This window comes from Pan troglodytes, chromosome 7 (assembly GCF_028858775.2).
Source record: "Pan troglodytes isolate AG18354 chromosome 7, NHGRI_mPanTro3-v2.0_pri, whole genome shotgun sequence".
In the NCBI taxonomy this organism is placed as follows: Eukaryota; Metazoa; Chordata; class Mammalia; order Primates; family Hominidae; genus Pan; species Pan troglodytes.
Window position 1 is genome coordinate 127,808,838 of NC_072405.2, and position 72,089 is coordinate 127,880,926.

The 72,089-nt window shown below is 38.2% G+C and overlaps 1 protein-coding gene across 2 annotated transcripts; it reads left to right on the top strand.

Moving 5' to 3' along the window:
• Positions 1 to 24,724: 24,724 nt before the first annotated feature.
• On the top strand, positions 24,725 to 44,107 carry MED30 (mediator complex subunit 30). Of its 2 annotated transcripts, XM_528281.8 has the most exons (4): positions 24,725 to 24,901; positions 32,485 to 32,643; positions 34,553 to 34,657; positions 43,722 to 44,107. In XM_528281.8, exons 1-4 carry the CDS (start codon positions 24,725 to 24,727, stop codon positions 43,815 to 43,817), a joined length of 537 nt encoding a protein of 178 aa, XP_528281.2. In that variant the 3' UTR covers positions 43,818 to 44,107. The 2 variants fall into 2 exon arrangements, with proteins under 2 accessions (XP_528281.2, XP_016815289.1); XM_016959800.3 differs by lacking the exon at positions 34,553 to 34,657.
• Positions 44,108 to 72,089: the final 27,982 nt, after the last annotated feature.

Sequence of the window (72,089 nt, forward strand, 5' to 3'; positions counted from 1 at the left end):
GATTTTTCATGGTGCCTGAATTCTTGCTCTGGTACCTTCTCCTCTGGAGATGCTGGCACTAATTTTTGTAATTATTTTTTGTGCATAGGATTTCTGCACAGGAAGGGTAGGGAAACCCAATCTGCTAACCCATGTGAGTGGGTGCTCCAAATGCCTGGAGATCTGCCTGTGTGTAAAGCAGAGAGGGCCCTACTGCACCACAATCTATGTCCATGAAGGGTAGAATGGCTCAGGCTGCTGGTCCAGGCAAGTGGGTGTCTTAATGCTTTATTTCTGCCTGTGGGTAGAGTAGAGGGCCCCACCGTACCAAAATCTCAGGGGAGCAGGCTGGAACTCCCAGCAATGACACACACGGACCCATTCTAGATTTCCAAGTTGGACCTGGCTATAAGTCTCATCATCTAGAAGAAACTGCAGCTATAGAAATTCTCCTCCCACCCCAGGCTTGTGATGGGGGATAGCACAATTCCAGCACCTACTGCTAAGGCACCTTCCACAGTTCTGGCTGTGGAGGCCCCTATGCTCCAGAGCAGGAACTTCAATCTGTGGCCCAAGACTTAAATGATTGTGCATCCACACTGCCTGTTGTCAAAGAATGGCTTTGTATCTTCAAGTCTTTTTGAATGAGATTTTTAAAAGATCAAACAGGAATATAAAAACCAAAAGAATTAAGGTTCCCTCCGCCTTCACTACTGACTAGTATTAGAGTATGAGAAAGGCAAACTATACAAATAGAATATTCTAGAAGTAAGTCAAATAAATTGATCTACAGGAAAATATAATTGTACACTCAAAAGAGTGTTGAGATTATTAGTGGATTATTATGTCCACAAATTACTGATAACACTAATGTATAGAGAATTGTTGATATAATAATTTTATGCAGGACATCTCTGAGATCTGAAGATTATTTCAAGAGTTCTAGGGTAAAAAGTTTAAGGAAGGCTGCTTTAAGTTTTTTCTCACCATTCCTCCACCCCACCATGCACAACTTCTAAATCAAGGTAGAAATTTCTTTAAAAAAAACAAAAAACAAAAAAACAGCTACTAAAGATTTTTAAATGACTTGAGAACTCTTTTCTTGATGCTTTGCTGGACTAACCAACATTGTTTCTTCTTAACTATATTGAGGCTTAGTCTGAGACACAAACTACTAACTCAAATACTGGGAAGATAGGAAATATGAATGGTTAATGGTTAAAATGCACAGTTCTACAGTGAAAGGGACCAAAATACCCTCAGGAGAAGGATCTCTGAATAAAATTGAAGTCTAAACTTGGAAAAATAAATTTGGAGGAAAGCCATGGCAGATTTAGAGGCAGGCAAATTAAACTTAGTGAATTTCAAATTAATTTCACAGATGGTATCCAATTCTGGTGTTGCTGGCAGAGTTCCAGGTTATATTGGAAACATAAAGAAAAAGCAAAAATCTTACTTCGATTTTCTCTGGAGATGTGAGATGTCTGATCTTTACAATTGTGTGTTTATAAGTATGTTTATGTGTGTTTGTACATGTGAGTATATGTGTTTTGTGTGTATGTAGTCAATACCATATAAAGATTAACAAAACGAAACAGTATCCCAGCCTACAAATCTTGTAAGAAACAAACTCTCACACACTTGTCAAGGGAAATATCAACTAAATATTTATTGGGTCTAGTTTTAAGAACTGCCAGATATATCTTTTTATAACATTGAAAATACACCTAATCTTTACTTAAGGGACAGGATTATATATTAGTGATGTGTATATTATAGCCAAAATCTTGATTCTATACTTCTTCTTGTGTAGAAATAGAAAAAAAGCCACAGCTTCCTGAAAAATATATATAATATTAAATATTTAATATCCAATGTTATATATATATGTACATTTTACTATTCCAGGGAATTATAGGATATTATTTTACTGATAGTTATATACATTGAAGATTATTCACTTTCAATTATTCTTGTCTGCTGAGACACTCTGCTCTTTTTAGATATTAGCAAGCAGATTCATGGCAGTTTTGGGACTTCTTAGTCCCCCAACTTTCTAAGTTTAGAGACTTTCATCCCATATCATTTCAAACATATAAAAATACACCCACATCCGATGTTAAATATAACTTCCCTAAAATTTTTTCAAAAGGTTTTTAAAAAATGGTTATATTTGAGTTTTCTTAAAGATAAATGATTTATTTTGTTCTTGTGGATTACATTTATATTTAAGTTTATATTTAAGTAGAGTTGGATTGAATTACACTTAACATTATATTCTTTAGACATTTAATTATACTTTTGTTCATTTTTATTTTCCAGGGTGTTTTTTTTTTCTTAATTTGAAGCCAATAATTTTTCTTCCAGATTTAAAAAATTCCATTGACAAGCTCATAGACTAGTCTAGACACTAAGCCTATAGTACCAAATGGATAAAACTGTTTTTTAGTTACCACTAATGATGCTGTACTTGCTATAAAACCAAGTTTTTTTACTGTGGCTTATAATGTCCTACATGAATTTTTCTATTCCTTCTTCTACGACCCTAGCTCATGCACTTGTCTTGTTTTCATTCTGTTCATATAAGCAGTCTTTTTGTTCTAAGCATCTATCATTACTTGAGAAGATAAAGTAGCAGTAGTAGTTTGAGAGAGTATCAGCGTTGAGGGAATACTTTTTAAGGTTTTCGCTTTGATTTGTACAGGATAGAAAATACCTGGGCATGCTTGTAGGCACACAAGAAGTAGCTGAGAGAAAAACATCCAGAAGAAGAACAAATGGCCTTCATCTTTTTCATAATTGAACTACTGCCTTAGCTTAGTGCCTGGATAGCACATAGTGGTGATACATAAATTCTAGGCAGACAGGGGTGTGACCCTGGCAAAACCCCAGCTTCCAATCGAAAAGCCTGAAACCTGCAGCCCAAAGTAAGAACTTCCATCCCAGTGTGCCTGCTCTCTCCCAGTTGGTTCTTTCTGAATAATGTCTTTCCACCAACTGAATGTTGCCTCTTCCAAAACTACCTATGGCCCACCCTGCCCCCACCCTGTGCCTATAAAGATCCCAGATTCAGCTGGCAGAGGAAACAAGCGGCTGGACGTCAGGGAGAGGCGGCTTTGACTTCAGAAATAGTGGCTGGGCAACTTGACTTCAAAAGAGACAGGCGGTTTGACTTCAGGGGAGTACAACCTGCTTTTCCCGTCCCCTTTCTACCTCCTCTCTCTGCTAAGAGCTACCTTCATCACTCAATAAAATTCTCCACATTCACCATCCTTCAATTTTTCCACATGACCTCATTCCTCTTGGAAACTGGACAAGAATCTGGGATGCACCAAGTGCAGGTACCCAAAAAGGCTGTCACACTGGCCCTTTGCGCTCACTGGTAGAGCGCAGCCACCCCACGCCATGAGGCAAAGATCCCACTAAGCTGATATCACACTGCTGTCCAAAAATGGTGGAGCTAAGACAGCACTGTAACACACCCTCTGAGGCCTTGGGGTCACAGGCACCCCCACCTGGATGCTGCAACGGGGCATGCATAAAGTTTGCTTCTGCCAACACTAAAGCAGCCGGCCAGTTCCTGCACTCTCCTGCTTATGTGCTCCCTCCCAGGGAGGGTGGAGTCCAGCGGACCTGAATGAATTCAGTTTGCACCTACTGGGCTGCTGGCTGGTTCCTGCACTCACTTGCTCCAGTTCCCATACTCGTTTGCTTGCATGCTCCCTCCTACAAGGAGTTGAGTGGAGTGGGCTGAGTAAATGCGGCACCCCATCACAAGTCCCATGAAGTGGTCAAGAAAATATCCTGCATCAGTAGGAGATCTAAAACCAATCTTTTTTGAAGGACAGTGTCATGCAATAGATGCCTTATTATAATAGAGTATGGTTTTCTATAGCTGAGAAAGAATCTTCTTCCAAGCTCTCTCATGCAGTTGTAGACAGGATTGTTTCTCATAGGATGTTGGACTAGAAGGTCTTACTTCCTCACTGCCTCTTTGTCAAGGGCTTCCCTCAGTTCCTTGCAACATGGACCTCTCCATAGAGTGACTTACAACATGGCAGCTGTCTTCCTTCAAAGCAGGTGAGAGAGCAAAAGAGGCTGAGTACCCAAGACAAAAACCAAAGTCTTCTTTTATAACCAAAGCTTGGAAGTGGTATCCCATTATTTCTGCCGTATTCTATTCATTGGAAATAAGTCAGTAAGTCTAGCCTACACTCAAGGAGAGGAGTGACATGAGGACATGAATATCTGGTGGTAAAGATCATGGGAAGTCATCTTAGAGCCACATTCACTATCTAGCAGAAGATGCAGGCTTCTAAACAAATAACAGTTTAAGATGCTGAGTAATATTTTTAAAAGCAGATAACCTAGAATATTCTTATCTGGATCAGAGATGAAAATCTCAGAGAAAGTGACATTTGAACTAAGAATTGACTTTAAGAAAATAGTCACTAGGCAGAGAAAATATTATGAGCAGAAAAACAGATGCACAGATGTTTATGGCATGTTTCTGGGACTTCAAAGACTTCAGTGAACTTGAAGGATATGTTAGGGAAAGTGGCTGATAATGAGACTGCAACAGACTATTGTAGCCTATGGAGTTTCTCGTCTGTTATGCTGAAGAGCTTAAATTCCATCTTATACTTGAAGAGAAGTTAATGAAGGGATTAAAATCCTATCTCAGAAAAATAATCCTGGTCACAGAGCGCAGAATAAGTGAAAACAAAAAAGAAAGAACTAAGCCATTCGGGAGCATGCTGTGACAGCATAGACAAAGATATGGTACACTACACTAAGCCAGTGGTCATGGGTATGGAGAAGTGGAGACACATAGGACAGATATGGTCAGGGGTTGAAAGAGAGTAAGACATAAAGAATGACTTCAAGGCTCCTGGCTTGCATGACTAAGCAGATGTTGATGACGTGAATCATAGATGGATGGATGAAAGAGAATGAATTTCTTTCTGGATATGTTGAGTTTTAAGAACCCTACAAGACGTCACACATACAGTATGGATAGGCTTTCCTTCATAGACAGTGAAAGGGGGAGGAAATATAAAACAACAATCACTTGGATGGAGCCAAGTGGGAATGAATTTAATTTAACAAACATTTGTTGAATGTTTGCTACAGTCTTGGCACTATCTTAAATATGCTATCATAGTGCAATTCACCAAAGTACTAACATGTAGATTACATTCTAAAGAAAAATAAAGAACTTCTAAATTATCCTTAAATTCAGATGCACTATTTTAAATAAACTATCATCAGAATTAATTCTAGACTTCCAAAATAAACACAGAAATCAAGATGAACATGAAGAAGAAAGGATATTATCAAAATACACACCAAGCAACTATATTCAACCATATTTGAATCATGTGTACTGTTTCATTTCCCAGAGTTTGCCTTATATTGTTATTTATTTTCCCTTGATTCAATTAGGAATGTAGCCTGCAATTTGAAAGCAATTCTACATGTTATGTGACTGAGTTTCACACAAACCACTAATAAAATGTAGGAAAAGACAATACTCAATGATTCTCTTATGTATTAATTTGATTACTAGAATTAAGTCAGCTAGTTCCATTCCATAGAGTTTAGCACATAATGCTCATGTAGCTTAGGACAGTTTGCAATTCAGAGCTTCGTTAATTAAAGTTTGTAGTTACTTGTTAAAATTTTAATTGCACCATGCCATGATTGAGGGTCTTTAAAAAATTAAATTGTTATTTACCCAAGTAGTGCTGAGTTTTTAGTGGGTGTATGTGCACACCACACAATTACACACGTTTTAATTAGACAATATTTAAGATATTTTTCCTCATTAATGTGTTCATAGAAAAAAGATATGTGCTGCAGCTGCTTAGTTTTGGTGGAAGGTCTGTGTGTTCTGGCCCTAGATGCTCCCCTGTTTGCTTTCTTGCACACTCTTCAGAAGCATTTGCTTCTGTTCTCGAGGCCTTTGCTTCTCTTCTCGAGGCCTCTGCTTCTCTTCTCGAGGTCCAAAACATTACACATTTTACAGAAAATGATGCATATGCCATTGATTTCAATGTTGTCTGTCCACATTAACCTCACAGTTTGAACCAAAGATGTTAAATTCCTAAAAAGCCCCTTCCTGATACATTAATACTCTGTCCTGATTTCTGTGTCCAAGCAGTCATCATCACAAATCTTTGACAGTTCTAATGATGACAATAACCAGGGAAATGGGGAAGTGTAAAGTCTTTTTAAAATTGTCCTCAACATATACAGAACTCCTCTTCCTAGTGAGTGAAAGAAAGGGTTATGTTTTCAACCATATGGAAATTAACACCTCCAAAACCAAGAAAATGTCTTCAATTTTGTGGAGTAGGATAAACATTGGATGTGGTAGATGTTGAATTAAAGCAGTTCCCTCAGTTTTACACTTTGTCCAAAATAGCTATAAAAATTTATACCTTTCCTTATATTTAGACCTGAAAAAAATACTATAATAGACAAAATACATTTATTCAACTAGCTTTGCCTTTTCCTTTAATTCCAATTTAGTTGGCTTTTTATAGAAATGTGCTTGCAAGTGAATTTTGATTTCTTAAGCTTTTCTATTAATTCTTGAAATGCCCCAGTGTATATTTTCATTTTTTACATGCAACCTGATAGAAAATCCATAGAACTCAGAGACTTAGGAAAAAATGTAAGCACATTAGTAAACAAATTTATCAAAATTGGAAAGAGTTGTGTCTAATATACTGTTGATTTAAATACAAGAAGAGTGATTGAATAAATAAATGAATGACTGGGCTGCATAAATGAAACATGGCCCTGTATTCAAAATAAGAGAATCAAGGAAGGGAGAATGGGTAGGCACTGGAATTAGATAGATCTACCCACTCTGGCATGGCTCTGGGCAGATGGAAGGGCAAGCCAAAATGAAGTGATTTCAGTGTTGAGATGTGCCAGTGTAGAGAATCCAATCTGACAATGCTCAGAATCCAAGTTAGATCAAGGCCCCTTGGAGTAAACTCCAAGATATGATAAGCAAAAGCAAGACAAAGCTACAGTGTCAAGGGATAAGAAACGGGATCTCAGAAGCAGTAGGTGTGAATGGGAAGCAAAGACAAGGCTCATAGGTTTCACTTTGAGTGAGTTGGAGCATGCAAAGTGAGGAAAACCAACGCAATAAATGTTGTTGTTGTTGAAGAAGAAGATAGAAGATAGAGGAAGAAGAAGGAGGAGGAGGAGGGGGAGAAAAAGATGAAGAAGAAAAGAAGAAGAGGAGGAGGAGGAGGAGGAAGAGGAGGAAGAAAGTGCAGAAGGAGGAAAACTACCTACATAAGGTTATTGATAGAATAAAAATGAGTGCAAACAGTTTTAAAGTGTTTTTGCACAATGACTGCCATCTGGTAAATACTTCATAAATTATCATTACTGTTATTGCCTTTTAAAAAATCATTTCACTATAGTAAACAGCTGCTAAAAACTCAAGACAAGAGAGTAGATATGAGATGCATTCCTACCAATGAGATGGTAAAGCTTAAGTCTCAGTCAGAAAACTGATTGACTCAAAAGACAATAAGAATTCTATGTAGAGACTTAAGGAAGCAGCATAGCACCCAAACCGAGATAAGTTGGTCCAGGGATAATATTAATAGTATGTGTCTCAAGGATAAACTGGAGAAAGTGAGGCAAAGTTATCCAGTGAAGTTTTTACTTACACACTTATACAATTCTCAGCCAATTAGCTTCACCTCCCATTAGTTGGTTCATGGGTGTCGAGCACAAAAAAACTATACAAATTTTTATTTTAAAATATTTGAATTTTTGGCTCATTGGGTTGCAAAAGATCTTCTCGACCAGCCTGACGCACGTGGAGAAACCCCGTCTCTACTAAAAATACAAAATTAGCCGGGTGTGGTGGCACATGCCTGTAATCCTAGCTACTCAGGAGGCTGAGGCAGGAGAATTGCTTGAGCCAGGGAGGCAGAGGTTGCAGTGTGGCAAGATCGCGCCATTGCACTTCAGCCCGGGCAACAAGAGCAAAACTCTGTCTCAAAAAAAAAAAAAAAAAAAAAAAAAAAAAAAAAAAAAAGACTCAAATATCAGCTTTTCTTTACCAATTATCTCAAGGTTTAAGAAAAATGAAAAAACATTTTCATACCTCAAAGGATTAGTGACTCTTAGCTTACCTGAGTTTTATTACTTAAATTAGCTTACCTGAGTTTTTGAGTTTTTAACTTTTGCAATGGGTTCCATGCAGTTTATTCCACGCAATTCCAATTTATTTTTATGAATTGCCACCTAACATCAGTATCTTTGGGGTTTGGACATCTCATTTATCATTGGTAACCAAGGACTTCTGGATGAGTGACATTTTTCAGAAAGCTGAAACTTATTCCGTAAAAATGTGAAAACATTTATTTTAATTGCTTTGACTTACATATTTTTCTACCTTAATAGAAGATATTAAAAATAATTTAATCTCTTGGATAACCCAAGAGCATGATTTGAGATTTCATTACTAGAAGTAATAAGATAAATAGATTTGAGTCAGAAAACCTAGAATTAAGATCTTGTTCTGCCATCTATGTCCATGTAACTTTGGACAAGTAACTTAACTAATTTGAGATACCAATGTTTTCATCTGCAAAATTGGTATCAATAATACATAACTCATATTATGTTGTTGTCGTGATTGGGTGAAATAATATGAAATATATAAAAGACTATCATTTATGATTTCCTCTTACTATAGGCTTACTGGGTAATATGCTTTTTGTTGATATAAATTTTTTTCCCAGAAAGATATTCCATTTGAAGTATTATGTTTACCAATTGAGATGTGATATGGTTTGGCTGTGTCCCCACTCAAATCTCATCTTGAACTATGGAGCTACAGCTCCCATAGTTCCCACGTGTTGTGGGAGGGATAAGGTGGCAGGTAATTGAATCATGGTGGTGGGTCTTTCCGGTGCTGTTCTCATGATACTGAACAAGTCTCACTAGATCTCATGGTTTTATAAAGGGGAGTCCCCCTACACAAGCTCTCTTCCCTGCCATCATGTAAGATGTGACTTTGCTCCTCATTCACCTTCCGCCATGATTGTGAGGCCTCCCCAGCCATGTAGAACTACAAGTCCATTAAACCGCTTTCCTTTACAAATTGCCCAGTCTTGGGTATGTCTTTATTAGCAGTGTGAGAACAGACTAATACAAGATGGTAACTTTTTTTTTTTTTTTTTTAATTTTGAGACGGAGTCTTGCTCCGTCGCCCAGGTTGGAGTGCAGTGGCGCCATCTCGGCTCACTGCAAGCTCCGCCTCCCAGGTTCACACCATTCTTCTGCCTCAGCCTCCTGAGTAGCTGGGACTACAGGTGCAAGCCACCTTTCCCAGCTAGTTTTTCTATTTTTTTGTGGACATGGAGTTTCGCCATGTTGCCCAGGCTGGTCTTGAACACCTGAGCTCAGAGCTCAAGTGATTCGCCCACCTTGTCTTCCCAAGGTGATGGGATTACAGCGTGAGCCACCGGACCTGGCCTCAGTCTTACAATTTTTAATCTTCCTTTTGCCAACTAAAAGTTTTGGCAATTGGCAATTGGCAGGAAAATTCCACAAGCACCTGTCTCTCTGGCAATGTATTCAGTCGTCCCTCCTATTACTCTCCATGTACTGTCCATCCCCTTACCTTCTATGCCTGCTCACTGTTTTGCCCAGTAATTCTCTACCCTCTCTCCTGCATTATCATTTCCCATTTTCATTGGATAAATCTCAAGAGCATACAAACATGTTGTGATTTCTTCCATCTTATTAAATTTAAAAAACTCTTGACCTTCCACCTCCTACAGCTACTCCCTATTTCTCTGTCTCTCTTTTTGACAAAAATTTTTAAAAATGTTTTTAATATAGAGAGAATATAGAACATTCTCTGTATTCATTCTCTGCAGTCAGTTCCTCTTTTCCAATTATCTCCAAAATTTCTTGCAGCTAGTGTTTTGGCCAGTCCACTCTCATAAAACTTTTTCAACATGACCATGACCTCCAATGGCTTGCACGTTGTTGTTCCTCACCTTATTTGACCCTGTTAGCAGCATTTAACACATTGATTGCTGGCTTCCTTGAAACAGTTCTTTAATTTGGGTTCTAGGACACTGTGTTCTTCTCCTTTGCCTCCTGCAATTCACTGACCACATCTTCTCAGTCTGTTGTTCTTGTTATTCCTCAGCTCCTAAATCTCGTGATTTTATAGCACTCTGGGGATTCATGGTAATCTTAACCATACACATGGTATTAAATATCATTTAATTCTGAAAACTCCCACAGTTGCACCTCTAGCCTGGACCTCACCCCTAAACTCTGGATTCTTGTATCCAGTTGCCAACTTGACCCCTTTCTTGGGTGACCGATGGATGTGTCACACCTCACATGTAAAAACTATGTTCTTATTCTTATATCCCTGGCATATTCCTTCTACAGCCTTCCCTCTCAGTTAACGACAACTAAATTTTTCCTGTTGCTCAGGCCACAATTTTGGGTTCATTCTTGACTTCTCTTTCTCTCTCGTATTCCACTCAGCAAATCTTTTTGGCTCTCCCTTCAAAGTATACCCAGGGTGTGACCACTTCTCACCTCTTCGTCACTCCCATGGTCCAAGCCTTCAAGATCTCTCCTTTGAACTACTTCAGTAGCCTCAACTGCTTTTTCCCTCTGATCTTAGTCTCCTAGAGTCTATTCTATTCAGAGCCACCCTGCTGAAAGGGACCGTTTATCTCCTCTGTACAATCCAACCCTCCACCCCGGTGTCTTACTCAAAATACACGCTCTTCCTGATGTAGTAACCTCCTGCCGCCTGCCCCTCCTGCCCCCTTCCTTGTGGTGTGCTAGCCCCACTAGCCTGTTTGCTGAGTCTTGAACATGGCAGGTGGCTCCCTGCTCAAGGCCTCCCTACTCTATACTTGCTGTTCCTTCAAGCAATTGATCACATAAAACAGATAACAAGCCGTTAATGACTTTCAAGCTGTCTGGAATGTTTTTTACTCAAATACTCCAAAGCATAATACCTCATCTTCCTTTAAGTCTTTGCTTAAAGATTATGTACCATGTGATTATGTAACTCATGGTACATAATCAGTTCTCTGATTACCTTATGTAAAACAGTACTGTCTATTCCCTTTCTCTGATTTATTTATCTCCATAGCCCTTCTCACCACTCACATAGGATATATCTTGCTTTCTTGTTAAATTATTTTATTTATTTAATGTTTATTGTCTTTCTCTCCCATTCATATGAACAGCAGTTTTTTCTTTATTTTCTTCACTGCTTTAGCTCCAAGGCCTGGAACAGTGCCTGGCACATATTAGGTATTAAATAAATGTTTGCTAAAAGAACACTGAGTGAGAAAGAAAAATAAAAGAAAGAAAAATAAACTAGCTATTTCAGGAATAATCAAGTTCACTGACATGAACAACTCATATTCTGTTCATAATATTATTAATAACATTCTTAATATTTTCTATGACAAATAGAAAAAGAATTCATGGACCAAAAAATCCGTATTTTTAACTCTGAAAAGATAGTCTTCTTAAGAATGTATAAAATGTCTCTGAATTTGGTATGTTTGTCAATTAGTCTTCATCTCTTTTGTGAAACAGCAAGAAAAAAAAAATCTAAGTGAAAGCAAACCATTGATCATAGGAGACAGAGAACAAGCTGTTAATGAGTTTCAAGTTGTTACAATGTACGTGTTAAGGCACAATTGAAGGTGCTGATACATCTCTTAGGTTCTGTGTGATTTTGAACAGGCACAGCTATTTCAATGATTCACTTGATCTCACTAACACTTTCCCAAGGACTCAGTTCATTTCTAAGAGCTTTTATTGAAGGCTTATGTAGCCAATACTTGGAGTGTACTTCTACATGAAAGAGGAGAACTACCTAAGGATACCAGGCTGGGCTTCCTTTTGCAATGCAAATAAAATTCTTCAGTCCCCAGTTTTTGTGCATTGTATAAATACATTACATAGATAGTCACTCCTTAGGGAGAGATCAACAGCCCCTTATGTTAACAAAAGTAAGTGATTTTACATCAGAATAATATGGAGAGACACCAGGGTAGAACTGGAGCCTGAGAGGTTGGGTGATCAAGGGAAAACGAATTGGGCTCTGGTGACACACACACACACACACACACACACACACACACACACACAAAGATTTGTGTCCCAAACTTCACTACTTTTAAACTATGTGACATTGCACAATGTGTTTAACCTTTCTAAGCCCCATTCCCTAACATATGAAATAGAGTTGAGAAAAATCCTTAGTCCTTGTAGACATATAGATTAAAGATAATGTATGAAAAGCACCAACTACAACGTCTGCACATAGTAGATGTTCAATAATGGTAGAGATCATAAACAAGCAGAAAAAAAAAGCAGGAAGACTAACATTTATTGGCAACCTGCTTAAGACTCAAAATATCTATTCTGTGATACTTAGGAAAACTTCGACACTTTGATCTCTTCTGCAAACACATTCCCAAACTTTTCACTTTCGTTTGCTTCCTCTATGTCCTTGCATTTGTCTTGGTACCATATATTTACAGAGAAGCAAAAAGAAAAATGATGGCCGGCTCGCTCAACCCCGGCTCAGGCCCTAAGAGACTGTAGGGAAGGATAAAAGAGATAACAGAATACACAGTGAAATTTTAGTTCTTGTATGGTGGCATAACTCCCTTACGGAACCATCTTCCCACCCATAACAACTACAGAACCAGGGGAAAAAAATCAAACCTAATAATCTTGACAAGTAAACAACAGTAGGCAGATTATGGAGGTAATTGGAACCTCGGAGCAGCAACAAAAGAATGGGGGTGGGTTTTGTGTTCCTTTATGGCTTTGACTCAAAGTTGGGGTACGGTTGCAGAATCTCGCTGCAGTACAGGAAGCTAAAACTATGTGGGAAGCCCCATCGTCTTTCTGACTGCAGGAACCAAGGAAAGAAGCTAGGACAACAGCCACCATGGGAAAATGAGGAGGGAATCCCAGAAAGTAGAGAAGCAGATGAATAGATCCCCTAACCCTATGTACAAAAACCAAAAATAGTTCAGGTTGACCCCTTAACCATACGCGTGTGAGACAGACACCAGGTTAGCTGGTATTTAAAAAAAGAAAACATTAGCAAAATTCCTCAGAGGAATATAAAGTAACTCGAAGTCTATATAACAAAACATTGAGAATATCCAGATGGAATCCAAAATAAAATATAAAGAATGAGAAAAATACAACACATTCTCAATGACTTAAAGTTCCACATCAAGAAGCTATATTTAAAATTTAAAACTCATATCAGACAAAGGACTTGAAACCAGGATAAAGAATTCTTACAATATGCCCATTTAAGACTAGGCAAAAGATTTGACAGACATTTCACAAAAAAAGATATACACATGAATAATAAGTGCATTAAAATGTTTATCACCATTTGTCATCAAGAAGAAAAATTAAAACAATAAGATACCATTAAACATCATGTATTTATTTATTTATTTTTAAAAAATTTTTTGAGGCTGCAACTTTAAACTCCTGGGCTCAAGCGATCCTTCTGCCTCAGTCTCCCAAGTAGCTAGGACCACAGGTGCAAACCACTATGCCCAGGTAATTTTAACTCTTTTGTAGACAAAGAGGGGTCTCACAGTGTTGCTCAGGTTGGTCCTGAACTCCTGGCCTCAACTGATCCACGCTGGCCTCCCAAAGTGCTGGAATTACTGACATGAGCCACTGCACCCAGCCTGAACATCTTTTAGAATAGCTAAAATGTTTTTAAAAATTGGCGATATCAGGTGTTGAGGGTATTGTGTCCTCGTAAGCCACTTGTGGGAATGTAAAAGCATACAACCACCTTAGAAAACACTTTAGCAGACTTTTGGAAAGTTAGACATATGCCACCCATAACCCAGCCATCCCACCTCTAGAATCTACCAACTAGAAATGAAAACGTATGTCCACACAAAGACCTGCACACAAATATTCATAGCAGCTTCATTTGCAATGATCTCAAACTGGAAATAACCCAAATGTTCATCAGCAATGAATAAGGAAAATATGGTATAACCATATAATGGAATAGTATTCAGCTACCAAAAGGTACTTCCCTACTAATACATGCATCAATGTGGAGTTACTCCAGAAATTATTACATCTAATAAAATAATCCATTATATCTTTAAAAAGAGTGCCTACTGTATATTTCCATTTTTATAGAAGTTTAGAAAATCTAAGTTTACCTATAATCGACCAGAGGTTGCCTGAGGTAAGAAATGCAGTGAAAGACAAAGTGTAAATGACACAGAGGAACTTTTGGAGGTGATGGAAATATTTGGTACCTTAGTTGTGGTAATAGATTTTTAGTGTAAATATATGTCAAAACTTATCAAATTGTTCACTTTAAATATGTGCAGTTTTATCGTATATGAATTTTACCTTAACAAGAAATAAAACATTAAGACAATAAATGCTACTTGTGTTTTAAAAAGAGGATATGGTACCTACTTTCAAAGATTTTTATAATCTGGAAGTAGAGTGAGATGAAACAATAATCAAAAAAAATTAAGGGGTCTGGCACAGTGGCTTATCCCAGTAATCCCAGCACTTTAGGAGGCCAAAGTGGGAGAATTGCTTGAGGCCATGGAATTCAGGGCCCATCTGGGCAACATAGTGAAAACCCTCTGTCTCTACAAAAATAAAAAAATTACCTGAGTGTGGTGGTGGACACCTGTGGTCCCAGCTACTCAGGAGGCTGAAGTGGGAGGATTGCTTGAGTGGGAAGTCAAAGCTGCATTAAGCTGACTGTACCACTGCACTCCAGCCTGGGTGACTAAGACCTTCTCTCAAAAAATAAAATAGGGGTAAGATACAATAGCTCTCAAAAATAAAATAAATACAATAATTTTGAATTTGGAAATGTAAGCTAATAAATCTTAAAGTCTAGTTTTTGAGTGAATAAGCAAGGCTTACTCACCATTTATGACTTTGTTCATACGAAGGTAACCTGCGAATCTGATTATTAGCGTTCAAAGAACAAAGGAGGTCCTAGTTGTCTGTTTAAGCTTTAATTGAAATACACATTAGAATTATGTTTGAAAATAGACCTTAAAAATTCTCCAGTGCTTATTCCAGAGCTCTGCATCTGTGGACCTTCCATTTTTGATCATTAGGACAATGATGGTAGAAACCACAGTTTTTTCCTCTAAAAACATTTTTTCCTAATGTACAAGCCTTAAAAAGTAAGTCTCCAGGATTTCATGGCACCTTGAGCCTCCATCTTTTGGCTCAGTCACTGAAAGGGACTTTGTTATAGGCCACCAAGCATTTATCAAATATTCATGACAGGTCTGGCACTGTGCTAGGCATTTTGGAGAAGAAGGGGGTACATGGAAAGAGTCACTATACCTGCTTTCATTCATGTAAAAATTAACTTTGAATGCATACAACAGTTAAGGAGTAACAGTAGTATAATAAATACCTTGTAGTGGTTAAACTATAAATGCAATTAAAAGACCAAAGAAGGCAACACTGAGACAGAGAAATAAGCAAAGGTTCTTGAGTCTGGACTTGAGAAAGGTAGAGGGAAATCGCAGAAGTGGGAGAAAAATTCACTATCATTCATTCAGAATATTAAGAATCTACTATGCCGAGGCACTGAGCAAAATACTAAGAACACAGTGGTGAACAAAAATGCACTAATCCTTGCCCCCATAGGTTGCTCCCAGCCTACTAGAAGAAGCAGTTATTGAATAAATAGATATGCAAATAAAAATACAATTGCAAAAGATTATTAGTGCTGTGAAGGAACAGTGCACGGGTGGAAAAGACGCAAGAGCTGAGGAGAGAGGACATGAATAGAACACACAAAGCCCCCAGGGGATGTTCAGGATTCCAGATTTTAAGTGCAACATTGTGACCAGCTGGTGAAGAAAGCATGCCCTCTAAGGTCAAATAAAGTCGACTAAATAAAGGGTACACTAGGCTGCTACCGAAGAACAACTTCACTCCAGTCTTCTCTTCTAATACCACCAGCCTCTCTCTCAGATCCTGCTTCTCTTTGGGTTCACTTCTCCTCTGGCACCTTTCCCTTTGTCTAATTCACTCTTTATTTCCCTATTCAAAGTCCTAAGAAAGACAATCTGATTGGTCCAGGTTATTACCTTCAATCCTGCTTGGGTAAAGCTTTTTGTACCAGAGCAGGTTACACATCACTGGCCAGCCTAGAAATTGGTTGCCCTTGGGCCAGATGGTCATCCTGATCCAATCAGCTATGACCAGGAGTCATATGGCACAGAAATGGCTAAGGAAGAAGAACCTAAGATGGAAATGAAGATGGCAAATACCATTGCCAATGGTATTTGTCAACCTCCTTAATACAGCAAAAAAAAAAAAAAGGTTGCTCTAGTAGAGTGAAAGTAAGCAATAGACGGCTTTGAAAATCAGAGAACTGAGCCTTTTTATGGAGACCACTGAAATCTTACAAAGGAAATATGCAGAGACTGACATGATGAAAGCGGAATTTCAGGAAGACAAGTGAATTTTTCTTCATTTTCTATTTCTTTTTCTATTAAACCATACATTGAGATTTAAAGGTCATAATATTTTCTCTTACCCTCTCAGATCAAATGTGATGAGAAATCGGTACAGAGAGAGATGAAGGTAAAATAGCAGCCTAATTATTGGTAAAGCTAGATTACAGAATATGGCTTAGCATTGACTTCCCCTTGAATTGACTGCCCATCCCTGGCAGGGCAGGGACAGAGCCCAAGAAGTGGAGGAGAAGGCACTATTCTGTTCAGAGGGCCAGTCTTAGGAAGAGAGAGAAAAGGTGGGGGCAGCCCAGACCCCAACTCACCACACAATCACCTCTTTGATCTTGGGAAAGAGTGAAAGAAATGCAGGAGCTATTTGTCACAACTGGTGTTTTCTGAAAACTTGGCATGTGGCAAGTAAGTCCTTTCCTGCAACATTTCTCTATCCTGAAGGCTTGTCATTCCTTACCCCTGATTTGCCTGTTTCATCCTCTGCCAATGCATAAGAGGTTCCCTCCTCCTCCTCACCATTCTGTTTCTCCTCACTCAAAAGTCTGCTCAGAATTCAGCCTTTATATAGGGTCCCCATAAGAGAAATATCTTGATTTATCATGTCTTTATTTTTTATCACCCAGAATGTATAAAATATTTTATCATATGGGTATTTTTCACTTAATATCATTACCCTAACTCAACAAAATTGGTTGTAAAACCATTCTTTCTGAAGCAAGAGAACTATGCACTTTTTAAAAACAAACAGCCTACTCTGCTTTTTCAAATGTCACCCATTAGAAAATAAAGCAGTAGATTTTTTTCTGGTTTGGGGCAGGGAAAGTGTGGGCACTATAGGTATCATTGAACATGAATTCAGTCATTCTAATACAGTACAAAATCTGAAGACTACTTTTTAGGCTGTTAACAATAATTCAAAAGATATTTCCCTGTAGTACTCTGAGAAAAAATATGAAAACAGAGAAGTTCAAGAGAAGCTATAGCAGAAAATAGTACTGGAAATTCTGGCAGGTGAATTATTTGCTTTATTCTCTCACTACTCACCTTGAAATATCGCAATCACAAAGATCTTAATAATTTTTATTAGTCTGATGACTATAAAACTTTAAAAGAGGGAGAGTATTTACTTCTGGCAAAACAAAGAAACACCCATTATGTGGTAGCACATGTGGTTGTAAGACAATCAACCACAAACAACTGGCAACTTCACACATAACTTGACTCTTTTTATCCCAAACCATGTTTATTTAATTACAGCCTAGTGCCTTCATTAACGATGTTTTCAAATATCTCTTGATCCTGGCTAAGTGTTTCTAAATATTGACGTTGGGTAACAAATAACTGTGACATGTATAAAAAGGAGATATTAGGCAATTAAACTGTCCAAAACAGTTGACCAAGCCATGCAAATTCTCTAAACCTAGAGGAGGATCAGTCTTGAATGTGAAGCTGTGACTTAATTCATGCACTTCTTAAGTATGAGATTCTAAGAGAGCATTGGGAAGCATAGGAAACCTTTACTAATGAACCTTCAGGGACCAGTTAGCACAGTGTGTTAAATTGGAATGCTAATTAGGTCTAGGCAATAGTTTAAATCAACCTAAATGCTTGTTAGTTTGACCAATTACAGGTGCCCAATAAGTGTTTGTTTGAATTCAATAATTCTCTGTCCAGAGGGAATATTCTGGTTCATGAGTGGCTGAATTGAAAAATATAAGCTATTAGTCATGAATAAATTGCATATAAACTGGTGCATTTCAGCATTACTACTGGAAGTCCAAGGTCGCAGCAGTGATGGCTCAGTCAGGTCCCTTTCCTTTGGTAGGTCCTATGCAGCGATATTTCCAAATGGTCCTAGATTATTTTGAAGCTTTTCCATGGCATGTGTAATATAATGGAAAGTACAAGCGTGAAACATCTGGGTTATAAGTCAGTCCAGAACCACCAAACTATTTAATGACAAAGCAAGTCTAGAACCCACTGTGCTGACTTGTGGGGAGTCTTCCTTCCATTGTGGCCCCTCAAATCTCTCGAGTCTACATTTCTCCCTTTCCTACCCCCAAAGCCGGCTGCTTTCCCCTCAGTGTATTCTCAAATATTGAGTCTTAGGTTCAGACTAAATACTGTAGCCTGTATGTAGCCTTTTGATTCAACGACTGGTATCCTGACTCCACAAAACCATCCCAGAATTGTTCACATGTCTCCCAGGTGCTAGAAACTGCAAAGCCCAACACTTCCCATAACAACATACACAAAGCTAGCTCTAATCCTGCAATTACACAAGAGCCAGGGGCACTGCTGCAGGTAATGAGTCAGGTCAAGAAGGATTCTAGTTTGTCTTTTGGGTAATTTAAAGCAGAGGCAATGAATCATTGTGTTAGAAGAAACGACTTTGGTATCAGACAAAACCACATGGATCTTAGGGCAAATTTCAAATTTGCCACTTCGGCAGTAGCAAATTAGTATTAAATTCAGTTGTATGTGACAGAAAACCCCCAAATAAGCACTTAGCTAGCTAAGCTGTAGCCATGATTTCTGCATCCCAGCTGGTAGGAAGAAGGAACCGGAGGCCCCATTCTTCTAAGGACAGCTGCCAGTAGTCTCCCACGTCATGCATACTTACAGCTGACGGGCCAGAACTTAGTGAAATGTCCCTGTCAAGGCTGAAGGAAGGCTGGGACATACAGCTTCCACCCTGGGTGCCCTGCTAAAAACCAGATATTCTCTGGCTAAAAAAAAAAAAGGCTGGAGATGGTGGCTCACGCCTGTAATCCTAGCACTTTGGGAGGCTGAGGCAGGAGGATCATGAGTTCAAGAGTTCAAGACCAGCCTGACCAACATGGTGAAACCCCATCTCTACTAAAAATACAAAAATTAGCCAGGTGTGGTGGCACGCACCTGTAATCCCAGCTACTCGGGAGGCTGAGGCAGGAGAATCGCTTGAACCTGGAAGGCAGAAGTTGCAGTGAGCCAAGATTGTGCCACTGCACTCCAGCCTGGGCAACAGAGCAAGACTCTGCCTCAAAAAAAAACAAAACAAAACAAAACAAAAAAAAAACGGCAGAGGAGATATTGTATAGAAATTAAGACTCTGTTCCATTCCCTTCCTAACTATGGGACTATGGGTAATAATTTTGTACTAAAATCTTCTTCTGTGATTTAAGATAATACTTCCTTTGTGTGGATTATTTTGCTTAACCTCTCAGCGGTGTCTGACACTGTTCAGCACAAGCTCCTTCCTGAAACAATCTATTCTTCCTGTGACTTCCATAGCCGGACTCTCCTGATTTTCCTCTGACCTTTCCAGTTCTTCCCAATTTTTGTTGTTAATAGTGTTGCCGCCTCTTCCTCTTTCTGTTCCTTAGTGTTCCCATTGGCTCTGTCCTGGAACAGCTTCTTCCTCACTTCTCACTTTATCCATTTTCCTCACCGTTACCCATGGTGGAAGGAAGTATAGTGCACATTTATTGAATGCTTAGTATACACTAGGAACTATAAGTGTGTTATATATAGCATCTCACTTAATCCTATCAACAATCCCAAAGCTAAATACCATTGTTATTGATGGAGGTTGGTGTCATCTGTCCACTGTTGAGTAATGCCAGGTTTGGATTTTAGTCCAGGACTATCTGACTCCATGGATTTTGAGCTTACTATCACACCCACCCACCTTTCTCTAACCATGTAAAAGGAAAACCCTACCAGGTCCCAGCACACACTCAATTGCTTACTGGATATATCCACTGATGATCATGCACACATTTCAAACCCAAGATGCCCCCGAGTAAACTCCTGGTTCTTTCTTCAACTATTTATTGAGCACTTATTATGCGCCAGGCACTGCTGTAGGTGCTGAATCTACTGAAGTAACCAATAGAAACAATCTCTAATTTCATGAGATTCACTGTTTAGCTGAAGGGACAAACAGTGAAAGAAACAACATCAGTTTGAGAGAAACACTACAAAAAATGAAGCAGGCTAAATGGATAGAGAGATGGAGAGGGCTGTACTGTAGGTGGAATAATGGCCCCACAAAGATGCAAACCCTCTAATCCCTAGAAGCTATGACTATGTTGCATTACATGAAACAGGGAATTTTACAGGCGTGGTTAAGGTTAAGGGTCTCGAGGTGGGGAGTTTATCTAGAATAATGTAGATGAACCCAGTATCATCACATAGGCCCTCAAAAGTGAAAGGTTAGAGGTATGTGACAAGGACAATGGAATAAGATGCAGGAGAAATTTAAAGCATGAGAGAGACTTGCCTGCCATAGCTGGCTTTGAAGATGGAGGAAGGGACCACAAGCCAAGGAATGTGGCATCTCATAGAAGCTAGGAATGGCTGTCAGTTTACAATCAGTAAGAAAATGGGGACATAAATTTCTGCTGCTTTAAGCCACTAAATTCTGATATTTTTTTCCAGCAGCAACAGAAGACTAATGCAGGCTATTTTTTTTTTTTTTTTTTTTTTTTGAGACAGAGTCTTGCTCAGTCGCCCAGGCTGGAGTGCAGTGGTGCGATCTCGGCTCACTGCATGCTCCACCTCCCGGGTTCACGCCATTCTCCTGCCTCGGCCTCCCGAGAAGCTGGGACTACAGGCGCCCGCCACCATGCCCAGCTAATTTTTTTGTATTTTTTAGTAAAGACAGGGTTTCACCATGTTAGCCAGGATGGTCTCGATCTCCTGACCTCGTGATCCACCCGCCTCGGCCTCCCAAAGTGCTGGGGTTACAGGTGTGAGCCACCGCACCCGGCCTGATGCAGGCTATTTTAAGTAGGGTGGCCAGAAAAGGCCACTGTAAACAAAGCCTGGAGAGATAGCTGAGAGAAGAGCTTCCCAGGCCAAAATAAATGAGTCTGAAGTGAGATGAACTTGGAGTGCACAAGGAATAGTAAGGAGGTGTATGTATCTGGAGTGAGGGAAGAGCTGTGGGAACTGAGAGAGCAGGAACAGCCTAGGCCAGCACATGTGGAGGTGTGCAGGTCATGCAGCTTTGGATTTTATTCTAAGCACGATGAGAGGACAGGACAGCAGGGGAGAATCATAACCTGACTTAGCTTGTAAGTTTGCCTATGGGTGCTGTAATGAGTGTGGACTGGATGGGGCAAGTGTAGCAGGAAGGGAGTTCAATTAGGAGACTCTTGATTGTTATCCAGCATTCTAAATAAGAGAAGACAGCTTGGACTAGGTTGAAAGGGGTGAAGTAATTGGTCACATATAGGATATATTTGAAAGTCAGAGTTCTATTTTCTGATGACTTGGAAGTAGGGTGGGAAAGAGAGAAGCCAGGATGGGCAACTAAATGCATGGTGGTGCCAGACAATGACATGGAAAAAGTGTGGTAAAGAAGGCTGGGAGGGATCAAGAGTTGGGTTTTTTTAGACATAAGTTTTAGATGCCAAATAGCCATCCAAGTCAAGATGTCAGGTTTTTAGGTATGTGAGTCTGAATTTAGGGACAGTTTGGATTGGCGGCATGTGGTAGGCAGATTTTAGTTACTCCCCGAAGATGTCCACATCCTAATTCCCAGAGTCTGTATGTCACGTTACATGGCAAGGGGCGATTAAGGTAGCAGACGGAACTGAAGTTGCAAAACAGCTGACCTTAAAATAAAAAGATATCCTGGATTATCTAGGTGGACCCGATGTAATCAAAATGATACTTAAATGAAAGAGAGGCAGAGGACTCAGAACCAGAGATACGGCATATTCAATTAGCCAATTCTGGCTTTGAAAAGGATGAAAGCTGGTTTTTGCAGTTGGTGGAAGTGGTCATGAGCCAAGGAATTGGGGCAGCCTTCTAAAATCTGGAAAAGACAAGGAAACAGATTCCTTCTGAGAGCCCCCAGAAGGGAACACAGCCCTGCCAACACCTTGAGCATAGTTCAGCGAGAACAATTTGAGACTTCTGAGCTAAAAAGCTATAAAATAATAAAAGGTGTGCTGTTTTAAGCCACAAAGTTTGTGGTAATTTGTTACATGTGCAATAGGAAATTAACATAAGGCATAATTTCTCAGAAACTTATTTTTTCTTCAGTGTATCCTGTCTTGGTAAATGACATAAACTTCACCTGAAGTTTCACATGAAAGCAGAAATACGTGCCATCCTTAATTCTTTCCTCTCCTTAATGTTCCTGATCCAGTTACTATCAAGTTCTCTAGATTCTACTTACTAAATATTTATTCAAAGTTACCCTCTGTCTCCTTTCTCTGCACAGGTCATGATCATCATCATCATTCCCCTTTGGGAGAGAAGAGAATAGAAACCCACCATCTGTTCCCCATTTAGCAACCAGAATAAGTGTTCTAAAATGAATATTTCAAATTATTCCTCTCACCTTGAAACTCTTCAATGGCTTGCTATTTCACTCCATAAATTCTCAACTGCTTGACATGGGTTAGAAGATCCTCCAGGGCTGCCTCTGCCTTCAGCCTTATTTCCTAACACTCGTCCTCATACTGAACTTCTTCCAGATCCTAGAAAGCATTAGGAGGCCTCTTCACTTCAGATGTTGGCACTGGCCTTCCTCGTCCTCATAGAAAAGACTCTATCATTCGTTACTCCCTTCCCTATCCACCTTCAGGTTCCACACTGCTCCCTTCAGGTCGTTCTCAATCTCCTAAATTGTTAGCACCCTGATATCAGGAACTTTTGCTTCAAGACGCTCATCACAATAGTGTTCTGTTTGTCTCCATGACAAACATGCTGCAGGGCTTTTGCCTGGTTTGTTCAGTACGCTATCTTCACTCCTAGCACCCAGCACATAATAGGTGCTCAGCCAATATTTGTCGAATGGTAATTACCGAAGACCTGCGAATTACTATGTTTAAAATCTCTACCAGGGTTCCTATGACATATTTAGTAACTATTTCCTGGAAAGTCCGTACAAGGGAGCATTCAGATACTTCTAAAAAATGCAATGTTTGTGCCTATCACTAATTTTACATTCTTCACTTTTCCCCACTTTGGAGATGAACAGTAAGAGGTAAGTGAGAGACATTGTGAGAGACATTTTAATTTCTCTTGCATTTATCATGTCACTCAACAATCATTCAATAAGTATTTATTGATACTTGTGCCAATCACTAGGTGTTGAGAATAAGTAAGTGAATAAAATCGTCTGTTTTCATGGAGTTGGCAGTGTGTGTAGATAGGGTGAGATAAAGTCTGAAAGTAAACAAACTGAAAGCTATATAAAATATCAGACAGTAGGCCGGGCGCGGTGGCTTATGCCTGTAATCCCAGCACTTTGGGAGGCCGAGGCGGGCGGATCACGAGGTCAGGAGATCGAGACCATCCTGGCTAACACGGTGAAACCCCGTCTCTACTAAAAATACAAAAAATTTGTCAGGCGTGGTGGCGGGCGCCTGTAGTCCCAGCTACTCGGGAGGCCGAGGCTGGAGAATGGTGTGAACCCGGGAGGCGGAGCTTGCAGTGAGCCGAGGTCGCGCCACTGCACTCCAGCCTGGGTGACAGAGCGAGACTCCATCTCAAAAAGAAAAAGAAAAAAAAATCAGACACTAATAAGAGCCAGAGTCAGAAAGAAGTGTGTGTGTTGATCATTTTTTTTGCTTACAGAGACTGGGAAAACTCAAAGAATAAAACATCTGAGCAGGGACCAAGAGCAATCGGGGAGTCCGTATCATGTCACACAGAAGCGTACAAGCTTAGGAATCTTGTTTTCTGAATTCGAATCGCAGGTTGCCAGTTACACCTGTATGCGACTCAACAAGTACTTTAACCTGTCTCTTAGCTGTTATACTGCAAACCTCAGGCTTGTTAAGAGAAAATGCTCCGCAAGGAACTAAACACAGAAGGTTCTAACGCTGAGCCAAGACTGGGAAACGAACTCTGGAAACTCACCCCAGGCTCCCCAAGAGCATCTCCCCTCTGGCTGGAGCGCAATTGGTGATTGGCTACTTAACCCGTCCGTCCTTTCCCGCCCAGGGGTCCAATCCAATCCAGCCCGGCTCCGCTCGGAGACAGTTCGCCGAGTGGGCGGTGTCTTGTGACGTGTTACGTCACGGTGGGCGGAAGTCGCGGCCGCTGTTTTGAAATCCGGCCGCGGGGGGTCTCTCAAGCTGGTTCCAACGCTGAGGCCCCACAGCCTCCCAATTCCGGGCAGACCCCTGACACCTGCTGTCTGGCCCCTTCCGGCCTGAAGCTGCAGCCGCGCCATGTCCACCCCTCCGTTGGCCGCGTCGGGGATGGCGCCCGGGCCCTTCGCCGGGCCCCAGGCTCAGCAGGCCGCCCGGGAAGTCAACACGGCGTCGCTGTGCCGCATCGGGCAGGAGACAGTGCAGGACATCGTGTACCGCACCATGGAGATCTTCCAGCTCCTGAGGAACATGCAGGTAGGAAGGCGGGCGCGCGGGGCCAGGGGAATGCAGCTGGGAGGGAAAGGGCCTCTGGTTTCCTCTTTACGTGGGGCCCGTGGATGTCAACGGGGCTGCCCTGGGCAAACCTTAGGTGTAGGGTCACCCCCATTCACACTCAAGAGTGTCCCCAGAAGTCGGATTTGTAGAGGTGATGTTTTCCAGACCAGATTTCTGCAGAATTGAAGCCAATTTTTTTTGGATTCAATCGAGCTCTTTAGTTACTCTGTAAACTCTTGCACCTTTCAAGGCAGAGATGGGTCGCACTCCACTTCCCTCTTTAGGTTGCTTTAAATGTTTTTTCCAGCATTTCTTCTGGGGAGGTCCAAGGAGTTGAAGAATTTACATTTTTTTTTAAAAAAACAGTCCTCCTTTTTTTGGCATAGTTAATATACAGTAAACTACACTCACCTAAAGTTTTGATATATATGTGTACTGTAGTCTGTATACTTGTGAAATTATCACCACAATCAAAATAGTGTACACATCATCCCAGAAAGTTTCTTCATATCCCTCTGACATCTTTGCTTCCCACCTTCCATCGCTAAGCAACCATTGATCTGCGTCCTGTAATCATAAATTAATTTGCATTTGTTAGGGTTTTATATAAACGGAGTCTACAGTATGTGGGCTTTTTTTTTTTTGTCTGAGATCCTTCACTAAGAATGCATCAATAATTTCCTTTTTATTGCTGAGTAATGTTCCATTGTATCCATATATCACCATTTGCGTACCTTTTCTTCTGTTGATGGACATTTGGGTTGTTTCCACTTTTTGGCTGTTGTAAATAATGCTGCTATGAACTTTTGCTGACAAATTTTTGTGTGAACGTATGTGTCATTTCTCTTGGACAGATTCAGGAGTGGAATTGCTGGATCATGCAGTACATGTCTGTTTAATACTTTAAGAAACTTTTCCAAAGTGGCCTGAGCCATTTTACGTCCCGATTATTGCTAGTGGGAATGTAAACATTGCTGTTTGAGGGTTCTAGTTTCTCCTCATCCTCATCAACACCTGTTATGTCTTGATGCTTTCCAAATACTTCTCCCAGTCTATCCTGCCTTTTTATTCTCTTAATACTGTCTTTTGAAGAACACACATTTTTAATTTTGATGGAATCCAGCTTATTGATTTGTTCTTTTATAGATTTTGGTTTTGCTGTCATACCTAAGAAGTCTTTGCCTAACCCAAGGTGACAAAGGGTTTCTGTTTTCTTCTAGAAGTTTTGTAGTTTCAAGTTTTATATTTAGGTCTACAACCTATATTTAGTTTTGTGAGTTTTTAAATATATATACATAGTGGCAGATATGGATCCAAGTTCATTGTTTTGCATTTGGATATCCAGTTGTTCCAGCACCATTTTGCTGACCCATTTTTAATGCTTGCTTATACTACCCACTGCATGTAGTAGATACTATTCTTGTTTTACAGATGAAGATTCTGTACTTCAGAGAGGTAAAGTGACTTGCCCAAACCTAGTCAGTGGTAGGGTAAATTTGAAACCAAGTTTTCAAAAATCTTACAGCTCTTATTTCTGTGGGTGTCCAAAAAAGTGTTTTATTGCTTTTTTTTTTTTAACTGGTCAAGACTTTTTTTTTCGTCCTGATTATAAGAGTAATTCAGTTTTGTGGAAATTTTTAAGACCATGTGAAATATAGTACAAAGGAGATCCAGGAGAAATGACATTCTTTGGCAATAATTTCAAAAAATGAATAGATTCATATCTAGAATGAATAAAGTGCGGATTAAATAATGTCTCAGAATTTAGCATACTTTAAAAAAATTTTTGTCCTGTTATATGCAAAGCACCGAATAATACCTAACACTTATGAAGTACTTTCCTTGGTCAGGTACACTGTTATAGGAGCAGTTTTAAGGAGTATTTTTATCCCTATTTTACAGTAAAGGAAACTGAGGCTTAACGAGAGAAAAAATAAATTACCCAACATCACACACGACTAATAGCTCTTCCTGCTAACCTCTTTTTAATACTAACTTGCTGTCGATGTACATTATTAAAAGATATAATACAGGTTCATGTTCTACGCAGAACTAAACTTTTTCAAAAAAAGTATTTTATCAATAACTAGATTACATGTGGACCTGCATTCAAAGCCAACTTTTTTTAAAGTTTTTTTTGTCTGTAAGTTTATTCAATGCAAAATAATCCTCTCCAATTTTACTGAGGTGGCTGACCATGTCCACGACCAAATCCGCCTCTAAACTGGAATTCGGTTGTTGACCCAGCCCCAGCCTCGGCTTTCTTGTCGACACCAGGGGGCACAGCACTCCGTCTGTAGGTATCTCTGTCGGCTTCCCCTCTTGTGAGTCTTGCAGGTCGCTGACCCTCCAGACCTTTAGGCCGAGGCCTGCCAGTCTCTGGACGGCTGCGGCGTAGGGTGGCAGGAACAATCTCCGGGGGCAGATGAAGGTAATCACAGAGATACTGGATACCCTCATTGGTAAGGTACCAGTAGAAATGTCAACAGGCAAACTGTTCCTTCACGTAGCCTCAGGACTTGAGAGACTGCATGGCCTTCATGACATGAAGGTTGGACACATTCTTGTCTGCCAGCTCCGGGTGCTTAGGCATGTGGAATCCTCCTTGGCCACCATGATTCCCTCCTTAAAAACGAGTTCATAGGCTAGGCGCGGTGGCTCACGCCTGTAGTCCCAGCACTTTGAGAGGCCGAGGTGGGTGGATCACGAGGTCAGGAATTCGAGACCAGCCTAGCCAACATGGTGAAACCCCATCTCTACTAAAAATACAAAAATTAGCCGGGCGTGGTGGCGGGCGCCTGTAATCCCAGCTACTCGGGAGGCTGGGGCAGGAGAATCGCTTGAACCCGGGAGGCGGAGGTTGCAGTGAGCCGAGATCGCGCCACTGCACTCCAGGCTGGGCGACAGAGCGAGACTCTGTCTCAAGAAAAAGGAGTTCATAAATGGCAATACGTTTCTTCTTAAGCTTCAACATTTCGGCCACTGTAGGGTCTGGGACCCAAAGCCAGCTTTTGAGGGACTATGATAATTATATGTGTGCTTTTCATTTTGTGAAATCTGTGATCACTCATCTAAGACCCTTTGGGGCCTATCATAATTGGCTGAAAAGACAACAATGGGCTCCTTCATTTCCAAAAAAACTAGAAGAGGTGATAGAAATAGGATATTCTTAACTATATATAACCTAGGGATTTGTTAATACATTTTTAGTATTCACATTTTAAAGTAATCGTCTGTATTATTGATCTACGAGAGTAAAGTGCTGTGAATACAAACTGCTAAGAATTTTTCTAAGCATTTGTTTTAAAGAAGTGGTTCCTGGTATACACTAGATGTCCGTTAGCCACTTAAGAGTCTGATGAAAACTGTGAGCTCTCTTCTGAGAAAAATACACATACACATGCATTTTGAAAATTTCAGGGGTTAAAGGAAGATTGAGGGATACTCCCCAAGTATCCTTAAATCTCAGATTAAGAGTCCTTGTGGAAGATACCATTGCTTTTGTTCTGTTTATTATTCTTTGAATCTTTAATTTTTAAAATACATAGTACATTCAGAATTTAGGAATAAAAAAGGACAGTGCAGTGAACATTTTCCCTCCCATTCCTATCTCTTATACTATGTACCTAACTCCTCTCCACAGGCAGTGATTGTGACTGATTCTTACTATTTTTGTGTATCTTTCCAGATATTCTCTGCATATTAAGCAAATGTTTATGTATATTGTTTCATTTTTGCCTTTTTTGCACAGATAATAGTATATTATACATAACCATTTTGTACCTTGCTTTTTTCAGTTGATATATTTTGGAATTTATTCATACCCATACAGAAAATACTCCCTTATCCTTTTTATAGTGTATAGTTTACACTGCATGGAAATACTGTAATTTATTAAACCAGTTGTCTAGTGAGGGCATTTGGCTGTTTTTCATCTTTCCCTGTTAGGCTGCAGCAAATAACCTCCTACACAGATTTGCACGTATACCTGTAGGATACGTTTTTAGAAATAGCTATGTGCTTTTGTATTAGATACATTTTGATGAATTGTCCTCCACAGAGATTGAACTAATTTATGCTACGGCCTAAGACCAGCACAGTGAGTTATAGCTTTTTTGGATCTTTGATCACTTGATAGGTGAAAATTCTACTTTACATTTCTCCTAGTTTGACTGAGTTTGAACATCCCTTAAAATATTTGAATCATTTATATTTTTTTCCTGCTAAATGCTTGTTCACTTATTATTCACCCATTTGTCTGTCTTTTTTTTTCCGTCTTTTTTACCTACCTTAATTGTAGGATTTAGCTATTTACATACTAGAGAAACCTGCTCTGTGTGATACAACTTAAAGTTATTTTTTTTCCCAGTCTTTTACCTTTTGGCTCTGCTAATGGTAGTTTTGCCATGCATTTTTTTTTTTTTTAAGTAGTTGAATGTATTAGTCTTTTAGGACTTCTAGGCCTTATGCCTAGTTAGAAAGGTCTTCCCCACTCAAATTAGGAAGAATTCTATAATTTTTAAAATTGCAGCCTTTACGTTTAAAACTGTGATCCTTATGGAATTTATCCTCTAAAATGTGAGGTCCGGGCCTAGCCTTAACTTTTTCAAAAGGTTCACTGAATAATTCACTTGCTTCTTCCAATGATTTCAGGTAGCTTTTATATAAGTGAATTTGTTTCTGGATGTTCTATTCTATTCCACATAGCTGCCTATCTTTTATGTATTAATGCAAAACATTCTTTTAATTTGTCAGGATCTATAATGTGTTACACTTATTTTTCAGAATTTCCCTGGCTATTCTTGCTTGTTTTTCCACATGTATTTTAGAATCAGCTTATTCTAAGAAAAAGCCTGTTAGCATTTTTATTAGGTCCGTTCGGCCTAGAAAGACTTGACATCATTATGATGTTGACTCTTACTAACCAAGAACATGCAGTATTCTTTTTCTGTTTTCCTATAAGGTATCTTAAGTTTTCATTTTTATCTTGAGATGTTAAAAGTTTTTTTCTAGGTATTTTATCTTTTCTGTTGCCATTGTAAATGGGGTCTTCTTTTCCCATGTTTTTGTTTGTGTTATAGATGAAAACAGAGCTATTGCTTTCTCTTTGGACCTACTTCCTTATTGAATTCTTTTATTTTTAGTAGCACTTTATCATATTATTTGTAAATAGATTATGATGCTTTCTTTTTAATGTTTCAACATTTTTTTCTCTTTCTTCTCTAATTGCATTGGCTAGTGCTTCCAGAACAGTGTTCACTTACAGAATTAGGGTCTTAGTAGACATCCTTTTCTGTTTCTGATCTTAGTTGGAATGCTTCTAATGATTCCACATTAATCATGGTGCTGACTCTTTAACTGAAATAAATGTATGTTGTCACATATTGAGGATTTTTTATTGAGTTTTATATTGATTTTTTAAATGGGTGTTGAATTTAGTTGAATGCCTTCTTGGTGTCTATGGATACGATCATGTATTTATGGGTTTTCATCCATACTCATGAGTGAGATGGTTATTGATGAGCTTTTCAGCTGAACAGCTACACCATGGTATATACCAAGGGATCTTAGGCATTTTTACCACGTATACTCTGTACTATGGAAACCTTATCTCTCTGATGTTTACTGCTCTATCCTAGCTTCTAGAACAGTGCTGACACATGAAACGTGTGTGGTATTTTTTTTTTTTTAATGATTTAGTAAGTTAAGTTAGTAAGTTTGGATCTTAGATTTAACATCTAATATCTTTCTAAGTCAGCAAATTTGGGGAGTGTGATTCTTGGCATTTCAAAAGGATTTTTGTTTTCTTTATGACAGTATTTATCAAGAGTTCTTTTACATAATACATCTTAATAAATTTTAAGTATAGATTTATGGGTAAAATAACTCGCTTAAGTAAAATAATTCACACCGTACTTTAAAGCCTTCTGTGTGTGTGCACTATGCTAAATATGGTGATATGAACCTAAGTTCCAGTTTTTACTAAGTAGAAAATATGGGCAAAGTATTAAACCCCATAATGCCATAATAAAGGTACAGAGTGCTGTTCTAGGCAAGACATAATCATCATGCTCCTTTCTGTCACCTAAACAAGAAAGCAAGGATCCACTTAAACTTTTCTCTGAATTTCTAGTTAGTGTCTGTGGAATTTCATAAACTGAGAGTTCAGGAGGAGAAATCTTACATTGTACTGAGAAATGAACCCTTAATGCCTTTCTCCTTTAAAATGTTTTGACTAGTTCAGCCTTTGATATTTTATCACATTGCTTTGAGGCATTGTAGACTGTTTTAATGCTTGAGAATTTCTGAAACTCCTAATAATATCACACTTCAAATAATTTCAGGAGATCCATCTCCTTAACTCGTAAACCATAACAGTACAGGAAATTTAGAAGTATGAGAAAAGAAGAAAATAAGTTTTTCAAGCCTATTTATCTTACACATCTTTTATTAACTACGTATGGGGCTTTCCAGTCTTTTTTCATGTTTATGGTTTTAATCATTATATGTCCTGTTTACTTTTCACTCCAAACATTGTATCATGCTTTTCTTTTTTTCTTTCTTTTTTTTTTTTGGCATTCCTACCTCATGTGTTTAAAAAAGAAAAAAAATGCAAACCGAGGCTTAGAAAGACTGGACTGATCACCTAGCTATTATACATGTGAATTCCTACAAATAAAAATGCCTGAATACTAGAAAACGTGGTACTGTGTAAATAGTATTGATTCAAGTATTAGGGTGATGACACAGATCAAATTGTGGGAATAAAATATTGTACAGCTGTACAGAGAAAGATTTTGTTCATGAGTTTCAGCAATGCAAAGTACATATTTAGTTATAAATTCTAAATAAATAGTCGATTTTTGTTTACCTGTCATTTTATTATTTCAATATATACTTTTCTTCTTTTGATAAAATTCCTGAATTAAAAATATGTCCATATCTAAGGCAGAGTTATGATCATAGCAGTTACTTGTAATAATTTATTAATGGTGTTCAAGTATAGATGGCACCCATATCTCCTGCTATTGATTTTTTTAAGTAAAACTTTAAATGACAGGTTTATATTTTAATGTATGCCTTAAGCATCTTAATTATCTTATCAGAGTTAAGGCATTTTGAGAATATTTTTGCAATACCAGCCATATATTCTTCATTTTCTTCCACTAAAATATCATAAGATTCACTTTTTTTTAAAACTGTACTTTAACTTCTTGGTTGAGGTCAGCAGCATGCTGCATTTATATAATAGTAATATTAAAATTGTAAATTTTTTTTTAAAGTTACACTTCAAAATTAAAGGGGAAAAAGTATTTCAAGTCAGAGGGTTTATCACAAAGTTTTTCTAGGTCTGTTTTATAGCAGTGAAACGGGTATGCCAAGTTGTTAATAAATGGGCATGCATTACTCTTAAATTCTTAAAATTAAACTTGATCAGTTGTGAGGGACAGCTTACGTCTATGCATTGCCTAAAAATTGTTTCTGTTTGTTGGCTTTACTTATAGAAAATCTTGATTTTTTTTCATTACTTGATATTTTTATTCTTTGTTTTTCCTGATAAGCTGCCAAATGGTGTCACTTACCACACTGGAACATATCAAGACCGGTTAACAAAGCTACAGGATAATCTTCGCCAACTTTCAGTTCTCTTCAGGAAGCTGAGATTGGTATATGACAAATGCAATGAAAACTGTGGCGGGATGGATCCCATTCCAGTCGAGGTAATTTTTTGTGATAGAGGGAGGATGAATATAAAGTGTGAACTAGTGTCAAGACAGTTGTTAATCTTTTTCCTCTCTCTCCTGTTTTAGCGATATTTCCAGGTTTCGAATTTTATTGGTTTTACTTTTGACCAGAGAAGATGAAAATGTGATATATATGCATAAAATACTACTATATTTTTACATTAACAATTTCTTGTAGACTTTGACAGGCTTATAGTAATTTTTGTTGTTGTTAGGAAGAAATGTTTTTCTGTGGCAATTTGTATTGCTGTCAGTGTCTCCTTTTAATTAAGTCAGGGATATTTTTAGTAGGAATTTTAATAGTATCATATACTTTTAAGGTGGTTTTCATGAAGTACTTTACAGATAAAATATTATTTTTATTATTATTAATTTGGATTTTATATTTAGCCCAGTGGAATCACTATATTTTAAAAATATATTCTCTAAATTTAATCTTGGGTCATACCTATTTAGTTAATTAGGCATATATTTCTATAAGTCACTCTTTCCTGTTGACAAATTATATCTCTGCCACCAAAGGAAGCTGATAAGAGATGACCAGAGAAAAATTAAACTGCAAAAATGCCTAAAAAGAAGGGGTCAGAGATGTGGGAGAAAGATCAGAAATGTGGCCTACATCGTCAGATGCTACAGAGAAGTCAGGGAAAATAAGGAATGAAAACTGTCCAGTAGATTTTGCTAGATGAAAATTGTTGGTATATTTGAGTAGAGCTTCAGTGAAATGATAGCAGCGTGAAGTCTGATCGTAGTTGGGTGAAGATTAAACAGGAAATAAGAAGCTGGAGCCGGCAAGTGGATATCAGTCTTTCAAGAAGCTTTGAAAAAAATAAGAGAGGAAAGCAGTAGATGGAAGGAGAGATGGAATCGAAGGTTTGCAGGAGGAAGAGGAACTTCCCTCCAAATAGAAGAGATAGGAACATGTTTGAATAATAAAGGAAGAAAGCTGTAGGGAGAGGTTGAGAGAAAGGTGTATAAATAATGAAGACAGGAGGGCAGAGTAATCAGGGCACAGGAATGGAGACTAATCGTCTTCAGGAGGAAGGACAGCTCTGCATTGAGACAGATGAAAGAAAGAAAAGGAGAATGTAGACATGGGTGAGTTTATATATATCCCAAGAATTTGAAGAAGTTTTATCAGGTGAATCCTAGTTTTACCAGTCATTTACCTTTAGCCTGTTCTTGCATTGGTAATACATGATGGTAAAGGCTAGGTGATTCCTGAAGTCTGCCACACTTATGCGGTAAATTCCATCACTAACCATGCATACTTAATTACGATTCTGCTAGAAGTTTCATTGCTATATAAATTTGTTTCTCCTACAAAGAAAAAGTTCTCACAACTGCAAAAACTAAAGACATCTAGAAGTTTGCATAGACTCTGAAGTTTTAGATTGCAAGTTAATGACAATTATATAATACAGATCCATGAAGTTCTTTTTATTACAGATGAAGGAAAGCCTGTTTTATCTATCTCAATAGACTACAAATCTCTTAGGGGCAGGAATCACATCTTGTTTGGCATTACTTTTATAGTGTTTCATAATTAAATATTTGCTGATTGAGTTAGGGTTTTTTAAATTTTTTATTTTATTTTATTTTATTTTTTACTTCTCCCATCTTCCTGCTGGAAGTATTGTTTAGTTGTACATGACAACCAATGTTATAAAGGCTGTTTTGCAAAAGAAACCTGAAAGGGTAATGCATAGAATGCATTGAAATGGTCAACTATTAAAGCTCTTATTTCAGGCCATCACCTGAATTGAAATTATTTTTATACAAATAAAAGTATAAAAATTGACCTTAATCTGATATATTCTCTATACAAGTGATTAGAAAACTTGAATTATATTTTTGCCTTTTAATTTTTGTTAATCATTCCCAGCAACTTATTCCATATGTGGAAGAAGATGGCTCAAAGAATGATGATCGGGCTGGCCCACCTCGTTTTGCTAGTGAAGAGAGGCGAGAAATTGCTGAAGTAAATAAAGTGAGTTGTTAGTTTTTACATTTTATGTTTTAGAGTTATTGATAAAAATTACTAGGGAGTCTGATGTAACTCCAAAACATAATTTGAATTATCAAATTACATGAAGTCGTTTCTGCGGCAAACTTCACCTATTTAGAATACAGCCAAGAAATGAAAGGTAAGCAGAAATGCTGTCTGAATAGTCAGAAGAGAAATTGCAAAATTCACTCGATAAAGCTCTTAGAAGAGCTCCTTAGACACTTAGTCACAATCCATTTACTTTTTTCTTTTCTGGGCAGAATTCTACCTTTCTAGCTTATAGCATATTTGGAGCAGCAAATGATAAAAATTTACAAATATGAAATGTGAATGTCTTAACACCTGAATAAAAAATTTAGAGAACTATCCCAGCATTATTATCTACTCCAACCCCACAAAAAGCTTGTAACTGGAATGTATTTATCGCTGAATACTTTCAAAAGTTCGGAAGATAATGTTCAAATAGTTCTCGTGAAACAGAGAGAAATAGGGAAAGGTGTCAGCTCATTCTGGGGATGGAAATGTGGCCCCAGCTTAGCAAAACCTACTGGAGATAGCACAGTGAATAAAACTTTCAGCATTACTCTTTCACTGACAAATATAGATTGCCCCTTCCTGAAATTCTTAATTCTAATTAATAGAACTCATCAGTGTATTAATAATCCACCACTGCCAAAGAGAGTCTTCTGAGGTATATGAAGATTTTATAGTTCAGTTTTATGTATAATACATGATGTCAGTAAACTACCTTGAAAAAAGATTTTCTCACATGTCTAAAAGACATCTGATAAAATTCAATACTGTTGCTGATTCAAAGGACACTTAAAACTATTAGCAAGACAGTGTGTTTTTTTTAAAATCTTTTTCTTTTAGATAAATACCCAACATTTTTCATAAGGTGAAATATAGAAGTATCCTTATTAAAAACAAGCATGAAATAAGATACTTTATAACACTATGTTTAGTATTATTTTAGAAGTTATAGCCAGTACAAAAAGACAGTGGACAAATGACAGTTGGGAAACAGGAGTTATTATGTATGAGCTTGTTAGAATGGTCAAAGAAACTCAACTGATGAACAACTAGTCTATAAGAGTTCCGTAAAAGGGTCTAAGACAAGACTGATACCATGCTCTTACAATGCTGTAAACCTATTAGATTATAAGATTCTATTGACTCTTGTAACAATTAATATTAAGTAGATAGGACTTATGTCAATAATGTGTATGAATAAACTTATTAAGATACATAAAGGAAGCTTTGAATGATTAAAAGAACATATAAAGTTCTTGGATGAGCAATACATATTATAAAAATACCAGTCTTGATTTAATACTCACAGTTTTAATACAGTAACAATCCAAATCCTAATAAGAAAGCATGCAAAAATAATAGGATTTTAGTGCAATACCAATCAATAAACAAATCCAAATAAAACCCAAGTGGAATTTTTTTCTTGAAAGTATACAAAAATATCAAAGAAAATGTTGATAAATATGACTAATAAAGCAGAATTCTTAGCTTCAAAAATTAAACTGTAATATGAAGCATATTATAAAAATGGTAATTAGGTGTATAATACTGGCACAAGAATAGGCAGATTAGTAAAATAATCTAGCCAGAAAAACAGCCTTCTTATTGTACATGAGAATTTAATATGACAGAAGAGGGCTTGTGTGGAAAATTAGTCTTTAGAAATAGAAACCTTGGGGGCGAAATTAAGCTAGCTTTTACATTACACCATAAATCAAAATGAATTTCAGAGTTGAAAATAAGACCTGCAAAACAAAATATTGGATAATTTTTTAAGTATTTTAAAACTCGGAAGAAAGGAAAAAGATGGATAGATTTTATAAAATAAAATTTTGTAACTTTTTTAAAAGGTGAAATACACATTTAGAAAACTATTTCCAAAAAATCTGATTGTAATACATGACAATCATAATAAAAAACTCACAGTAAAAAATTGGTAGAGGGTGAGGAGGAGAATGGGAACTTTTAGTTTAGATCTTGAAAAATAACTGGTGTTTGGTAGTCTAGATGTATGAGACATTCACTTATTAAGACGTATTATATGTTTCTGTTGATAAATATGTATTACCTCAATGTGTTCTGCTTATGTTTCTCTAATAAGGATTTTTTTATAAAATAAAATGAAATATGTATATAAATAAAACACCATTATAATAATAACTTTGGTTTCAGAGTACCACATGTGTAACTAATGTAAACATAGTTTGTTCTGTACCATAGAGGATTTTATAATATTTTGTAAAAAATAAAGCTGTGTAAATTCAGAAAGATACTTTTTCTATATTTACATTTCTCTTCAATTTTCATTAAGTTTCTCTTTTTTCCCAATTTGATAACTTAGAAATAACATGTCTTTGACTTTTAAAAGTTCTCTTTTATAATCAAAATATGGTAATTCTTTGGCAGCATGTAACCAAAAAAAAAAAAAATCTTACTAGCTACTGACATAGAGTTTTGTGGATTTTAAGTAAAGGATATAATTGAAACAAGGATATGATGTATAAAAGGACTTCTTTCTCCCCATGAGGATTTAGCTCCCTACAGCCTCTCTCTCCTGGACCCACCTACATAATTGTTTCCCTCAAACCTTTCAGTGCACTTATATCATATTTGGGGTTCAGTAAATAATCTGTATCATATAATTATGGCTTCATAAGTATTGTTTATTGCTAAGCCTCATAGTATACTAGGGTCATATTTCCTTGATTGAATAATTTTTTGTTTTTCTGAAGTTAATTCTTACCTCTTTAATTTTCTAAAATTTTAGTTAGTTTTTTATGCATCTATGACAACATCTCAGTACTATTTTCCAATTTTCCACAGTCAGAATCATCAGACAGTTTCATGGTTCTCATCCCACCCTCCCAAGTTTTCTATGGTCTTATAGGTCTGGATGGAATGCTGGCTAGGCCTGCTTTTTAGCTCTGGGGCTTTCCTTCACCTCTTCTGTTGGTTTCACTATTTCTTCAGCTCATGTCTTCCCTTTTCTTGGTTTTCTTCCTTGTTGGTGATGTGCATACATCAGTGACTTCTTTAGAAGGAATGCAGACACTTAAATTTTGAGTCCTTACATATTTGTCCAGTTGATAGTTTGGCTGGCTATAAAATTCTGTGTTGTAAGTTATGTTTCCTCAGAAATTTGAAGGCATTCCATAATCTAGTATAGGGTTTGGCAGACTTTTTGTTTAAACGACTAGATAGTCAATCTTTTAACCATTCCTCCAGTTTTCATTCCCAGGGCTCACCTGGTGCCTCTGAGATGGTCTCTGTCTGTGGTTCTCCATGGTGGATCAGGCGTACTCTCGGTGGCATCCCTCTTGCATGCCCAGGCCTTCTCTGAGTCACTGACCACTCCCTCTTTACTTTTCATCTGAAAATTTACCTTGCATCTGCTGTTGTGTCCTTTCTGATCACTTTTCTCTGCATCAGTTTATAGCTTTTTTTATTCCTCTCCTGCCACACACTCAATAGATACACAATGTTTCTGAAAGTTTGTGTATATTTACGGAATGAAAGTATTTTAAATTTTTTTCCCCATTTTTACTTCTGACATTGAGATCTCTTCCTTTGATTAAATGACTTGGATCTGTTCTAAGTGCTTTTAACTTCAGGATAAAACATGTTTTAGTTAACGTGATATCAAACTGATGGGTTATTACAAAGAGAAAAGAATCAGTTTAGGTGTTTTAAATAAACCAGGTTTAAAGCTAAACTCTATTTCTGTGGGAATTGCTTTTTAAAAGACAATTTAGAGGTAAAGTACCTTCTTGAGTATCATGGGGAAGAACTCATTTGATGACCTCATAACTCTCTTTGTATGAATTCTTCTACCTATATTTTGAGAAAGCACTGAAAGATTAGGTGGTGGGCACAGGGAAAAGATGGGAGAGGGCTAACATTTGGTTAACTTAAATTTAAATCCCAAATAAAGAAGGAAGAAGAAAATAAAATTAACTGCTAAAAGGCAAACAAATTGTTTGTTTTTTTTTTTTACCAAAAGGGCTTTTTAATTCATTCCTTAAAAAAATATATAAATGTGAATTAAATGTAGCATATTCTGTTACTAGAATAATCTTACCTACAGTTAACCCTAGCTACTGACATAGAGTTTTGTGGATTTTAAGTAAAGGATATAATTGATACAAGGATATGATGTATAAAAGGACTTTCTCCATATGAGGATTTAGCTCTCTACAGCCTCTCTCTCCTGGACCCACCTACATAATTGTTTCCCTCAAACAATTTTATTTTATTATTTTCCTCAACTTCTTTAAGCTCTGTGTCTCCATTCTAGAATATAAGATTAAAATATATGATTAAAAGTTTTAATTTTTAAAATACTGAGCTCATGATCCATTGATACTTTTTTTTTTTTTTTTTTTTTGAGAGACAAAATCTCTCTCTGTCACCCAGGCTGGAGTGCAGTGGCACGATCTCGGCTCACTGCAACCTCTGCCTCCTGGGTTCAAGCAATTCTTCTGCCTCAGTCTCCTGAGTAGCTGGGGCTACAGACGTGCACCACCATGCCCGGCTAATTTTTTTGTGTTTTTAGTAGAGATGGAGTTTCACCATGTTGGTCAGGCTGGTCTCAAACTCCTGACGTCGTGATCACCTGCCTTGGCCTCCCAAAGTGCTGGAATTACAGGCGTGAGCTACTGCACCCAGCCGATACATCTTTTTTTTTTTTCCGTAATGGCACACACACCTGAGGGTGTTTCTCGTAGTGAAAACTGGCTATAGATGATAATGTACTGATCTGATTATTTAATCACATAGATGCTATTAAAAATAAACAGTTCACTGATTTGATTTGACCACTATTTATAAATAGCTACATTCATAAACTTAAGTTTTTGTCTCTGTCAATTATGTTAATCCACATTCTTATGTAAATATAGGTTTGCTTTTTTTTTAGTTCATGCAGTTACTAGGTGATAGAGTTTTAAAGTTCACGGAATCTTAGCTGGTAACACTAAAACATTGAAAATACATCTTACCTATTATGGTATGGAGTATAAAATGCATAGTTTTTAATAATGGCCATTATTAAATGTCTTTTTTTTTATACTGAGGAGTTATTTAAACAAAAATAAGTTTTGAAATGATTGGCAATAATTTTTGTTTGCTTGCTTATTTTTTTTCCATTCTTGTAGGTTTTGGGAGAAGCTTTTTGATTTGGCTTTTGTTATTTTTTCTTCAAACATGAAAATATTTAAATATTTGTGTGCCTGCTCTCTGACAGGCATTGTCCTCAGTACCAGAATTTCTTCCATGAAGCAGCTGGATGTGTTGTCGGCTATATACTCATTTCACATGAGTGGATAAGTTTCTTCTTGGAGAATATAAGACTCCAGTGGAAACAAAGCAGCACCTGTTTCATGTACCCATTTCATGTTTTGATGAATATTTACAGAAACAAAAGTATTGTGCCATATTTTTAATACATTGGCATTTGGTTGTATTAAATAAGTTGCTTTATAGATCTGTGTAATTTATAATAAAATTGTATTATTTGCATTCAATTAAAAATAGTCAGAATTTTATTACAATGAATATTTTCTTTCTTTCTAAATAAGCTACCTAAAATAAGTAGATTTATATACCCCTCAGCTGACCCTCAGTCATTTTCAAGATATTATCATATTATTGTGTACTTGAAATTGTGCAGAAGAACATATTGATGGTGTGTTTACTATTTAGTCCTTATGGTCTGTCTGGTTTCTAACAATACAAAAACCACCAATAACTATCCTGGTGCTATGAAACTTTGAGGCACATGATTTGTAGTCAGTATTTGATGTAAATCATCATAAGACAATATGGCTGGTTTTAATAGTCAAATTCGTGGTTTATTTAAATACTTTTCATTTTCTCTTAATATATCCTGGAATCCTTAAGCCAAATACCCATGTAAAGGATGGACACTTGTTTGAGACCATATGCTTTAGGTGCAGGGGTGTCCAATCTTTTGGCTTCCCTGGGCCACATTGTAAGAAGAAGAATTGTTTTGGGCCACATGTAAACTATACTAACATTAATGATAGCTGAGAAGCCAAAATATAAAAAATCACGAAAAAATCTCATAATGTTTTAAGAAAGCTTACAAATTTGTATTGGGCTGCACTCACAGCCGACTGGGGCCACATGTGGCCTGTGGGCCACAGTTGGACAAGCTTGCTTTGGGGACATCAGAATGAGTTTTATTTTGCTTAACGCTGTTTTCTTGATGGTAAAATGAAATTGAAAAAGATAGTAGGTAGTATTTACAAGGTTGACATTGAGTCCATGCATTTAGAAAGTAAACCATTTTTTGTCAAGTGTCACAGCTTTTGTGTGAATATTAAATTACATGGTATCAGTTAGCATAAACTTTTTTTAAGTATTTAGTCTACTTACACATTCACCTGTTAATGTACAAAATTGGGCACAGCTGATGGATTTTGAAAATAGCAGCTGTCAACCTCTGTTAAAATCAATCAGTGGCAAGACTGTATATATTAAATCCTATATCGTGTCATGAAAATTTATTTACAGTTTAGCCTCTAATAAGCGTAAGTGTCAGCTTTGCTGTTGATCATTTTCATGACATATTTTGACTCTGGATATTTTATTTGTATGCTAATTTTTTTAATTTAAAACTTTGTGGCATCTTTGAGAAACGCTATCCCAAGAGCCTTATAATATATTAATTATTTAAAAATTTTCTATTCCCTAGTGTTGAATATTATCTTGAAAATACCCTACAAATTTTAGTTGTTACTTTTTTAAAAAACAATTATGAGGCTTAAATAAAAAAGAGTACCAGAATGTATATTTCCAAATGAGGATTCTTGAGAGTAGTCTTATTGGTAGGTTATGCATTTATTTCAGTGGTGAGACCATTGTGATAGCCAGCTGCAAGCCCTGAGTTGATACTGATTATAAAGTCTGTTTTTAACCACCCAGATGACCAATTGTCATCTTATGTATGGGTATGCAGAAAGTACAACTGGCAGAGACCTAGATTTTATAATCCAATTACATAAATGAGAAAACCAAGAAGAAGGAATTTATCTAAGATCAAATACCAAGTTAGAGGCAAAGTTGGAACTGGGACTGAGATTGCCAGCCTCCCAATATAGCACTTTTATATTCCTCTGTTTTGCTGCTACTCTTGATTGCTGGCAGAAGTGTTGGTTTCTTGGTCTCTGTGATGAAAAAGACTTTATAGGCTTGGTTATTCTTCATCTTTCCCAGCAATTTGAATCAATTTTGTTAGATATATACAACCACTTAAATAACAGACTATCACTTACTTATGATAACAGAAGATGGGTCATCTGAAAACTTGTGCAAGGGAGACTAACTAAAAATACCAGCAGTTTTTGTTTCCCGAAGACTGTGTTAAAGTGAGCTTTAGAGTCAAGCCCTGTGTACTGTATAGTCCTGTTTTTCTCTGACTGCATTGTGCTAGTTCTCTTTTCAAATGTGAATTAAATTCAGTTATGAAAGATTATTAAAGTCTCTGTAAATTGATTTTCTATTTTCTAATAAGAGTTTCTTGGTCTTTCCTTTTAGCCACCTATTTCTTGTTACTTCCCTAACTCTGAATAGAAGCAATACAAGCAACTTCATTTTAGTTTGTTTTTTAATGAAATCAAAAGTAAGATTGTTAGGCCTCTTTTTAATAAGCATACACCAATTTATCTGGAGGTAGTTTAATATAGTGTCTTAAAATTAATTAAATATATTATCTCCAAATGTAATGTTTCCAAGGGGTTATTGAATAATAATAATTATTGTTATTATAACTAGTAAACACTCTGACCAGAAGTTCTCTATTTCTATCTTGTTTTATCTAAGCAGACATTTACCACATAGGATTTGAAGAAAGAATGGTTAAAAAGAAGTCTACAAATCTTAGTCAAGTAGAATCCAAGTATAGAGATACAGAGACACATGCCGTGCACATTTCAGGCATTCAGCAAATCTTAGTAGAGAAGATTGCATTGGGTACTCTGCCATTTGTCTTCAGTTTTTAGAATTAGAAGGAGATTGCAATTCATGCTATAGGCAAACAGTGATTTCTGTCGCACTTTTGAAAGACTGATTGCATGAGGCATTGTACTTTTATTATATTTTCTATATCGACAGTTTACATTTTGTGCCTAACAGTAACATTCGTTGAATGTTTTCTTATGTGTCAGGCACAATTCTAATACTTGACATGAATCAGACCATTTAATCTTCATAACAGCTCTTATGAGGTAGTTTCAATTATTATTTCCATTTTTCTGATGTGGAAACTAAAGTACCGGGAGGTTAAATAATTAGGTCAGTGTTGTAAGTTTCATAGTGAAGGATCTGGCCGGATGTGATGGCTCATGCCTGTAATCCCAGCACTTTGGGAGGCCAAGACGGGCAGATCACTTGAAGTCAGGAGACCAGCCTGGCCAACATGGCAAAACCTCCTCTCTACTAAAAATACAAAAAAACTAGATGGGTGTGGTGGCTGGAGCCTGTAATTCCAGCTACTCAGGAGGCTGAAGCAGGAGAATCGCTGAAACCCAGGAGGCTGAGATTGCAGTGAGCCAAGATTGCGCCACTGCACTGCAGCCTGGGGAAAAAAAAAATTCGTAGTGAAGGATCTGAATGACTTCCAGAGATCTGGCTCTAGAGTATGGGCTCTTGACCATTAGGTTATGCTGCCCCTTAGAAAACCTATATGCTTATGTTTTATAACAAATAAATGTTTAGCTGATTTATTTATTTATTTATGGTGGAAGTGGAAGAGTAAGCAGGGCCTGGGGCCAGGGCTGGGGCCATAGACCTCTGCAGGCTGGATTTTTAGAATTCAGGATCCCTGTCAGCAAATATTTAAGGCCAGAAGAGGGTTGAGACCATCTGCCTTATAGGGTTATTTAGCTTAATTTCTGTCTGGATCATTATAGTCCTAACTTATGATATTTTAATCTTCTAACTTCATGGTCTATATTTCCTGAAACATTTTTGATAAATTCTTTTGTTTCTACAGAAACTCAAACAGAAGAATCAACAGCTGAAACAAATTATGGATCAATTACGAAATCTCATCTGGGATATAAATGCCATGTTGGCAATGAGGAACTAAGCTGATATTTAAATTTCCTGCTTTACACATGTTATACCATTGTTTTTTCCCTCAAGTATTTTTTCCCTGTGAAGAAGATTATTTATCTGCTTTTATTTTAGTCACTAAAACTAAAGTTTGTATTTTTACATTGTGATTTTTACATTAAAATATTAACCTTTTTTTAATGCTATTAATTTTATGAAAGATTATTGTAATAAACTTTGATGGGGTTTGTATTTTGGTTAATCTTCATGAATTGAATAATTTTTTTTTAAAGCAAAATAAAATTTTTTACATAAATTTTAAAATTTGATTAATGGATTTACTCATTCCAATTACCCTTTTAGAAGAAAATTAAATATTTAAATATTTCTGCAGATAAAAGTATCAAATACAGTCAATCTGTATACAAATCAAAATTAAAGATATATTACCATATCAGCTCAAGTTTTTAAATTCAATGTTATTGCCAAGCCAATTAAAATGTATATTTCTATGAATAGATGAAAATTACTTTAACATATTCTTCCAGTGTTTGGTCTTAAATGATCTGTCTCTAAAAGGAGAGAAACTAATGATCTAAGGACAGCACAAATTGAAATCACAACTGTGTGCTTATCTGCTGTGTGTTTTAAGCTAAGAAGCAATCACTTACCTAATTTTTTAGGTATACCCAAAAGTAATCATAAGTGTGTTTTGGAAACAGTACATTTGCGGGGATTTTAAATGAGATAGTTCTATATAACAGGTGATTTTTTTTTTTTTTTTTTCCCTATAGTCAATCCTGTTTAGGTCTCCCTGTGGGAGCTGATCTCTCAACTTACAAATAATATATTATATATTCTCAAATAAGAGTTGGAGTCTTCTCAGAAAGGACTTTTCTAGCTTGATTCAGAAGGCTCTTCCTATCTGGCCTCAGTTCTGACTCTATGAAAAATATTGTTTGGGCTTTTCTTCTAAATGTTTCTCTGGAAGGTAACACAAGAAACTGTAATAGGCATCCTCGGGAGGGGAAGTGGGTAGTTGATCAGAATTAAGAAGGTGCTGACTTTTCATTGTATATCATTTTGTACCTTTTGAATTTTACAGCATGTGCAAATACTGGCTATTCAGAAAATAGGAAACTATTTTTCATTTTAACTTATGCAGATTCCAACCTAGACAGAGTACAAGAAGACAAGACAAACCATGCAAGCATCTTTAGACCCTCCAACTTGACATTTGTCAAGGCAGTTCTGAGCAAGCCCAGTGTTAGATGGGGCGCTGACTCTGCCTACAGTGGGAAGCTCTTCAGAGTTAAAGGGCAGAATGAAAAGGTGTATGAAGCTGTGACAAGGAGAAGAAATAGGACTAATGGTCTAACCTACTGTGGTACTTCTTAGTATCTAAGTGTATTATAGTTTATTTGGACATGCAGCATTTTTATAGGTTTTCACTGTATATTCTTTGCACTATTATGAATTTAGTGCACTATCGTTGGGTACTCTTGTCAATTTATTTTTGTATTGATGCCTTTTTTTTTTTTTTTTTGAGACGGAGTCTCGCTCTGTCGCCCAGGCTGGAGTGCAGTGGCGCGATCTCGGCTCACTGCAAGCTCCGCCTCCCGGGTTCACGCCATTCGCCTGCCTCAGCCTCCCGAGTAGCTGGGACTACAGGCGCCCGCTACCACGCCCGGCTAATTTTTTGTATTTGTAGTAGAGACGGGGTTTCACCGTGTTAGCCAGGATGGTCTCGATCTCCTGACCTCGTGATCCGCCCGCCTCGGCCTCCCAAAGTGCTGGGATTACAGGCGTGAGCCACTGCGCCCGGCCTGTATTGATGCCTTCTAAGACACGTCTAAAGTGTTCTGACCTAATGTTTTTGTTTTAATTATCACACTCAACTACTTCGATTATTCAAGGTGCCATAAACTCAACTCTTGGAGGGAATGTGGAAATTGTATTCTTTTGGCCTTAGTTCTATAAATAATATTTCTACTGTAGAACAATAATCAATGCAGCTACACTCTGCTATGGAGCTGTAGCAAGTTCTGAAAGGTTATATTCACAACTCAGAACTGACATGGGTTTACCCAGTTATTCACAAGTCTACTTGGGGCCAATTATGAACGTGGCAGGGTTTATTAAATACATGAACCTCACAAATTCTCAAAGTTTCAACTTTTTCTTGAAGGAGAGCATACTAATAGATTGAGGAGTAAAGAAAGGTGAATTAAGTTGTAATGTGTTCCCTTGGGCAAGTAAATCTCTGTTTTCTCTTCTGTAAAATGATGGGTGAGACTAGATAGTCTCATATTCTATGTTAGAATTTTGGTCGCAAATATTAGAACCCAATTCTAAATGGCTTAAGCCAAAAGGGATTTCTTAGTTCCTGTAGTGAGAAAAGATGCTAGAGAAGAGCTCACAGAATAAAAGAAAATGGCAGGAAACAGGGCTTCAGGTATTGGAATCAAGTTTCAGTGCCCTCAGGATTCTGTGTCCACCCCTAATTTTAGTCTGTCTCTGTTTGCTCCATTCTCTCTCATTGCAGATCGGTTTTTTCCAAGTGGTGGGGAAAATGGCCTTCCACTGTCCTTTCACCTTGCTGTATCCTGAGCCCAGAGCTAGGTTGCTTCTCCAACTCTAAATTGAGAAATCCTAGAATGAATTCTAAAAAGTTTGGGTTATATAACCAACCCATGGACCAATGATAGTATAAATGGGTAGTATGATTAGACTAATCCAGGTTATAAGCTCATTCCTGTGGCCAGGAATCGGGTATGGGAGTTATGGAAGAGTGTACTGTGCAAGGAACAAATATTAGAAAAAGAGGGGGTCAACCAGGAAAATTTGCAAAAAAAAAAAATCCACAAACAACGGCAACCACAGTCCACTGTTGTTCTTTCTTGGTTATAATACTATCTCAGATATAATACTAGTTATCCAATCTTTCAGAAGCCCAAGAAAAGTTTACAGAAAATCAAATGCATCGTTGACTGTCATGGGAATTACTAGTCTTCATATTTTTTTTCTGAATTTGTGAACTTCTGTACTAACATTTTTATTTGCAGCTGTTTCTTGCCAGCTGTTTCAATTAATTGCTATGTGATCTTGTCAGGTCTTGGTTAGCCTGGGTAAAAGCACAGCGAGGAAACAGCTAAGAAAAAATAAAATGAAAGATCCAGCATCCTGGTAAGGACATTATCTTTAAAATGGTTTAGAAATCTACAGCCCTGATTATTCAGGCATTAGATCCCTTGGCACCGTTACAAGCCAAAATGTGTTAACTTGACATTTTGATGTAGTTTCAGCTTGAGTAATTCATTTTCTTTCCCTAAATTCCCACTGAAGTTTAAGCTAGATAGAAGATTTTTCAGCTTTAAACTAAAATGTGTACTTGTCCTAAAGCCTCAAAGAGTCTGTTATCCTCAGTGTTCTTAAATTTGTTCAACAAAACTAGATGCCTTAAATTTTTGTCTAATGCTTTGAAACACTCATTCATCAAAGACTAATTTTAAGCCTAAATTTAAAGACATTCTAGGTGTGTTTAAACACAAAAGCAGTCTTGAATTACTTCATGCCTTTTTAAACTAAAGAACTAAAGGTATTAGTCATTTAAATTAATATTTTTTAAGTTTATATTTTTACATTAAATAGAAATTGTGCACTGATGCAAAGAATTAATACTTTCTTTTTGAAAAATTCTTACTGTTGCTGGTATGTAATTTGCATTCCAAAAACTGCTAGAAAATTTACAAAGAAAGGGTAAAACTCTATTTTCTCTGTTTTGAGATCTTTATTATTCTTCCATGACACCAAACCACAAGACTACCAAGTGGCATGCTCTTTGTTATAATTGCCTAAAGCTGTTATAATGCTTTCAGATGTCTTTTTGAGGCAGTACTTCCAGATTTAACGTCTACGAGAATCATTTGGGTGTGTGTTTAAAAAGAACGGTTTTTATGTTTACCACAAATGTACTGAGACAGAATTTCTAAAGTGAGGATCTAAAAGTCTACATATTTAACAAGTTTTCCAGGTGATCTGTCACTGACATTTTGAAAAATCTTGTTCTAAACAGTGTAGTGAGAATTGTTGAGTATTTCAAAAAACGGCAGATATAAAACACATTATGCCGTATTTAGAGTTCTGGCCTTTTGAGGATTTAACAATAATATTCTATATCAGCAGTTCTCAACCCGGGCAGCACATTAGAATCAACTGGAAAAATGTTAAAATTCCCTAGGCCAAAACCACACCCCAGACCCATTAAATCAGAATTACCTAGGTGAGATCCAGACATCAATGTGTTTTAAGCTTCCCAGTTGATTCCAATCTGAAGCCAAGGTAGAAACCGTAGCTCTGTATAAATTTATAGGCATGGAAAGAATCTTGAAGGATTGTGTTTTCAAGTAATAGTTAAATACCTGGAGCAAAGAACTTCTTCTAGAGGGCAGAAGTCTAAAACCTATACAGAACTAATCTTACAGTCTTGGGTATCAGAGTCAAAGGACCCTCACCCTTGTCATCCACAATCACACCACTAATGAAAACACAGTAGAGATAATGCCATACAGCTGGCAACTCTTATAAGCGAAGACAAAGAAGGGGATCGTTGCATGCTCTCCCAGCCTTGTAGGTCATAACACTTTGAAGACATTGCAGAGGTAGAGTGAAGTCAAAAGGAAGGCTACATTTCTCTTTGTTCTCTGTTCCTTGCTAAACATGGCGAGCCACATCTTGTTTTAGACTGCTAATAGAACTAAACTGTATTTGTAATTTACTCATTAAACAGTTATTTACTGATCACCTGCAGGCTCCAGGCACCAGGCTTCGAGCTGGGCCTACCATGCTGGAAACCTTTGCCCAAAGGTTATGGAATGTAATATAGTTTTTAAGGTGATCTGTCATGGACATTTTGAAAAATCGTGTTCTAAACAGTTTCCTTACCATGCTGGAAACCTTTGCCCAAAGGCTATGGAATATAAGCTAGAAGAGAGCTATTCATACATGCAAATCCTAGGATAATCAGAGGCCTTCTCCACATTCAGAAATTGGACATCCATCAACCAACGCCCCAAAACAATGAACTGCTTTTACTCCATTGATACTTAGATTTTCATGGTGCCTATAAAGCAGACCACAGAGCTCATTAGAGGGCTCCTTCCCATGGGATACCACACAAAGAGAGTATCTACATGGTTTAAAAATTACTATATGTGCCCAGACCTGTACAATCTAACTTAGGATAAAGATACAAGAAGGTAACACTATAAAAATGTTCAACTCCGGAAGATGAGAATGTAGCACAGCTTTAATTGCAATAAGGTGAGGGAAATAATTTTCAAAACAGCTTTGAGAAGGGGGAAAAAAGTCATTTGCAAAAGCTCAGTACTTAAAATCTACAGATGGCATAGTGAACAAATAAATCAATTAAAGGATGCAAAGTGTGAACAGAAACATAAATGTGAATTAAAGGCATACAAACTTCAAGTTACGTATGAAGTAAGTATTTTAACCACTGGCACTAAAATTTTAAATTGAATTCTCTGATGAAACAGAAAACTGGCATAATTGCCTCAGTAAAGAGTGGTTTGAGAGTTACAGCTGGTGGGGAAAAAATAAATGTGTTTCTGTGTTTCGAATAGACAGTAAAGCATGACAGATGAATAGAAAGGGCTTGCCAAGGTACCAACAATAGTCCAGGTGAGAAATAACTAAAGCATCAAACAGTCTCAGAGGCAGAATTTGAATTAAATAGTAGCATGTTTTTCTCCTACAATGCCCATCTTGATGGATATTACTACATGCGGCTAGTTCTTACCCATCCTTCCAATGTTGTAGCCATTGGCCTAGTAAGGTCAAAGAGTTTGGGGTGTTTCCTAAAGCTACTGGCCTCTGTTTGGAGAATTATTTTTTTCCTTGACCTTTAAAGGATTTTGTAACAAGTGTTTTGCACCAGTCTTGTGTCCTTTCTTGCTTGTTTACAACTGTTTCTGTATTTGTGGGGGAGAGGGAGAGGAGTCGGTGGGAGAAGGGTCTTTTTCTTTCAGATGGTGGAGGGCAATACCATCTTAGAGCACTCTCACCCTCTCCTATGGCTGAGTCCTGAATAGAGGGTGAGAATATGGACCCTGGAGACAAACTGCCTGAATCCCAGCTCTGCCGCTTACCAGCTGTTCCTTTGAGCAGAATTTTCGAGTTGCTTATGACTTGATTTTCTCTTCTATAAAAGGGACAAATAGTATGTTCTTACACGAGTTTTATTTTTAAACAGCTCTGAGGAACATTTATATTTACAAGAGCCAAATACTTTAAAAATCTACCAATGCCTTACCTAGCAAACAACTCCATCATTTGCAAGGATGAAATGAGATAAGGAGCTAGCATTGTGCCTCCACGAAAAGGGAAGGGGATCTGTAGATGTCAGATATCATCCCTACTTGGATAAAAACTAAAGATTTAAAAAATAAATGCATAATCATTTATTTCCCCCTCCCCATAAGCCAGCATTTTCTCCAACTGCTTTCATCAAAGCAGTGGAATTTCAACAACTCAGTTAGAAAATGGCATCACCACTGCCATTTTCTCTTTTAGCAAAGCCCTAACTCCCTGCCCTGCCCAGAGCTATTTTGATCCTATCTGTCTCCTTCTATCATTTGTCTTATCCATCTCCAATTTCTGTCAGTCTTTATTTCAACTATGTTTTATAAATGTGTATCTCCCTTGGACACGCCAAGTGCAATAACTGCCTTTCAGGATGCTTCACCTCTCACCTCAATCACATGTGTGGACAAAGCCAGCCTTGGCATGACCTCTTCTTCAGCTTGCATACCCTACTGTCCCCTCTTTGTTCTTTCTGGCTAAATCCTGAACCATCCTTCAAGATTCATCTCAAAGCCCACTGCTGCCCCCGAGATCTTTCCACACTGATTTCTGTCATCCCTGAACTCTGAGGGCTCATGGATTCATCACATCTGCCCTCTGCTCTAATGTTTTAGTTTCATGTGTGTGAAGCTTTGTCTGCCCAAGTAAATGAAAAGCTCCTGGGAATGGGATTAATTCTCCCTCTTTCCCCACCCAGCACAGTGCAATGACACTCACAGATATCCAGTTATAGTGGTTGAGCTTGCTTGATTCAGAATTCATTGTAGTTTGCAAGTTCCACAGATTAGGAAATAATCTTTCTACTTTGTATATTGCCTCAAGCAGTTACTTCTTTTTTAAAAACAACATTTGATGCAAGAAATAATGCTTCTGAAGTCAAAATAATTATATGTTAATGATTAAATTTATATATGAATGCTTTCATTGTGGTACCCATAAAATTAAAGATAAAGCAAAATCTTAGAATAAGCTTCTATACTATGATATCAAGAGTAGTCCAAACTCACTGATTGACAGCCTGTTATGAAGAGGTAGTAATATACAGTATATCACTAAATCATGAAAACAATCATATGAGATAGATATTAAATTATTGCCTTTTTACAGATCAGGAACCTTAAGCACATGATAGAAAAAAGGGTGAAGACTGAAAGCAAGGCACATGTTTTTCCCTGGAGAAGTTATAGAGAATCAACAAAGATGGTAGATTTTTTTTTTTTTTCTGCCAGACCCTGTTCTAAATGTAGTAACTCATTTAATCCACACAACTTCCTAAAATAAAAACTATAGTATTCCTTCCATTTTACAGACCAGAAAACATAAACCCAGAGAGGTTAAATCACTTGCCCAAGGCCACACAGCTAGAAAGTAGCTGAACTGGCTTCAAATCTCAGTCAGTCTGGCTCCAAGAGTACTGGTGCCTTTTTTTTTTTTTTCTTTTTTTGAGACAAGGTCTTGCTCTGTCACCCAGATTGGAGTGCAGTGGCACAATCATGGCTCACTACAGCCTCAACCTCCCAGGCTCAAGCAAACCTCCCACTTCAGCCCCCCAGTTATTCAGGTGCAGCAGCTCACATCTGTAATCCCAAAGAGGCTGAGGTGGGAGGATTTTTTGAGCCTGTGAGTTCAGGACCAGCCTAGGCAATATAAGTGAGACCTCCGTCTCCACAAAAAATAAAGAGTCCTTGTTTTTAACCAATAAACTTACTACACAAGTCAAAAACATGGTTATAACACTGACAGATGTGTGGTATTAAAATCTCAATGTCTCTGAAAGAGTTAGACTCTTCAGACCTTGAACTCCTCCCAACAATCAGCAAAACCCTTGCCCTAAAAACAACAACAAAAAAAGATAATCATATTTGTGCAGACTTAGCATGGACCTGATTGATAACAAGCACTTGGTAAATGTTAAGTACTCCTGTCCACACTACCGCTACCACCACATGTGCCCTTCTACTATGGCTACATGACCAACACCGGTTAAGAATCATAGCTTCCTGGAACATATGAACAGCATCTTGCTTTTTTTCTCAGAGTCTTTTCTCACAGAACGCTTTATCTTATTTTCTGCTTCTTCAGGGTTGTAAAGGTCTTTCTGAACAGGTCGTGGAAAAGAAAAAGAGCATATCTGAGAATGGCGCTAACATTATCTCTCTTTATATTTCCCACCCCTAGATGTCCTTTACACTTTCATCTATTTTCCTTGTCTCTAGGTACATACTTGCTCAGAAGCCACTAGGCAAACTCAAGGCTTTTCACCATCAATGGATCCAAAGGCAGCTAGCAAATCAAAGCAATGCTTTAGCCTTTCACTACGTGAGGCTCGTTAGCTGTAAATTCAGGAAGACCTGTGCTCCAAGGACTCTCGCAGGGCATTGAAATCCTCTCACAAACCAGGTTTGGTAACAGAGCACAAAACCTGGGTGAGAAGAGGTTTGACTTCCTGCTAAGGGGTGGACTGCCTTCTTTTGGTGGGGCAGTGCTTTCTAAGGGAAAGTGCTGATTAAATAGCACCTGCATAGAGATCTACAGCTGACTGGGATGGGGGTTGTAAGCCACGAGCCCTTCAAGGTGGATGCAGCATTTTGAACATTAGCAAAAAGAGAATATTTCCTGGCACAAGAACAATACCTGGCACATAACAGGCACTCAATAAATATTTGTTGTATGAATGAGTGATCCATAGGAGAATATGAAGAATTTATAAAAATAAATACTGACCCTTGAACAGATTTGAACTATACAGGTCCACTTACATGTGGATTTCTTTCAACAAAACACAGATTAAAAATAGAGCATTTATGGGATATGAAACCCATGTATCTGCAGGGCCCACTTCAGGACTTGGGTACATGCAGATTCTTGTATACTTGGGGATTTGGGTATACAGGCAGGTTTTATTAAAACCCTTGTTTTACAAATGAGGAAATTGAGGTTAAATAATTTGCCTTCAGGACATGTAACTAGTAAGTGACAGAAGCAAGATTCAAATTCAGATCACTCTTATTGTAAAATCTATGCTCATAGGTACTATGTTTCACTCTTGAAGGAGTGGCTTGCTTGACTAGGTATGTTCCAGAATGTCCTAAAAGTATTGAATCTCTGCCTCCAGGAGTTAATAAGACTTATGAAAGCTGTATTTTGACTAATATTTTGGATCTGAATTCAGCGAGATGCCACCATCATATGACCTTAACCTGTATGACCAGTGTGGATGTGTGTGCCGGCTCCCTTCCCCAGTAGCTTGTCAATTCAGCACCAGCTGATGACAAACCAGCTGCCACAGCCACTTTTACCGTAGAAGTGTATCTCTGCATCTTGAAGTGTAGTGTACTGCAAAAAATAAATAAGAGGAAAATATTATATAAGAAGTTGTCAATTCTGCCCCTCTTGAAAACTATCCAGTGAGGGAGGGCAATTTTGTACACTTTGCGGAAAAGGAAGAAAGGCACAGGAGTACTTTACTCAGGCACTTCAGGAGCAGAGCCTCGGCTCTTTCTTCCCCTTTGGAATTGGAAGAGACCAATGCCTTTTCAATTCCACTCAAGACAGAGAGAAGACTGTAAGGGCCATTGTTGGCCTGACAATGGAAGATGATTTTCATAGACAAGTTGATTGCTTTCTAAGAAGCAGAAAAATAAAGCTGAATTCAGCAACTACCCAAGAGTCTGTGAGAGCAGCCACTTCTGAAGGGACAGAAGAAGGCAGCTTTGCCAGCAAGCTCATTTCCCTTATCTGGGAGGAAAATGGGTTTCGCAATATTTTCATATTAGAGCAATGAACATCCTATCCAAGGTCTGGTAAAGTCTGTGGCCTGCTGAAGCTAGTAAAAACTTGGGAAATGTTACCAGGAAAATCTGATATCATGAGGCTTAAACTAGCCTAGACATATGTAGAGAGATCTTTTAAATGGATAGATAATGTAAGTAAACAGACTATTTTCTGAGCCTTTAAACTCTATTGTGATAAACCTGCTTTCTCAGAGAAGGGGAAAAATAGCTCCCTAACAAAGCACTGAAAAGTATGGTTAAAAAAAATACTTAAATGTAGGTATGAATATTGCTGTACACATGACATTTATATAAAAAGTAATAATATAAAGCAGCGTAAAGCAAAAAAAATCGTTGTACTGTCTATTCATGCTCTACATCAGAAGGTTCATCAAGTAGCTGTACTAATATTCATATCGGCCAAAAGAACTGCTTAATACTATGAATTTTTCTTCACATTTAGCTAAAATGTACTGAATACCTGCATTGAGTACACACATTACATCAGGTGACACTATGTGGACCAAATTCTCTAATTACCAGTAACTCTCTTGGGTGATGTTAGCCTCACTTTTTAGATGAGGAAATTTAGGCTCAGAGAGATTACATAACTTGGGTATCACTGAGGGTGCTTTAAACCACAGGTAACCATACCTAACAATGGCTTAAACAAAATTCATTTCAAGTTATCCCCCGTAACAAAGAGTTTGAAAGTCTTTGTCTCAGGGCTGAATCAGCAGATTAATGATAACACCAAGGACCCTGGCTCTACCCATCCTTCCATGCATCCTTTCTTGGTGTGTTGGCTTTTAGTTTGCAAGCTTCTAGTCTTATGGTTATATGATGGCTGCAGCAGCTCCAGACATTACTTGTTTACACAGCTAAGACCACAGGCCAAATAAAAGGGTGCAAAGGCTTCTCTCCCTGCAACATCCTTTCCATCATAACAGAAAATTTACCCAGGGCCCCCAAACAGATTTCTCCTTAAATCTAATTTGGCAAAATGGATCACATGGCCATCTGTAGCTGTAAGGGATGATGGGAAAGTGAGTATATAGCATTTTCACCATTACTGGAGGATGGTTTTGTCAGGAAGGAAGGAAGGAATAGAGGAAGAAAGGGAGGAAGAGGAGAGAAAGGGAGGGAGGGGAGAGAAGTGGTAGCTGAACCAACACCAACAGTGTCTGGCATATTATCAAAGTTAGAAGTTGATATAGCTAGAACTGAGTCTCTTTTCACAAAGCATGTTCCAACACAACTTCCTAGCAAAAAAACAAATAACCTGATTTAAAAATGTGCAAATGACCTAAATAACTTCTCAAAAGAAGATATACAAATGGCCAAACAGGTATATGAAAAGGTGATCAACATTACTAATCATCAGGGAATTGCAAGTCAAAATTTCAATGAGATATTCCCTCACTTGTTAGAATGGCCATTATCAAAAAGACAAAACATAACACGTGTTGGTGAGAACGTGGAGAAAAGGTAAACAACCCTTGCACACTATGAATGGGATTGTCAATGAGTACAGCCATTTTTCAAAACAATACAGAAGTTTGTCAAAAATTTAAAAATAGATCTGTTAGAAATCCCACTTCTGGGTCTATATGCACAGGAAATGCAATTAGCTTGTTGAGAAGATATTTGCATCCCTATATTCACTGCAGCATTATTCACAATAGCCCATATACGGAATCAACCTAGGTGTCCATCAGTGGATATATGAATGAAAAAATATGCTTCATAAACACAATGGGAATACTATTCAGCCATAAAAAATGAAGAAAATCCTGTCATTTGTGATAACATGGATGAACCTGGAGGACATTATGCTAAGTGAAATAAGGCAGTTGCAGAAAGATAAATACTGCATGATCTCACTTATATGTGGAACCTAAAACAATTGAACTCATAAAAGCAGAGAATAGAATAGTGGTTACCAGGCATTGGGGTGAGGAGAGGAATGTGGGGAGATGTTCGTGAAAGGGTATAAAGCTTCAGTTAGATGAGACAAATAACTTCTAGACATCTATTGTACAGCATGGTGACTGTAGTTAATAATAACAGAATGTACACTTGAAAATTGCTGAGAGTAGATCTTAAATCTTCTCCATATGTGAGGTGATGGATATGTTAATTAACCTGATTTAGTAATTTCAAAATGTGTGTATATCTCAAAACATGTTGCACACCATAAATATGTACAATTTTTGTCAATTAAAATTGAACAAATATTTTTAAGTAAGACAAAACAAAAACCCACATACTTTTTACCCCACGCCAAGCAAAAGAGGTAGGGAAGTCCTTTCTCAGGTAGTTACAGCCCACAACTTTTAATATCAGTGCCATGACCTTGAAGGGGCTGCTGAAAGGTTATCAGGAGGACTGCTGGTGATGATAGAGCTGAGATGCTCCCTTTAAAGCATGGGGAATCTGACACCCTTCTCTGAGTGTCCTTAAGTTTGAGGTCTCTAGGGAGCCAAGCTGACTTCCCTTTGGGGAATAGAAAGTCATCCAGATTTTGTGTGGACTGAACTCAAACTCCTGGAGTCTGAGGAGGGCTTCTTATACCTAGCTTGACTCAAACTCGCCACTGAGTCAAGACACTTGTCAAGTCTTTAAATGTCCTTCAGTCCTGTGCCAACTGCAATGTACAAAACATCTCCAACTCCATTCTTCTGTTGGTTTGTTGATTTCTCTCTGAGTGGTCCAGATGCATTCTCATACCATACCACATATACATTTTTTTGTGAATCATTAATAGATTCTAACAGTTGCATATAATATTGAAAATTATATGCAAAAATTATAAAATGGCCAGGGACAGTGGCTCATGCCTGTAATCCCAGCACTTTGGGAGGCTGAGGCTGGTGGATCATGAGGTCAAGAGATTGAGACCAGCCTGGTCAACATGGTGAAACCCCATCTCTACTAAAAATACAAAAATTATCTGGGCGTGGTGGTGGGCAACTGTAGTCCCAGCTACTCGGGAGGCTGAGGCAGAAGAATCACTTGAACGCGGGAGGCAGAGGTTGCAGTGAGCCGAGATGGTGCCACTGCACTCCAAACTGGCGACAGAGTAAGACTCCATCTCAAAAAAAAAAAATTATAAAATAATATTGGAATTATTTACATCACATTCACCTATATGAACATATAAATAACATAAATATGTATGTAATATGGATTTAAAACTTTTATTTCCATTTGCAAAGTTATTCTCTGAGAGCCTGATAAACAAAGTTGAGTATACACTTTTTGTATATATAAACACATGCACAAACGTGCATGTACACACACACACCCATCCCTGGGTAGCCAATGGTGAAATAAAGAAGAGAGAGCCATAATCCACAGTCTCAAAAGTTTTATATACAAGAAGAAGCACACACACACACAAAATATCAGAAGCAGACTTGGGTTGGAATCCTGGCTCTGTCACTTGCACCTTGGCATTAGGCATATTTTGTCATCTCACTGAGACTCAATTTCTCATTTGAGAATGGGGACAATGATACCCACTCCTCATAATCGGTGGGGAATTTAGAAGAAACGTAAATGAAACATCTAGTACAATGCTTAGCATTACCCATAAACACTCACAAACACTGTATCGTTCAGACAAATAGAGGAGAGATTTATTATGGCAGTAACACATTTGGATTTCTTGGCTCTCAACTCTTCAAAACTCTTCAGAAATGTTTTAGGAGCTCTAAAGTGGTACATCTAAAGGAGTGACATCAGGCAGAACCCCTAATTTCAGTGGATGTTCCTAGAGCTTCCATGTCCCATGTGGCAGCTACAGGCAATTGATTTATCATGTCTGTGATGGGCAATTGATTTATCATGTCTATAATCATCTCTAGTAAATCATTTTATCATGTCTATAATCATCTCTAGTAAAGCAGATTTCACAGTCAGCTTTTTTCATGATCTCCTTTTTAAGTCACTCACACAGATAGGGAATTGCCCTTTATTTTGGTCTCTACGCCAAAGTCTTTCCTCCTATTCCAGTTACTACATCCTTGGGGAAGAACACTGTTAAATTGATAAGCCAAATGCCAGGACAGTTTTTCTAGTGTTTAGAGCTCTCTGTTTCCATTTCCTCCGAAGCTAATTAGGTAGGGTACAGCTTTTTAGCCCCGTAGAGTGGTAACTTTTGAGTCTTTGGTTAGGATGCCAGGGAAAAGGCACAGTGAGTCGCTTTGAGTCTAGGCTGCAGTTCTCCAAATATGGACCATGGTCCAGCATCATCAGCTTCACCTGGAGGCTTCTTAGAAACACAAAATCTCGGATCACCCCTCAGAGCCTACTGAACCAGAAGTTGCATTTTAACAGGATCCACAGGAGATTCAGACACTCAGTTTCAAGATATCCATCCCAGACCTATAAACTTACTTCATTTAAGTAAAGGAAGTTTCTGCCTAGTTCAACCTAGCCATCTGAAACATGACACTGGGATTTGATATAAATTTCCAGTTGGTTAAAATTATTCCTTTTTTGTAACATTGCCGTTGTTCCCTGAACTTAGATCTATTTCTGGGTCTGCTTTGAGAGGGCCTCCTCTGTGATGAGCTGGAACGAACTGGCACAGGCTCTTGAGAGCCCATTCTGCCCATCCCTTCCCAACTTTGTGTTCAGAAACATCACATTGGTAACATGAAATTGACCACGGCAGGAGTATTTACACCACTGAAATAGGAAAATACAAGTCAGAACATTCTTTCCCCCTAAAGAACTGGCTTATAGCCCAGACATACCTGACATAAATCAGGGGTGTTGGCTCCCTGGCATAATAACATCATAGGAGCATCCTAATACTATTGTCACTTCCTCCACACTCCAATTCTTGCAACAGAGAAAGTGCATTTCTTTTCATTCTATCCTTGGTAGAAACGGGGATCAATTGGCTACTACCAAACATTGTCTCATGGAAATGCTATAGCTCAACAATTTTAATATACATAACAACCATCTGGGGTGTCTGTTAAAATGCTCTTTTATAAATTTACTCCCAGGATTTTTATTTAGTAGATTTGTATTCAGACCTGCGATTCTGCATTTTACAAGATAAAGAAATTCTAATGCTGGTAGTCTTTAGATAATGCATTGAAAAAAATTCAAGTGTCGGGCATATTGACAGGGAAGCAGCTCATTACGTTTACCTGGGGGTTCTAAGAGCTTCCACCACCCAATGCCCTGTGTCTCCCCAGAGAAATAACACTCTACTAATCAAACACACTAACTCTGATCTCAATTGTATATTGCCAACTTGCAGAGCTTATAGCAGCTACCTGTTCAGATAGCCATGAAGTAGTGTGGTCTTCAAGCTCTCAGATTTCCTGTCAAAAAATTGAAGCCCCATTGGCAAGCTGCAGGTTGCCAGCTGTCCAAGGATATCATCTCCAATTGAAATCAGCAATGCAGGCTCAGAGTCTTTGGCTCAGGTCTCCCAAGCATATCATTATTATTCTAATGAATTTGGAAAATTACATGTTCTCTAATAATAGCCCATGAAAGGAATATACAAATAGAAATACAGAAAGAAGTGACTTGCTGTGGGCCCTTTGAAGAACTTGGTGACTGAGTTTGTTCAGTTGTTTTTAGATAACAGAATTAGACTTAGTCTATTGGGCCTCATTGAATAAAAGGGAAGTTTTTCATTAAAATGTATATTCTGGGCTTCTGAAACAAAATCATAAGTTCAGGCCCACATTCTGTGCAGCACCAATCCAGAGCAGAGTAATGGTAGTTGTTTAGGGAAGAGGCATGAATTCTCCAGTTGCGGTAGTTTCCGTCATTCTCACTTTGTTTTCCTAACTGGCCTTGTCTGTGTAGTTATCTGAGTTTGCAGCTCCTGCTAAGCTTTATTTTCTTTCTTGGTTTTCTTTTACCCTCTTTCCAAGTTCCCTTCAGATGGCTCACAACATAAAATCCTGGGAAGCTCTTCTTCCTGCTCTCTGTTGCAAATTAGTGTAAGCCAATCTTGTGTTTGATGATTATTGGATTATTAGAGAGATATCAATAACTGTCTAGAGTTAGTAGTTGAAGTCTGTAACAGAACTCCTCAAACTTTAACTTGGCTATGAATTGCCTGGTATCCTGTTAGTATACATTTGTTAATTCAGTAGGTCTAGAGTGGCCCTGCTGATGGTTGCATGCACCATCCATTGAGTAGAAAAGGTATAAGTTTCTGCCTCTAAAACTTTGTTCCCAGGTTCTATCAGAAGCAGGAAGCAAAACAAAGCTTGCCATTCATACAAGTGTTTATTAGCAATAGAATTTTTAAAAGGCATACAATCTGCCTTATTAACTGGATAAATCTCAAATCTTTGCCCTCTTAATTATCCTGACCATGTCTTTGCATAAAGCAAAAGTAACAGTGTTCTGGAAGTAGGGATTCTGTTAATCTGTTTCTTTTCTTTCTTTTTTTTTTTTTTTTGAGACTGAGTCTCACTCTATCACCCAGGCTGGAGTTCAGTGGCACAATCTTGGCTCACTGCAAGAGCCGTCTCCTGGGTTCAAGTGATTCTCATGCCTCAGCCTCCCAAGTAGCTGGGATTACAGGCACCCACCACCACACCCAGCTAATTTTTGTATTTTTAGTAGAAATGGGGTTTCCCCATGTTGGCCAGGCTGGCTTCAAACTCCTGACCTCACGTAATCTGCCCGCGTCAGCCTCCCAAAGTGCTGGGATTACAGGCGTGAGCCTCTGTTAATCTTTGAGGATGAATCCAGCAATCTCAGAATCAGTTGCTAGACAAAGGACAGTTTCAGAATCAAGCTTTGGTACCACTGCGAAGAATATGGACTACTGAGTTCCCTGGATTATTTTGCCTTAAACAAGTGCAGAAGGGTTTCTATAACATTTATCATAGTTCTAGCCAAGCCACATATTTTGAATACCAGCAATTTTATCAATGTAAACCCAATTATAAAAACATGCTAATGTCTAAACTTCTGGGGTCAATTGTAGATAGAGACAGCTAGATGCGTGTAGTAACTTTCCTTGCAGTGTGGCTCTTTGATTAAACTCTGTGAACGATTTCCTATAACATGTATCCCAATTAGGGCAACCAGCAGCACCTATTTTTATTATACTGTCTTTGATAATATATTATACATTAAATTACACACCACAGGACAGACTCTTCACAAGAAATGGATGCTTCAAACCAGATTTGGCCCAATTCTGAGGTGGGAAGGATCGGTTTTACATTTGAGAGAGATCAATGTGAAGGAGGCAGGAAGAAACAGCCCCTTCCAGTGAGGTGTGGAATTTTCCACTACCACCTTCTAAGCAAGACCTGAGGGTCCCCTCACCCAAAACCCTTCTATTCTTGGCACACTCTTTTTTTATATTAATTTCTATTTGGGCCCCTTTCCCATCATGTCTTCAGCACAACATTCTCTCATGTGACTTCATGACAAACAGAAAGAGAAAATAAGTAGAAGCAACCCTAGAGATTGCCAAAGCCAGTGGGTTTTCCATCTTAGCTTTGAAGTCCTTTGTTCAGACCTAATATCACCCTGGGATGCAGACACATAATCCATATAGGAAACAGAAATGTTCTGGATGAAGCAGTGGGTGGATGCAGGGAAAGCAAAAACATAGCTCTTTTCCACGCTCCCAGTCCGTTCATCTGTTTGTGCTTGAGTGACTTCCAGTGGACACCAATAACCTGATCATTCTTCTGTCACCCATTTTGCAGATTAGGAAACTAAGTCCTTGAGGGGATAAGTAAATTGCCTGAGTACACATAGCGAGATGCGGCAGAACAGAAACTCTCTTTCTGTTGTGGGTCAGACTACAGGCTTTAAGGGAATGAGGTGAAGGCACTCGCTCTTGTCCTGAGACTGATGGCTCAGTGGGATAACGACTCAGACTCCAAGCTGGTTGTCCATGCCCCTAAGCCTCCCCATCCAATTAGCTCATCCTTCAGTTCCGGATAATGGCTCAACTTTTTCCTTTCCGGGTTCCAGATGAAAACCTCTCTCTGCAGTCCTGGTATCACCTGAAAAGCAAAAAATAAGGATTTTCTTCCTTCTCAATACCATCTAGCACTTGAAGAAAAACTGCCAGCCAGCCAGATGGTAAGTTGTCATGGGGAAGATGACGTGGCTGCTCTCCACAGGGAGAGCCTTTTCTGACTTTCCTCAAGTGAGTTACGCTCTTTTTAATCTGCTTCGCAGACAGCCCATTTGCTAACTTTGCATCAATATGTGCTCATCTCATTTCCCTAAAGGCTTCTGTTTCTCTCTAGGTCTCCTTTTCCACTGCATTTTTGTATCTTCCTATCCTTTCCAGTGCCCTACAAGAATTTTATTCATACAAAAGCAGGCCTTCCCAAAACACAGAGTTACGTTTGGTGTTATCAACCACACTAGTGGTTATGATTGAAGATACGTTCTCCCCATCCTAAGATGGTAAAGTGCTCAAGGAGATAACTTCCTGTTCATACTCTTTACACTGTGGGCGTGTCACCCTGAGGATTCTCTGGGGCTCCTTTTTATCCATATCTCTTTCCATCTTCCCCCTCTTTTCTCCTTTGTTCACAAGACCCTCCCTGTTGCCCCTTTCTCCACCTACCTGCCTTCTAAGACAGGAGTTGTAAGAAGGGGTGTTCAGCCTCATAAAGTACTGACATTGACAGCCTGGATCCTACTCACCACCATGCCACATTATTTACCAAAATCACATGGGTCTACAGCCTATTCCCAAAATATTACGATAGTATTAGATTGGTGCAAATGTAATTGTGGTTTTCGCCATTAAAAGTAATGATCATGAGAAAAAAAGAAACAAGAAAAAAGAAATCTTAAGAGGAAGAAGGAAAAGAAGGAAGAAGAGAAAGAAAAGTAAGAGAACTATGCATCAGTATTACTAGTAATACTAATAACTGACATTGACTGAGGAACTCTTTTATCCTGTACTACTGTGTGTGTGTGTGTGTGTGTGTGTGTGTTACATTAAGGCCTCATGAGTACTATATTATTTCCCCTTATTTTACAAATGTGGAAATCTAGGGACATTTAAGCCCAATGAGCAAATAGGAAGCCAGGATTCAATGCCTGGGGAATCTGACTGCAGAGGCTGAGCTATATAGACTGCTGACCAAAGGTGGGCTAAGTGCCCAGCTTTCAGGGTTGGGAATTATTATGGTAGCGCCCATGTTTGGGGATTACACATATTGGTGGTTCCATGATTCAAAGGGCCAAGGATGTCACAAAGCCAGGGATTCCCATATCAAGGACATAGTATGGGAGAGGATTCTGAGGTGTTAAAGACAAGTGTTTTAAGTCAACAATCCAGAGGACATGCTTTTATAACAGATGAAGTCATGGGGAAGGAAAGACTGAAGCACTGCTATGTTTGTCTTCCTAAGATCATTATATTGATAGTTTTCTCTTTGAGGAGGCTTAAGCTAATTTTTTTAAATTTTACTTTAAGTTCTGGGATACATGTGCTGAACGTGTAGGTTTGTTACATTGGTATACATGTGCCATCGTGGTTTGCTGCACCTATCAACCCATCATCTAGGTTTTAAGCTCCACATGCATTAGATATTTGCTCTACCTCCCCTTTCCCCCCACCCCCCAATAGGCCCCAGTGGGTGATGTTCCCCTCCCTGTGTCAATGTGTTCTCATTGTTCAGCTCCCACTTATGAGTGAGAACATGTGGTGTTTGGTTTTCTGTTCCTGTGTTAGTTTGCTGAGAATGATGGTTTCCAGCTCATCCATGTCCCTGCAAAGGACGTGATTCTTTTTTACGGCTGCATAGTATTCCATGGTGTATATGTGCCACATTTTCTTTATCCAGTCCATCACTCATGGGCATTTGGGTTCTTTTTAAAATCACTTTGTGAGTTGTGGAGTTTCTTCCATATTAAATGCTGTCTTGCTATTGTGTTTCATTCACCTGTTACTCACATGTGGGTTATTCACTTTGGAGACCATTTCTGGGAAGTTTCAAATACTAACATGGCTTTTACATGCCACCCCTGGGCTCTTGCCTCGTTTTTCCATTGCCTAGCCATAACACAAATTAATTTCTATATTCATTGCTTCCAAATGGTTTTCTCAGATGTTCTTTAAGTGAATCCCTGCTTATTTTTGAATTTTCTACATCACAACCCACTGCTCTTTTCCTCCATCCGTCAGAAGAGAGGGATTGATAGATGGTTATCCCACTGTGCTTTAAAGCAGACTCTACAAGTGCAGGAATTATGTTCATTTACAATTTGAAGGAATGTTAATACAACCTCTCCTTCCTTGCAAAGTACCCTCCACTTTAGTTTTTCCTTTTCAAAACTGACAGACTCTTCTTTGGACAACACTTAGGAGCCAAACATTTTGGCCTTTGTCTTAGATGAAATAATCCTATTAAAACGTGAATGAGAACTGACACTTCCCATTTCAGAATGCAAATCATGCTTCTCTGCCATCAAGACCCCGCGTGCTCCACTTCCTGCTACTCTTCTGACTTCCTCCCCTACACTTTCCTCTTGTACCCTCTGCCCTGACTCCACCCCATTTTCTTGCTCCATCCCTTTTGTGACCAGACACACGTATGTGCCTCGGGCCTTTTGAACTTGCCATTCCCTCTCTCTGCCTCTGCCTGAAATTCTCTTTCCCCAAATAGCTGCCTGTTCATTCTTATTATTCTTTGCTCAGATGTCATCCATCAGAAAGCCCTTCTCTGCCAGCTCAGTTTATAATAGCTAACCCCAAACATTTTCTATTTTTTACCCTGCTTATTTTTTTCACATCACAGCTCAGCACTTTGTTATATATTTCTTTACTTGTTTGTTGTCTGTCTTCCGCATTAAAATGTAAGATCTATAAGCTATGTTCACATTTTAAACAAAAACAAAACAGAAAACAACAGCAGTAGCAGCCACAACAACGTCAACACTATCACGTCCTCAGCACCTAGAACAACACTTGGCCGGTAGTAGCATTTGTTTTTTTTTGTTTGTTTGCTTGTTTGTTTTTATTATTATTATACTTTAAGTTTTAGGGTACATGTGCACAACATGCAGGTTTGTTACATATGTATACATGTGCCATGTTGCTGTGCTGCACCCATTAACTCGTCATTTAGCATTAGGTATATCTCCTAATGCTATCCCTCCCCCCTGTTGAATGAACAAAGGCTGAGCTATGGTGAGAGAGGGGGGCTATGCACTGGTGGGAAACGTACCAGATCTCCAGAATCACATATTACAAGTTTCTGGATCTAACTTTGTTCCTAAGATATAAATTGCTTGATTGCTCGTGGGAGTTCTGTTTACCTGTTCAGTGCCCTAGTTCTGCAGCAATGACTATTACTGGGCCTTGTTTTCTCTTCTGTTCTTCAGCTGCCCTCTTTCCAGAGAGGTTGCTCCCACTCATCCTCCCCAAGGAAGACATTGGCCAAGCAGACCTTGGCTCTCACATGCTAAGCGACTGCCTGAGGCATCATCATTAAAAGTAAGGGTCCAGTTCTTGCTTTCCACTTCCCTAGGTGCCTGGGCCAAGTCTCACTCTTAGCTTCTCCCTTGGGCTCCCATGTGCACAGAGCAAGAGAATTCTGGCAATTAAGGGGACCTGTCCATATGGGGACCAAGAGACTCAGCAACATATTTTGTGTCTCGTTCCAACCATAGTGCCAAGTGTAGAATTAAATTTACTTTCTTAAGTTTGGAGTCTAACGTGAGCCTTTGAGCAGTACCTGAGACACAAGGCTACAAACATTTCCCTTTCTTTCCACCTCAGTTCCGCTTTGCCCTGCAGTTGCCTGAATTAAGTATACATGTCAGAAGGCTTTAGTTGGTTCCCGAGAAACTTGTGTCAAATCATGGCTCTGACAATTATTATCCATGTTTCTCAGACACTGGAAGGAATCCGTCTTAGGAAATAACACTTATTGAACAGTTACCTAGATCTGGGTCAAGCACCTTCTACACTCTAACTGTCTTAATCCTCAGAATTCTATAAGGTAGATACCGTAATTAACCAGGTTTTATACATTTTTAAAAAATTAGGCCAGGCGTGGTGGCTCAGGCCTGTAATCCCAGCACTTTGGGAGGCTGAGGCAGGAGGATCACTTGAGGTCCAGAGTTTGAAAATAGCCTGGCCAATATGGTGAAACCCCATCTCTGATAAAATTACAAAAATTAGCTGGGAGTGGAGGTGCGCACCTGTAATTTCAGCTACTCACGAGGTGGAGGCACAAGAACCTCTTGAACCTGGGAGGCAGAGGTTGCAGTGAGCCGAGATCACATCACTGCACTCCAGCCTGATTGATGGAATGAGACTGTCTCAAAAAAAAATTCAAGAGTTAGATAAACAAGGATTTGAACCAGAGCCCTAGCTCATTACCACTTCACTGCATCATCACTACTATGACTAGTTATCATTTGTGATATGACATGGATACCCTGATCCATGTGCCCAGGACCACCTGCTCCCCTTCTCAAGTACTTCAGACTTGTCCTATTGATATACCTGGAAAGGCTCAAAACTGGTACAATCTCAGGAAGAGTAGGTCTTCCATTTTGGAGATCCTCCTTTCATAGTAGCAGACGGTGTGTTATAATGGACAAAGGCTTTCTTGGTGACTCCCACTAACTGCATGTCTTTTGAGAAGCTGATTTAACCTCCTGGCCACTCAACTTTCTCAACTATAAAAGAAAGGCTTGAACCAAAGACTCAAAAATATTAATGAATGAATAATGAATAACATTTATTCTCCAACATCCAATGATTCTGTAGCCAATATCCAACTTCTAACAGTTTTGGTTTCCATAACCTCTCCAGGCTTCATTTGCAGGGCTCTGTGCACATTGATCCATTTCCCCCAGCACAGAAATCCTTATTCAGAGGATCTGTGATGCTTCATATCAACCAGATAATACAAAGTAGTCCGGTCACCCAGCTGCCTCTTTGGGAGAACTATGAGTTCATTTCTTACAACCTGCCACAACTATTGCTAATAATGATAGCTAACATTTGTCGTACCACATATTCTTCTAATCATCTTACATTTAATTAATAACAATATAATTAATAGTTATGATTAATTAATAATTTAATCTTCACAACAATACCATGAAGTAGTTACTAGTATTAATACCCATCAGTCAGCTAGGCGTGGTGGCTTACGCCTGCAATCCCAGCACTCTGGGAGGCCGAGGCAGGTGAATCACGAGGTCAGGAGTTCAAGACCAGCCCTACCAACATGGTGAAACTCCGTCTCTACTAAAAATACAAAAAATTAGCTGGGGGTAGTGGCGGGCACCTGTAATCCCAGCTACTCAGGAGGCTGTGGTGGGAGAATCACTTGAACCCAGGAGGCAGAGGTTGCAGTGAGCCGAGATTGTGCCACTGCACTCCAGCCCGGGTGACAGAGCAAGACTCCATCTCAAAAAAAAAAAAAAAAAATATATATATATATATATATATATATATATATATATATATATACCCATCAGTCAATAAAGAAGGAATCAGCATCCTAAATTATTTGAGCTCTTCTCTTCTGAAGTTTCACAGCAGCCTAAGGCATTCACTAGGGCCTCTGGAGTAAACAAGGGGGAAGCAGGGTCTGCCTAAGTTCACAATGAAGGAGAGGCAGAAAGGCCTTTCCCTAGATTCCCTGCAAGAAGATGCTGTCCAGCTGGTGCTCAGGGCTCATGTGTCATTTCAGCACTGGCAGCAGCTGTTCCTCACCAGTCCTGTATAAATCTGGAAACTGGAGAACATTGTCAACCTCTGTCCTGTTGCACTGGTATCTTCTTTCCCCAGTGAGATGCCTTGGAGACTGAAATATCCCTGTTTGGAAATGTCAACAAAAGAGACTGCTGCTTAGATTTCCTTGTCCTTCTTTTCTGTTAACACTCTGGAGAGTGTGACGCAGCTGATCTCACCTTACAGAGGCTACCTTGAGTGGTCATTCGGAGAAAGTAGAGGTACTGAAGGTGGAGGAGGTGGCTTTCTGGAAGTCAGCAAAGATGATAAAATGCACCAAACGGGAGCTGCCATCAGCCTTGCTCTTTGACCAGCTCTGTCATTTTATAACTTGGGGGTGAATTACAGGTTTGAGTGATAGAGAAGGGGCCATGGCATGTCACCATCTATTTAAAGAGCCGTGAAGACACTGTCAGCAAGCTTTGCCTAACGAGGATGCAGGGATGACCTGCCCTTTATGTTTACCCCTTCAAGATTGAATGTGTGTTGCTGCTTTCCTGCCAGTAAAGGCAACAGTTGCAGTTACATTATTTTTGCAACAAAAGAGTCAACATTTTTCAAAAGTGACACAAATTCACCTTTAACTTTGTTCGAGGAGATTGATTTTTTTCTTTCTTTAAAAAATGTTAAAGGTTTAGGTAGTTTGGAAGTTTTTTTAATTTTAGCAGTTTCCAATTCATGCTGAAAGAGTTTGTGGATTTGGTCATTCTACTAAGCAGTTGTAAATATGCACCTTGCTTAACAACATAGTGGTTATGCTCCTCAAAAGTAGCATTTTACGTTTTACATTTCCAAGTGTAAAAAGATAATGATAACATATTCTCTTCTCCCCCCAAAATTCAATAAGTATAATTGAATATTTAGGCAATATCTTCAGATGCTTTTTACTTTAATACAAATAGCAGTAAAATGTTTATAGTAGAAAACAGCAGTTATATCTCCCACTATCAACAACTTTTGGCTTTCTTAGTTGCTTCTTTCTGAATATACCTCCATAATTTTATAATGTATTTATTCTTATATTTTTTATGTATTGATTTAATAGCATTGACCACTTATAGGCTGGGCGCAGTGGCTCACGCCTATAATCCCAGCAATTTGGGAGGCTGAGGTGGGTGGATCACTTGAGGCCAGGAGGTCGAGACCAGCCTGGGCAACATGGGAAACCCCATCTCTACTAAACATACCAAAATTAGCCGGGTGTGATGGTTCATGCCTGTAATCCCAGCTACTCAGGAAGGTGAGGCATGAGAATCACTTGACTCTAGGAGGTGGAAGTTGCCGTGAGCTGAGATTGCACCACTGCACTCCAGCATGAGCAGCAGAGTAAGGTCTGTCTCAAAAAAAGAAAAAGTAGCACAGATGGCAATGTTTGGTGAAGGAAGTCTTCCTGTTAATTCACGCTGCAGTGCCTGAACTTCTTTATCTGATCGTCTTAGAAATTATCAAGAAGATAATTACCCTAATTTGATCATTTTATGCATGTATCAAAACATCACACTGTACCCCATAAATATGTACAATTATTATGTGTCAATTAAAAATAAAACAACAAAAAAAAGAAATCCTCAAAACACGGCAGCAACACCTAGCTCTTTGGCTTTGGTACCTTGTCTCTTGATATTCTCGATATTTTTCTTAGAAGTTGATGTCTACAAACACTTAAATGGACCAGAGGAAGCTTCTATCCAAAGGAATCCTCCAAAACATCTCAGTGAAGTATGGACTTCTTCCGATGTCAGAAATAGCTTCAAAATTTAGTTGCTTTGTTAGTATTTAGTTTAATAAATCTTTGATGTTCATAGGAATGTAATCAAAGATCTTCAAGAATTTCCAAATGTAAAAAGATAATGATAACATATTCTCTTCTCCCCCCAAAATTCAATAAGTATAATTGAATATTTAGGCAATATCTTCAGAAGCTTTTTATTTTAATACAGCATAGTTCACTTTTTAATTTGTCCCAGACTTCTATTTTCTGGATAAGAACCAGTCACCAGTTGCACAGATCTATTCAATATCTTCTTAAAAAAATTTATCCATGCTCCTTGTTTTTTAAACCAACTTTGATTTTTATCAAAGTAATGCACAAAATTGTTGAAAAATCAAATAGCAGTACAAGGTTTATAGTAGAAAATAGTGGTTATATTTCACACTATCAACAACTTTTGGCTCTCTTATTTCTTTCAGAATGTATCTCCATAATTTTATAATGTATTTATTCTTATATTTTTTATGTGTTGGTTTCATAGCATTGACCACTTATACTTTGTTAGATAAAGGTTAGCTTTCCTCCTCACATACACTGACACACATACTCTCATCCATATAACTATCCTTTAAGAGTATTACTGTTCACACTTCTGGTTAAATAGTACTGTTTGTTTATATTTTATGACTATAGGAATATTATACTCTGCTGAGCAAAACATCCTTTCTTATAGAAATTTTTGTTTTTCCTAGAGTTTACAGTGTCTTGATTTTTTCATTTGATTAATTTTTTTGTGTCCAGTCACTGACTCTTTCCTACACCTCTGGCAGATCTACACTATTCCACCATCACCACTACCACCTCCGTGCTGACAGTATTCTGCATGTGGTCAAATGCATCCAATAGTTTATCTTTTACATTGTCATTCTCAATCCAGCATCCTGAAATGGCACCCATTCCAGGATATTTTTTAACAAAGAAATAAAATTATTATTCTCTTAAGAGTTGTTATTCTTCTGCAACAAAACTTCACTGCAATGTGCTTGCTGAGTTAGCAATAAAGTTCACTCCATATATAAATAGCTCAAACCTTGCAGGAAAAAATTTAAATTTGTGCCTCAGCAAAAAGACAGATCATAACATCAGGAACTTTTAGGGGTTGTGTGACTGGTAAATATCTCCAGGTTTAATATCCCAAACCATTCTAAAGGCCCACTTTAGATGTGGAGAAGCCCTGGGTAGCTTATGGAGGGCTTGCAATACATAACACACCACACACACACACACACACACACACACACACACACACACACACAAATGCACACATTTTCCCTAGGTCCCAATAAGTAAAGGGTAGCTGGGTGCACAAGGAAGTTGTTAGTTTCCATTATGTATGAGAGAGGGAGGTTCTTTTTTAAAAGACAAGACACTTATTATCAATCCTAGGACTGTCAGTTCTGTCTCCATGGCTGGTAACCTTGCCTCTAGGCATCTTTCCTAACTGTTGTTCACCTGGAATGTGTCCTTGCCAAACGGGACTACATTTGCTTTCTACACCCATCTTCCTCTGCCAAACAAGGATGCAGCTGCAATCAATAACAGTCTGCTTCCAACTTCTGATGTAGTGCAAGCTTCCAGATGATGAGGGTCTTCAAAATTCAAGTCCCATAAAGAAAAGTGAAAGCCCTAGCTGAGAATAAAGACTTCACGTTGCTCAACCATCAGAAATCCTCACCTCTTCTGATTCCTTCTCTGGCTCTATTCCAGGATTACGGATATACCTGGAGCCAAGGGCAGCTAGACAGCGTGGCAGAGAAATGCACAAAGCAGCCCATGACTATCCACAGGGTGTTTAGGAAGATCACCTTGACTGCTGCTTGCTAGTAGCACCTTCCTATTACAATGAATCTTGCCTATTTATTCTAATGAGTATTCTTTCCTCTTGTAAAAAGAAATTAGTGATTTTTTTTTGTAGTTATCAAAGCAGAGGATGATGGGCATGGCCCAGTGGTGAGGTTGAAAGCAGCATTCAAGTGGACACCAGAGTTGAGACAGAATCTCCTGGCAACCAGGAGCTTGGGAAGAAGCTAGAAAGAGACAGTTTCACTCTCCCAAATGTCCAAAACATAGATGTGTTTTACAGAACAACCATTATAAGGAGCTTCCTCTCTTTATGTAAAGAGCTTTCCAATCAGATAATTTTTTTTCTCTGATATGATTGGTTATTTAGCCTCATGTTCATGTCTCTAATATCACATTTTGGTGAAAGATATCCTTTTTTAAATAATAATTTTAGCGGTCAGTCTTTTCAGTGGAGATGATACATTCTTACACCATCACATTAACAATTCAGACTGAGTCAACAACAGCTTGATGGGGCACCTGATTTTGCATAAAGAACACAACACATTGAACTCTCTGTTCCTTGCACAGGCGGAGGAATCTGTTCTTTTGTTTATCAACATTAGGTCATTCTGAGGTGCAGTACCAAGGGCTCCATTTTAGTAGCTCCTGAGACAGCCCGGAAATTAACTGGTCAATTAGACATACAGCCTGGATGTACCTCTAATTGACAATGAATACATTTTGATACTATATCTGTTTAGGAGATTATCTACAAATTGCTTTAGGCATTAGATGGCTCCAAATGGTTATATGGACATCTGTTTTTGTTGGCCACGAACATGCTATTCACAATGACAATTT

Excerpts from the sequence above, each read along its gene's own strand:
- MED30 (XM_528281.8), top strand. The coding sequence starts at position 24,725 with ATGTCCACCCCTCCGTTGGCCGCGTCGGGGATGGCGCCCGGGCCCTTC. Across the intron at positions 24,902-32,484 it reads AGCTCCTGAGGAACATGCAG|CTGCCAAATGGTGTCACTTA; the intron begins GTAGGAAGGCGG and ends TTTCCTGATAAG. Across the intron at positions 32,644-34,552 it reads TGGATCCCATTCCAGTCGAG|CAACTTATTCCATATGTGGA; the intron begins GTAATTTTTTGT and ends AATCATTCCCAG.